Consider the following 72,089-nt stretch of genomic DNA (forward strand, 5'->3'; position numbering starts at 1 on the left):
GAACAGATACTGCATTCCTGATGTTGAAAGAAAGAGAGAGCTCATCATTAAAAGTCAATTGATCAATCAATGGCATTTATTGAGGACTTACTAGATCTGGACTACTGTACTAAGTGCTTGAGAGAGTAGCTGGTAGACAGAACTCCTCCTTTCAAGGAGCTTGTAAGTTAGCCATTGTAATTAAGATATCTGTAAATGCAGAATGAGTAAATGTGAACTTCATCAAGGAGATGTGATGGAAGGTTTTTACATTTCAGAATACGAAGTTAACTCTTTTTAAACTACAACAATGGGTAATACACGATTTTATTTATGGGGGGTATTTTAACTGCCCAAATGCTTATTTTATTTGTGAACTCTCATTTCATCCTCAAACAATATTTATAACGTAAAATAAAGCCAGAGTTGGGATCTTAAGGTTGCCTCACTTTATACCTCAAAAAGTTGTTTTGCTTTTTTTCCCCACCCAAAGCAACTGCATCATACAAATCCTTTCAGGAGTTTTCCAATAGTCAAGGAACGTCCAAGGGACCACAGTTTTACTTTACTTTGGCTAAGTACGAAGAAAGGCCTTTTCCAGCAAATACCACCCAGAAACCGGGATTGTAATGGCCCTGAAAGATCCTCCAATCAGGCCAGAGAGCTTCCTGCCTGAAATCCAAGAAGGCCTGCTTCAAACCTGACCATCCATGGGGCAGTCTCTGTTGGATTTGGATGTGAGTGGTTCCCCTTCCAGGGTGACAGACATTACTGCTGCCCCCAGAAGACCTACTTTAGTAGTTGGCAAGCTTCCAAGTATCTGCCAGAGGAAACTCAAGTGTGGCTATTTCAGTTGGGGAAATTGCATAACAGTTTAGTCAGAGTTCCCCAAATGTGACTTGGGAAAAAATAAAGTCAAAAGATCTGGAGTATTAGGTCAAGGAAAAGTAAAAGAGAAAAATCCACCAGTGCATGAAGTAGGATGCCTAGTCCCTGTAATATTAAAAGCAGAGAAGCCCAACCTTTACTGGCTTTCCCAAACCTGTACCCGAACCACTGAAAAGAGCTGGTTCTCTTTCAGGGACACTGCTATCGAGAGGCTCTTATCTGAGTCGAAAATGGCTAATTAGCTTGAGGCTGCTAAACAGGTCTGCTTTGTTTTTATTTGTGGTATCAGAGTGCCATCTTAAGGTACATTGGAGACCCGACTAGGCCATCTTCGAGACAAAAGTTCTCCGAGTTCATTCATTCATTCCTGCAATGGTATTTACCGAGTAATTACTGTGTGCAAAGCACTCAGGATAAAAGTTCTCAGAGTTCTTTCGTTCATTCAGGCAATTGTGTATTTACTGAGCAATTACCGTGTGCAAAAGACTGTATTAAGCACCTGGGAGAGTTCAATACAACAACAAACACGTTCTCTGCCCACAAGCTCACAGTCTACAGGGTGAGACGGCAATCTCCAAGACCTGTTGTTTCTCAGATAAGAAATTTTTCTAACTACTTCCCTGAAGGATGACCTTACTGGGCTAGACAGTGAGTTGAATATTTACCTTTCCTCAGTATGCATGTCTGAAGCATATTTTATACCTACCCCTTAGAACAATGCTCGACAAATTAGCAATAACATTACTATGATTATCATTAACAGTGACTGTAACTTCCACAGCTGGTCAGCAGGAGAGTAAGGGCTCTAGAATCATCTACCCTTTTGAATCGCCTCCAAATTTCTAGAAGTTATTCCACCCGGGTGATACTCTCCCCCTCCTTGAAAGCCTTATTGAAGGCACATCTCCTCCAAGAGGCGTTCCCTGACTAAGCCCTCGTTTCCTCTTCTCCTACTCCCTTCTGATTTGCTCCTTTTATTCACCCTTCCCTCAGCCCCACAGCACTTGTGTACGTATCTGACATTTTTTCAATGTATTTAAATGTCTGTCTCTCCCTCTAGACTGTGAACTCGCTGTGGACCAGGAATGTGTCAACCAACTCTGTCTTACATTGTTCTCAAGCAGTTAGTACAATGCTCTGCACACAGTAAGCCCTCAAGAAATATGATTGATTACTTAGGATGTCTATGGGTTGAAGTGAATATTTCAGTCCTGTCATTTTCCGTATCCAGGTCCTTGGGACAGAGCATACTGGTCTCCCAAATGCTCTAGCTTTCCAATGCTTGGCTCAGTGGAAAGAGCACAGGCTTTGGAGTCAGGGGTCATGAGTTTGAATCCCAGCTCCGCCACTTGTCAGCTGTGTGACTGTGGGCAAGTCACTTCACTTCACTGTGCCTCAGTTACCTCATTTGTAAAATGGAGATTAAGACTGTGAGCCCCACGTGAACATGATTCCCCTGTGTCTACCCCAGCACTTAGAACATTGCTCTGCACATAGTAAGCGCTTAACAACTACCAACATTATTATGCTTTTCTCATCCCTTGTGGATTGTTTCTTGGGGTAATTTGAATCCCCTGAACTGAAAAGAGTTCATAGTAGATTTCTTCTGATCTATTCCAGTAAGATTGCTATCATTCTTCTGTTATGACAATTATGGCATGGGCCAGGCCATTAATCCTTTCACTACTACTACTGCAACATCTAGAGCAATCAAGGCACAATATCCTGAGCTTAATAAGCAATTGTTGATGCTGACGAACTGAGGGTTAATGCTAAAATAGGAAGTATTCAGTGAAATCAGGGATATATAATTCAAAGAAATGCAGCCTTGGGCTTCATCAACCCTATGAAAATAATGTTATATTTCAAAGGATAAATGAAGTTCAAATAAAGAGTGATAAAGGAATCCTTTATTTTACTTTATTTTTTAATCTCAGTTTTTCAGTAGATTCTTTAGGCATAATAATTTGTTGACACTTTTCCATGCTGTGGCATCAGGAAAGGATCTTGAAATGGCTGGATTACTGCTAATATTAAGCACAGTAATGACATATGTGATTGAATACAGCCTCACTGCTTGAAATAGAGCTAACTGCATTAACTGAAATGAAGACTTGAACTATTAGGGGGAATATTTAGGATTAGTACATCCTTAACCATGGAACAACATGGCCTAGTGGATAAAGCTCAGGTCTGGGAACCAGAGGATCTGACTTCTAAAGTAGCCTGGTTTGGCAACTTGCTGGCTTTGAGACCTTGAACAAGTGACTTAACTTGTTTGTGCCTTGAATTCCTCAACTGCAAAATGGGGATTCAATACCTGTTCTCCCTCCTACTTGACTGTGATCCTTATGGGGGACAGGGACTGTATCTGGCCTGATTAACTTGTATTTATCACAATGCTTAGAACAGTGCTTGACACATAATATCTAACAAGTACCCTAAAAAATTTTTAAAACCCTAAGATGATAAATGTCAAGGAATGCTATTGCTGCCATTATTAGAAACAGAATATTGGATTAGAAACATCCTTGGCCTGCCTCATAAATTTGTTTCTTCTCTTCACTCTTGTTTCCTGGAACTTCCTCCCTCTTCACATTCAGCACGCCATAATTCTTCCAATCTTCAAAGCTCTTCTGAAATCATTCTTCTCCAGGATGCTTTCCCTAATTAATTTCCCAAAATTACTTCTTTTCTTTTCTGTCTTTTAATGGTATTGTTAAGCAGTTACTATGTGCCAGGTGAAGTACTAAGTTTTGGGGTAGATACAAATTAATCAGGTTGGAAACAGTCCCTGTCCCACGTCTTAATCCCAGTTTTACAGATGAGGTAACTAAGGCTCAGAGAAGTTAAGTGAACTTGCCTCCTAGGCATTTACATTCTCCCAAACTCTCATAGCCTTTTTATATAAGATATCTATTCCTCTATCTGTAATTTATTTTGTGTCTGCCTCTCCTAGACGTAAACTCCTTGAGTAAAAGGATAATTTCTACAGTATTCTACCTATAGTAGCCATTCAGAAAATACTATTGATTGAGTGACTGCTGTCCAGTAGCACCAGAACTTACCAAACTCAATAAAGCCCAGAACATAGCAAACCTCCTTTTAACTGAATCTATTCTATTGCAATATAAACAGATTATATTTATATAAATATAAACTGTTTATTGGTAGACAGTACAGAAAAGCAATGAGAAGCAGTGAGAAACAGCATGGTTTAGTGAGTTGAGCACAGGCGTGGGAGTCAGAAGGACCCAGGGCTCTAATCCTGGCTCTGCCTCTTGTCTGCTGTGTGACCTTGGGCAAGTCACTTTGCTTCTCCGTGCCTCATTACCTCATCTGCAAAATTGAGGATTAAGACTGTGATCCCCATGTGCGTCATGGACTCTATCTACTCCAGCGCTTAGTATAATGCCTGGCCCACAGTAAGTGCTAAAAAAAGAAAAAAGAAAAAACAACAAAAAAAATAGCAATTAAAAAAAAGGACTAAAATATATAAAATGTATTTACTCGATAAGCAATTCTCCATTTTCCCAGTAGATGGCAGAAAAGTATTGAATTAAATTGTTTCTTGCAAAGAGCAAAGTCTATTGCCCCTTTCCAAAGTGTATTATGCACAAAATAGAGATCAGGAAAAAAATAATGGAAAGGAAAATAATAATCCTAGATTTGACAAAAATAGAATTCAGTTAAATGATCTCGGGAAGGACTGTGAGCCCGTTGTTGGGCACGGATTGTCTCTATCTGTTTGCCGAATTGTACTTTCCAAGCGCTTAGTGCACATAGTAAGCGCTCAATAAATGCGATATGAAGGAAGGAAAGTCAAGAAAATGGTTTCTATTAGTGGGTGAAAAACATAAGCATAATAATGACAACAACAATAATAATGGTATTTCATACATTCAATTGTATTTATTGAGCACTTGCTGTCTGCAGAACACTGTACTAAGTGCTTGGAATGTACAATTCGGCAACAGATAAAGTCCCTGTCCGACAACGGGCTCACAGTCTAAATGATGGTATATGCTAAGCGCTTACTATGTGCCAAGCACTGTTTTAAACATTAGGGTAGATACAAGGTAATCAGGTTGGTCCACGTGGGGTTCACAATCCCCTTTTAAGTACTAAGTTACTTAAATCCTTTAAGTACTAAGGATTAATCCCCTTTTTACAGATGAGGTAAATGAGGCCCAGAGAAGTGAAGTGTCTTGCCCACACTCACACAGCTGCCAAGTGGCAGAGCTGGGATTAGAACCTACAACCTCTGACTCCCAAGGCCATGCTCTTTCCACTAAGCCTTGCTATGTACCAAACACTGTTCTAAGCGTTGAGGTAGTTACAAGGTAATTAGGCTGGACACAGTCCCTGACCCACTTGAGGATCACAGTCTTAATTCCCACTTTACAGATGAGATAACTGAGGCACAGAGAAATGAAGTGACTTGCCCAAGGTCCCAAAGCAGACAAGTGGTGGAGCCAGGACTAGAACCCACGTCCTCTGACTCCCTAGTCCGTGCTCTTGCCACTGCTCCATGCTGCTTTCTCATCTAATATTCTTTAGAGAAAGGTCACAGGGAAAACTTGTTCTAAGATTTGCCTGACTTACCACCCTAGGTCATTCACACATTGTTAGAATTGGCCCATATCTGGCAAAGGAAGATCAAGAGGAGACAATGTGTCCTGGAAAGTCAGCACATGCAAGCTGTATACAATAACATTCATAGGATTTCATAAATTAATCAATCAATGATGTTTATTGAGCTCTTACTGCATCCAATACACTAAACTCTTGGGAGAGTACAATCCTCATAAAGCTTACCATCTGGAGGGGGAGACAGACATTAAAATAAATTTTAGCTAAGTACACAAATGCTGTGGGAACAATGGTGGGGTGAATATCAAGTGCTTAAAGAGACTAGATCCAAGTTTCATTGTAAATCCACAGTGCTAACTAGACCTAACTGGAGATTAATAACTCAGTGGAAGATGGTTGCTGGAATAAGATCCAGATCCCTTCCTACATCACTAAGAAACACAAGCACATAGGCATGATACTACTGACCTGTGGGATGCGCCACAGCTTCTGCTCACCAACCTGAAGTTCAGATGTACGATTTTCAGAGATAATGCTCATCCTCCACCTTGTCCTTAATTCTCAAAACTGAAGCAAGTCATTGCCAACCTGTTCTCACATAGTAAGATCCGGGTACAGCCTTGGAAATGAGTAAAAATTGATTCAGTCACTGGGATAGGGGAAGATTAGAATATCTGTCCAGAAAAATTATTTTTGATGTTGCACTGTTAACGTGTTTGTCCAATTCTGTATTTGGAAATGTTGGTAATCTTTGATTTAGACTATAAATTTTTAGAGGCCATAAATACTGATTCATTTCCCAGAGACCTAACCAACTAGGTCTCTATTTATCTGTCTATTGCTCATGATCACACAATGAAATACTTCTTAATGGCAATGGTGATACAGCAATGTATTTTCAGAGAGGGAAACCGAGGAAAAGGCCAGTTAACTGCCAAGCACATGTTTATAACAAGATCCAGGGGTGAAAATTCTGTAATCTCGATTCATAACCCAAAATTCTCTTCCCACAAGTCACTGCTGCCTTCCCACTTTATCCCCCAATCATTTAATTACCTAGCAGGGGGCCCCAGGAACCAAAATTGATCATTTCCCAATAAAAGATGGTGCAGAAACTGCTGGTGCAGAAACTGAGGAGCAGCTTCTAACTCTTCTTTGGAATCCTGAGAGGCAGACTGGCCTAGTGGCCTGGGAGTCAGAAGGATATGGATTCTAATCCTGACTCTGCCACATATCTGCTGTGTGACCTTGAGTAAGTCACTTAACTTTTCTGTGCCTCAGTTACCTCATCTGTCAAATGAGGATAAAGACTATGAGCCCCATATGGGACAGGGGTTACATCCAACCCGGTTTGCTGTATCCACCCCACTGCTTAGTACAGTGCCTGTCACATAGTAAGAGCTTAGCAAATGCCACAATTATTAATTAGTATTACTATTGTTATTATTATCATTGCTTCAAAGGATTGACAGAACAATCTTGAATGTCTCTTTGGTGTAGAATACTAAATTAATATTCAAGTCATCCACTTATGCTTCTTGAAGGTCTAATGAATGGTCTAATATGTATTGATTATTTTTTGACAGACGGCTAAACTCCTAAGGCATAACAACCGTGATTGTGTGATTTTATTAGTTGATGGTTTTTATTGAGTGCTTTTAGTGTGCAGAGCACAGTAATAAACCCCTGGGAGAGAAGGATAGAGTAGAGTTGGTATTAATCATTCAATAAATCAATCAATCATATTTTCTGAGCACTTACTGTGTGCCCAGCACCATAATAAACGTTTGGGAATGGGCAGGCTTAGTGGTGTGGGTGCTGGGTTGTAATAGGGAGTAATAAGGTGAGGTAGGAGGGTGTAAGGTGACTGAGTGCTTTAAAGCCAATGGTAAGAAGTTTCTGTTGGTTGCAGAGGTGGATGAGCAACCACTGAGGTTCATGAGGAGTAGGGAAATGTGGAGTGGATATTTTTATGGAAAAATGATCTGGACAGGAAAGTGAAATATGGACTGGAGTGGGGAGGGACAGGAGTTGGTAGACATGACCCCTGCCCTCAAGGAGCTTACAACCTAGAGAAGAGCCTAATGAGTATAATTTAATTTTTCATTAATGGTGTTTGTTAAGTGCTTACTATGTGCCATATACTGTCATGGCTCAGTGGAAAGAGCACAGGCTTGGGAGTCAGAGCTCATGGGTTCTATTCTGGCTCTGCTGTTTGTCAGCTGTGTGACCTTGGGCAAGTCACTTAACTTCTTTGTGGCTCAGTTACCTCATCTGTAAAATGGGGATTAAGACTGTGAGCCCTACATGGGACAACCTAATTACCTTGTAACTACCCCAGTGCTTAACACAGTGCTTGGCATATAGTAAGTGCTAATCAACATTATTGTTATTATTATTATTATTACTGTACTTAGTGCTGGGGTAAATACAAGAAAGTTTGGACATACTGTATGTTCCACGTGGGACTCACAGCTTTCATCCCCATTTTACATTCATTCATTCATTCATTCATTCAATAGTATTTATTGAGCGCTTACTATGTGCAGAGCACTGTACTAAGCGCTTGGGATGAACAAGTCGGCAACAGATAGAGACAGTCCCTGCCGTTTGACGGGCTTACAGTCTAATCGGGGGAGACGGACAGACAAAAACAATGGCACTAAACAGCGTCGAGGGGAAGAACATTTCGTAAAAACAATGGCAACTAAATAGAATCAAGGCGATGTACAATTCATTAACAAAATAAATAGGGTAACGAAAATATATACAGTTGAGCGGACGGGTACAGTGCTGTGGGGATGGGAAGGGAGAGGTGGAGGAGCAGAGGGAAAAGGGGAAAATGAGGCTTTAGCTGCGGAGAGGTAAAGGGGGGATGGCAGAGGGAGTAGAGGGGGAAGAGGAGCTCGGTCTGGGAAGGCCTCTTGGAGGAGGTGATTTTTAAGTAAGGTTTGAAGAGGGAAAGAGAATCAGTTTGGCGGAGGTGAGGAGGGAGGGCGTTCCAGGACCGCGGGAGGACGTGACCCAGGGGTCGACGGCGGGATAGGCGAGACCGAGGGACGGCGAGGAGGTGGGCGGCAGAGGAGCGGAGCGTGCGGGGTGGGCGGTAGAAAGAGAGAAGGGAGGAGAGGTAGGAAGGGGCAAGGTGATGGAGAGCCTTGAAGCCTAGAGTGAGGAGTTTTTGTTTGGAGCGGAGGTCGATAGGCAACCACTGGAGTTGTTTAAGAAGGGGAGTGACATGCCCAGATCGTTTCTGCAGGAAGATGAGCCGGGCAGCGGATGAGGTAACTGAGGCACAGAGAAGTGAAGTGACTGCCCAAGGTCACAGAGCAGACAAGTGACAGAGCTGGGTTTCTTATGTAAATCCTGATAAAAGTCCTTGTATCAATTTGTCCCATCTTCTGACTAGTAGATTGATAGTAGTTGTATGTTTTCCTAAAAATCAATTAACTTTAAAAACAGCTGCAAAGGACTGACAAAAATAAATGAGCAAATGTTCCTAATATGCACAATTCTTCATTCAAATCAACAGCATAATTTATTTTTCCTACCGTTTTCAGAAAACCTTAAGGAGAATGAGGAAACATGCTGTTTTTTGAACAATCCACTAGGTGCCTCTCTCCACTGTAAAATTAGAGAGAGCTGAACTAAATAGGCCAACCTGGAAGGAAATTGCATTAAGGAGATGTTTCAGGGCTCCATATGTCATCAAAGATTTATCAAAGCATTAGGAAATAACATAATGTAGGTTGTTTCCATCTGCTGTTTAGTTATGCACAGCTTCCAACAGCTGTATGTGTTTTATTTGGATTTTTGACTCATGACTTGAAATGCTTAACCTGTTACGTTGACAATACATGACTTCGGTAATACTTCGTCCCTATCTTTCATCAGTGGTTATGTGGGCCAGGCTAAATAAACAAGAATGACTGTGGGAGACCGAAGCAAGTTGAACAAATCAGAAAACATGCATTTAAAGGTCATATTGCTTCTCCAAAATAATTATTTTAATAATTTTCTTATAAGAAATTTACCTTTGATCTATCTAGCCAATGGATCAGAATAGTACCAATCTTTAAATATTCTAAGATGACTTTCAATAATAGAAGCCAAATAGACTATGGCAAAAAAATTTTGTAATTTAAGGAAAACTTTGGCTCTTGCTAGAGTTCGCACAAATTTCTGTAAACAGTTTTCTATCCTGTAATACACAGACAAATTGAAGCATTTTTTATGGACAACTCTTCAAACAGATATAAAATTTCAATTGAATGATTTTCAAAGAAATCCAGGATTTTTAGCCACCCATTATGCACAATTCTGGACAAGGGTGAAAGGGTTATTTTTTGTGGAGGCTATATGATTTGTTTGTCTATGGAGCCACTTTTAGAATAATTCTTGACATGAATATCTGGCCACATTTTGCAGAGTTGCTGAATTGAAGAAATAGTTTTGGTCTTACTGGAAAATTAGTACTGTGCTCTGCACATGGTAAGCACTGGGTAAAAAATTAAAAATGATAGATTGAAAATAGAGCATTTTGTGAATTGATCATAAAATGGTATGTATTGAGCATTTATGGTGTGCAGAACACTGTATCAAGCAACTGCAAGAGAATGATAGGATCCCTGTCCTCAAGTAGCTTAGAGACTAGCAAAATTTATATTATTCCTGATTTCCAGTACAAGAGTGGAATAGTGTGACCTAGGTTGTGAGAGTCATGAGATTATAAAAACAATTTTAAAAGCTAAGATTTCTAAAGAACCCAGGCCATAACTCTGAAAAAGTGTAAAGCTGCAGCAAGTGGAACAGAATTAGTAATCAATCATATTCACTGAGTGCTCACTGTGTGCAGATCACTGTACTAAGTGTTTGGGAGAGTAAAATGAAACAATATAACCACACATTCCCTGCCCACAATGATCTTATAATCTAGAGGGGGAGATAGACATTGATGTAAATCAATTACAGATATGTACATAAATGCTGTGGGGCTGACAAAGGGTGAAGTAAAGGAGAAAATCAGGGTGACCCAGAAAGTGGAGAAGAGAAAAGGAGAGCTTGGACATGCAAGACCCTATGCAGAAAATGTGTCCTCAAAAGTCTTTGAAGATGGAGAGAGTAATTGTTGGATATGAAGAGAGAGGGCATTCCGGGCCAAGGTAGGATGTGGGCGAGAAGTCGGCAGTGGTATAGATGAGGTGGAGGTACAGTGAATAGGTTGGCATTAGAGGAGTGGCGTGTGTGGGCTGGGTTGTAGCAGGAGACCAGTGATGTGAGGCAGGAGGGGGCGAGATGATTGAGTGTTTTAAAGTCAATGGTGCAGAGTTTCTGTTGGGTGCTGAGGTAGATGGGCAACCACTGGATGTTCTTGATGAGTGTGGGAACACGGACTGAACATTTTTGTAGAAAAATGATCTGGCATTAGAGCAAAGTATGGACTGGAGTGGAGAGGGACAGAAGGCAGAAAGGTCAGCAAGGAGGCTGATAGAGTAATCAAGAATTGGTTAGTGTTTGGCAATCAATCAGTCAGTGCTATTTATTGAGACACTGTATTAAGCACATGGGAGAATACAATAGAGTTGACCAGACATATCCTTGCTCTCAAGGAGCTTACAGTCTAGTGGGGGCAACACACATTAAAATAAATTATGAAGATGAGAAGCAGCAGAATATAAGGATATTTTCATAAGAGCTGTGGGGCTGAGGGAAGGGTGAGTAGCAAAGTGCTTACAGGGTACAGACCCAAGTTCATAGCTGATTCAAGATGGAAGATGAGTAGAATGGGAGAAGCAGCGTGGCTCAGTGGAAAGGGCACGGGCTTTGGAGTCAGGGCTCATGAGTTCGAATCCCAGCTCTGCCACTTGTCGGCTGTGTGACTGTGGGCAAGTCACTTAACTTCTCCGTGCCTCAGTTCCCTCATCTGTAAAATGGGGATTAAGACTGTGAGCCCCACGTGGGACAACCTGATTCCCCTATGTCTACCCCAGCGCTTAGAACAGTGCTCGGCACATAGTAAGCGCTTAACAAATACCAACATTATTATTATTATTAGAATGGGGATATGAAAGATTGGTCAAGGAAGAATTTTTGGAGGAGATATTTAAGTAAGGCTTTGAAGATGGAGAGAGTAATGGTCTGTTGTATATGAAGTGTGAAGCACCATGGCTTAGTGGAAAAAGTACGGGAGTGGGAGTCAGGAGGTGAGGGTTCTAATCCTGATTTGTTTGCTATGTGACCTTGAGCCAGCCACTTAACTTCTCTGTTCCTGTTACCTTTTCTGTAAAATGGGTATTAAGACTGTGAGCCACACGTGGGACAACCTGATTAACTTTTATCTACTCCAGCACTTAGAACAATTCTTGGCACATAGTAAGTGCTTAAAAAATACCATAATTATTATTATTATGAAGCGGGAGGCAGGAGGGAGAACATGGAAAATCAGTTGACATCGAGAGATATGAGTTCCAGGTACGGGGAGTGAATTGATCTTAGAGGAGCATAATATGCAGGCTTGGTAGTAGTGGAAGATCAGAAAGGTAAGGTAGGAGTGTGTAAGCTGATTGAATGCTTTAAAGCTGAAGGTAAGACATTTCTTCTAGATGCAGAAATGGATAAGCAACCATTGGAGGGTTTTGAGTAAATAAGTGGAATTTGGGGCAACAAGTGGGGCTTATTAAACATTTAATAAATAATATTGATTGATTAAAGGGGAAGTTTTAAGTAAGACTTGAGAAGCAGAGCTATTGGATGGACCTATAAAGATGTGATGGGAAGAAAGTCAGGGAATGGAATTGGCAAATTTAGAAAAAAGTTTCAACTCAGAGAATATGGGATAGCACTCTGTTCCTCAAAAACTCTCACCTCATGAAAATGGTAGACAAGAAGAGAATGACAGAGCTTCAGGGAAAGGAATAAAAGGATAAAGTGATCAACAATAAATGGAGAAAATAGTTCACAGTTCTGACCAGCATTCACTTAAAATGGGGCATTGAGATCAGGATGACTCTACCTGAAAAAAGCTTAGCATTAGAGTTCTGAAAACAGTATTATGAAGTTGACATGGAATTTTGATTCAATAATAATGATAATAATAATGATATTTTAAGCATTTACTATGTGCCAAGCACTGTGCTAATTGCTCACACATATAGGATTCAATCAGACAGCAAGAGATATGCTATCTCAGGGAGGAGAAATAGAGGGGCTAGAAAATGTGTGAAAATGTATTCCACTTTCAATCAAATCATCGTGCTATGGGCCCAGAACCAGAAAGTATTTTGAGGTTGGATTATTTTCAGCCAGCTGGAATTCTGTTTTAAAATACTATCCTATTCAACCTTTCAAAAGGAAGGATTTTTTTAAATGGGTAATCCATATTTCAACATAAGGTTGGAACATTTCACGCATGGTTTAGTAATTCTGTGAAGAGACAGACCTCTTTTTTGAACCAAATGTTTAGCACTTAGACAAGGCACAGATTCAATTTATGTTCATTCCAGGCATAAAAGATGAGCAGTCTACATACATAGGAGTGTGAAGAATGGCCTGTATAGCCTCCACCCTTTCTGCTTATGAGCATAAAGCCATTTGGTTTTCTACTTGAGAGCATAAACGTTGTGTTTTACTCTGCCTTAACTAAGATGAAATAATTGAAAGTATCCTAGCTAGAGACAAAACCTAGGGAGATTTTTTTTTTTTAACAATTCAGCATTTCCAATTAGTGTGTGAATTGGACTCACCTATCAAAGAACATATCACAGCTTGCTGAATTCAGCGGGGAGTCCAGACCAAAATGAGGCTGCATTAACTCTAAGCAGCATGATTCAAAATATATGTCAATTGACTGTGGTGAAAAAGGTGGAATTTCTGCCCTAACATAATCATAGTTTTCTAGTCCCAAAATGGGTTGGGAAGCAAGAAAGATCACAGTCACCCAGAGTGCTCTGTGGCATATTCCCCTCATTCGTGACTAGAGATTTCCATACATACTCAAAAGGTGTATGTAGTGTGGCTTACGGTTATGGCTGATTTGTTCTGGAAAGCAGCTGGAAAATTTGAGAAGAATGAAGAGATTTCTCCCCTGAACCCTGAAGAAAGTGTATTGCTAAAGCCCTTCCAAAAACCAAAGGGAGAATCCCACAAATGGTCTTGCATGAATATGAAGTTTGTCAAATTGCTTCCAAATTGAGTGATCCCCAGTAGAAATATTGAAAGAAAAAGAGAAGAAAATAGGGATCACTTCCATAGGACTAAAAACAGGCATCCCTATGGAAAAAACACTGTAATGTCGAACTAATAGTACCCTGAATAATTTAGTATTTTAGAATCTTTTTAAAAAAAGACAATTCTTTATTTGATTATATAGGAATAATGTGTATATTACCTAATTTGCAATTACCAAAGCAATTATCACGTACCTTTCAGACATGATCTATGATTGCTATAAGTTTTGCCAGGATGTTAATTTTATATAGATGCCAAAGTAAAGCCCTTTCTAAAGTTAATGAGAATATCGACAAGATCCTTTAATTTAATAAGAAAAGCCCCATCAGCAAATGGCATTACCATAGCCAGAAGTATTTGGGGCACTCAAATGAATCGATAAGGCAGATCTGTCACTTTGTGCAAATATGGCCTAGGCTAACGGTGTCAATGAGTTTGCCTTGCAACCACGGTGCATTATACCCACCTACAATAATAATTCATTATTCCTTAAAAAGATTAAAGCAATTGTCTTTATCTGGTTTCTTGGGCCAACAGTCCTGCTGCACTTCCCAAACACTTCATGTTTATGCAGTACATGGATTAATTCAGTTGATTTTATCCTTTTACTTTATCCCTAAGTACTTACTGATGTTGTCATTGTTTTTGTGGTTGTAGTTGACCGGGCGGTAGCCCAGGGAAACACATGAACTATTAGAGTTGTTGTGGTTGACAGCTGACTTGCTTTACTCCCACCTAATTCATCAGTGGCTTCAGTAAGGATCTGGAAAGTCGTAGGGTCCTGGATCCCTTAAAACACATCATACTGGAACTCCGAGGCTTTGCCAAAGAAGGAGGATCAACACCTGGTCTCTCCATCATGAACCGATTATCTGTGTATCTTAGGAATGATGAGGTAATAAAATCAGAAATGAAATGACTTCAATTCAGCTCTGGTTACCCTTAAACTATCTAGCTTGGAAGAGATTGTGCTTCCAAAATGGCACATTAAGATGGAGATTTACAGCATTCTGTAGAAAACTGTCCCCTGGTTGCCTTAGCGTTCCATTTAAGTACTGCCCCTCATTCCATCACCAGCATTAAATCTGGCTCTGAGCTCTCCAAATTTAGCTCTGGCACCTCCTGAATTGGCACTTTCTAGCCTCCACACATCTGGATGAGGCTGACCACAGTGTTGGCACCTCTGCTCTGCCATTCCGCTTATGGAAGTTAAATAAATTCCATATTGTAGATTTGTAAATATCTTAGATGATCTAGGCCTCAAATATATGTACTAAATTATAGTAGTACTAAACTGGTCTGATTTTATATTGTGGTGATTTTATCATTATTGGAAATAATTACGATAGTATTGCTGTCCTTTCAAGCTGATGACACATTTGAACTACAAAATGATATAATTATTTGAGCTGTCACCTCTTTATCCCTAATGAGCACTGCTTGTCACACACCATTCCCTCCCATAACCCTCTTTCACATTCATTCCCACTCACCAACTCCACACTTAATCCCCTCTGTAAATAATAATAATGATAATTGTGGTATTTATTAAGCACTTACTATGTACCAGGACTATACTAAGCACTGGGATGAATACAAGGTAATCAGGTTGGACACAGTCCCTGTTTCACATGGGGCTTACAGTCTTAATCCCCATTTTACAGATGAGTTAACTGAGGCCCAAAGAAGTTAAGTGACTTGCCCAGAATCACACAGCAGACAAGTGGCGGAGCTGGGATTAGAACCCATATCCTTCTGACTCCCAGGCCTAGGCCTATACTCTATTTACTAGGCCACAGTGCTTCTCAATGACATGAAAACTAAACTAAATGAAAACTCTCTCATACAAACATACACATATGAATATATATCTATATAGATATATACAAATACACATTCATCTCCACATATTGGCCCACAGAAATCATCCCCGGAGCTCAATGCACTGTGGGGACAAACAACAACAATACATGGTCGTGGGCTACTATGAGACAATTTCTTATCACTTATTCCTGATGCCAAGTTACGTTATTAATCCTCCTAATCTGACATAATGCCTAACCCTGCTATTACTTGGGAATCTTTCTAGGGGTTTTTGTGAGCCCTCAGTTAAAAGCCCCTGATTGAATAACACTTTAGTTTACTTTTCTTATAATTTATGGTAGCTGAGCACTAACTCATTTTGCAGTTATTGATCTTACCTCCCATGATTAAATACCTCATTTTGTCATGTAGAAGATCTCTATCTGAACAGTTCAATTGAGAAAAAGGGGTCTTAACAGTAGAATAAATAATGATTTCCAAACCATGTTAAGAAGGAAGTTCATTGTTTACTTTCTGAAACACAGGACATTACAATCTACTAACAGAATTATTTAGCAATTGCATTTAGAGATGAATTTAAATGAGTTTTGATACATTTAATTTTATGGGTAGGTATTTAATTTTAATTGTCCTGCCATTGCTTCAAGCTCAATATGTCTTAAACCAAAGATCTCATCTTTCCTTCTAAATTATCAAGTGCTAAATACCATGCTGAACATACAGAAGGTGCTCAATTAGTCCCAATAAATACTATTTATTTTGACTGAGTGAAGCGTGGCCTAGTGGATAGAGCATGGGCTTGGGAGTCAGAAGGCCATGAGTTCTAATCCCTCCTCTGCCATTTGTCTGCTGTGTGACCTTGGGCAAGTCACTTAACTTCTCTGTTTATCAGTTGTCTTATCTGCAAAATGGGGTTTAAGACTGTGAGCCCCATGTCGGACAGGGACTGAGTCCACCCTGATTAGCCTGTATTTACCCTAGTGCTTAGAACAGTGCCTTGCACATAGTAAATTCTTAACAAATACCATAAAAAAGATAAATTTAGTATTTGCACTGTACAAAATTTTTGTATTTGTGTAATTGAAGAAAACATCTTCCAGAAATGTTGGAATATTACTGAGCTTGATACTTCTCTGAAAGGTAGAAGGAATTCACACTACCAAGAAAAAGAGGAGAATAAATGTGTACTTCTCTTCCAAAGAGTCACTTATTGAACATGTCTACTAACAAATTAAGGGATGTAATAGGCCTAGTGGAACAGGCCTGGCAGTTAGAGGACCTGGATTCTCATGCCAGCTTTGCCAACTGCCTGTGTGACCTTGTTTGGACAAGTCTGTAAGCGTCTCTATGCCTCAGTTTACTCATCTAAAAATGAGGATTAAATGCCTCTCTCTTCCTGCTTAGATTATGAGCCCTGAGAGGGCCAGGGATAGTGTCTGACCTGATTCTCTTCTATCTACCTCATTGGATAGTCTGGCACTTGGCACATAGAGGTTAGAAAATACCACAGTCATTTTTGTCTCCTAATGAAATGGCAAAGAGTCTGTCATTGGGAATGAGTGAGATACAGCCAAGAGGTGAGGCTACCTAAAGATTTTTGACAGCTGATCACCCCCAGTGGGATGGGGTGGTTCAGCCTGAGAAATCTGGGGCACAGCCACTGCTTTCTCCATTATGAGTCAGGCCACTTACTAAGCAACTAAATAGGAGCTTCTCCAAACCTTCTACCCTTAATGAGAATTGCCATTATGACATTACCCCTTTCTCCTTGCCCCCTTCTGCTCCCCATCCGCAAGTATTACTTCCACTCTGGTCCCACTCTGGTGGGCTAAAATTTGCCCAAGTATTGGCAGGAGTTGGGGAGGATACACTGATGGGATTCTGAATACTAATAATTGTGATATTTGTTAGTGCTTACTATGTTTCAGGCTCTGTACTAAGTGTTGAGGTTGATACAAACAAATCAGGTTGGACACAATCCACGTCCCATATGGGGCTCATGTTCTTAATAGCCATTTTCCAGAAGGGGTAACTTAGGCCCAGAGAAGTGAAGTGACTTGCCCAAGGTTACACAGAAGACAGTGGCAGAGCCAGGACTAGAACACAGTACCTTCTGACTCCGAGGCCCGTACTCTATACACTAGTTTATGTTGGCGGGTTGTTCCCCAGAGCCGGTACCCAGATCAGTTCTTGTTTAGGAGTGTTGTAAGGAGAGAACTGGAGAAGGCTGTAACTTCTGCAGGTTCTGATAGAATGGCACCTCTGGGTAAAATCCCTACAAATTTTGGTGTTTCCAAAATGATGCTCTCCTGAGCTCACCACGGCCTAGGGACAACAGAGAGCAGGGAACTGCCTCTTGGGAGATGATCGTTTCCTGCAGAAACGATCTGGGCATGTCACTCCCCTTCTTAAACAACTCCAGTGGTTGCCTATCGACCTCCGCTCCAAACAAAAACTCCTCACTCTAGGCTTCAAGGCTCTCCATCACCTTGCCCCTTCCTACCTCTCCTCCCTTCTCTCTTTCTACCGCCCACCCCGCACACTCCGCTCCTCTGCCGCCCACCTCCTCACCGTCCCTCGGTCTCGCCTATCCCGCCGTCGACCCCTGGGTCACGTCGTCCCGCGGTCCTGGAACGCCCTCCCTCCTCACCTCCGCCAAACTGATTCTCTTCCCCTCTTCAAAACCCTACTTAAAAATCACCTCCTCCAAGAGGCGTTCCCAGACTGAGCTCCTCTTCCCCCTCTACTCCCTCTGCCATCCCCCCTTTACCTCTCCGCAGCTATAGCCTCATTTTCCCCTTTTCCCTCTGCTCCTCCACCTCTCCCTTCCCATCCCCACAGCACTGTACTCGTCCGCTCAACTGTATATATTTTCGTTACCCTATTTATTTTGTTAATGAATTGTACATCGCCTTGATTCTATTTAGTTGCCATCGGTTTTTACGAGATGTTCTTCCCCTTGACGCTGTTTATTGCCATTGTTCTTGTCTGTCCGTCTCCCCCGATTAGACTGTAAGCCCGTCAAACGGCAGGGACTGTCTCTATCTGTTGCCGACTTGTTCATCCCAAGCGCTTAGTACAGTGCTCTGCACATAGTAAGCGCTCAATAAATACTATTGAATGAATGAATGAATGAGCTGTTGTGGTTCCCCAGGCACAGGCAGTGAATTTTTTTTTCAGGAAGGGCAAAAGGGGTCACACTCTGCTCAGGTAAATCCACTGAAGTCACCAGAGCCCTAATCTCACCCTGATAAGGGGCCAAGCAGAGTTCCACACTTCTGAGTCCCTGGCAACAACACCCTCCGAGCTCAGGAAATTTGAAATAGTCCAGTTGTGTTTTGGTAAAAGTTTCTTTAAAAAAAAAAAGTCAGGTTATAAACTCCATTGTTAAGTAAACTGCCATTTCCAGGATGCTGATGACAGTTTTCTTGAGAAGTCATTATCATTTTTTCTAGGATCCCATTCACATCCCAATCTTCTTGTGCCTTCAAAGAGCTTGTGCTTTACCTTGCCTTTTAACATCTTCATTTGGTGACTGAGCCCTAAGCACATGTTTGACAGTGAAAGTCTCTCTCTCTCTCTCTCTCTCTCCCTCTCTCTCTCTCGCTCGCTCGCTCGCTCTCGCTCCCTCCATTCCCAGTGAATACCTCTTACTATTGTCACTATCACAGAGCACAAAGTGATCCTGCCAATCTTGAATAACTCAGTCTTTATTTCTATGGCGAGTGCTTGGGAGATTCTTTAAAAGTCCACTTCGGTATGCCAGGTACTTTGGGGGAAGAACCATCATTATCCTAGATCACACAATCTCCAATTACAGAATAACAAAGCACTTCAATGTCTCTAAATGTCTCCAGTAAATAACAATTAACTGCTAACAAGCATTAAGAAATCAAAGCTTCTTAGTCTTTTAGAGAGATTATTTAAGCTTAAATTGTGCACAGACATTCAGAACTAATATACCCATAATATTTAGTGTGCTCCTTAGCTGTTCTAAATGAGAAGGCACTATGGCACTGTTTATTAGGTTGCTGGATGTATGTTAACACTGCACCTTATCTTTCACAAGCAACCGGAGAATATAAAAGTGCCTAGTTACAGAATCCACATTAACAATGGCAGCACTGTAGTTCTTTGTAGGTGACATCTATTAGGTACAAAGACTGAAGAACAGAACATTAAGTCAATATTCATAGACTGTAGTCTTTTCTAATCTGTTTTCAATTAATGACACATGAAATCACAGAAAGACTATCTTTTTTCCACTGATGGTAGGAAATTAAGTTTGTTGTTCGTCTTCTGTAATGCTCAATTAAAAGCTTTAGCAAGGTAGCTGAAACAACCCTTGATTCCCTAATAATTCCCTTTGACTTAAGGAGAAAATGGGCCTGATAAATGTTTAGCTCATAGATTCATATTTAAAATAATGAAGAGGGACAAAAGAGATTGACCCACAGGACAGTTTATTAACCCTTAGTTGGGGAAGAATTTAATAGTGAACCCAGTGAAAAGAATTTGAAAATTCAGATAAGGCAAAAACCATTTCCTAGCAGTTACTAATGTAGTCTCTGTGATAGTAACGTCCGCTTTGCCAAAACCCAGAAAAAATGGATTGTCCATTACATAATAGCACTTACAGTTGCTCTGCATAAGAATTTAAATCCATGTATTCTAGAAGCTATTGGGTGTTTATTAGAAGTGTAATCTTTTCCAGTTTAACCGTTTTAAATACTGGCTTAAAATTGGTATTTTCTCACTGAAACTGAATTGAATGGTATTCATCAGTTTGTGCACACATATTTGACCAAGTAAAATGATCCACAATAAGACTTTTGAGCTGAGGATTCTGATTAGTGCCTATGAAGATTAATGGCGATACACAAGGGATTAGCTCCAATCTCACGTATAAACCAAGCTGATTTGTGAATCTTTACTGTTACACTTGTACAGGGTAAATTAATTTCAGATGTGATGATTTTCCAGGCAAAACCAGGAATCTTTAAATATAAGACCAAGACTAAAGCAAATGTGCCCTTCAGTGATTCTTTAGATTTAGAAATCCAAGGTTGAGACAAACATCTTGTGGAAATAAAAGTTAATGCACAACATAAAGGTAAGGCAGCATTCCAAATGTACCAGTCAATTGAGGGATCAGAGAACCCTAGAGGTCTATTCTGTGGGACCCTTAAGGTTTTCAGGTTGCTTTAGGAGCTCAGGGAGTTCAGAAAACTTACAGGATTTCCAAAAGGTAAATCCCAAAATATATCCTAGGCTCTGCCCTAAAGGAAAGTCAGGTGGTCCCTTGGAGGCCTGAAATAAGTCAACTCTACTCCTCAGAGGTACATATTTCTGGTCTCCAGACTTAGATTGTGAGGGCCAGGGACCGTGTCTAATATTCATCCTTATGCTTTTTCCAGGCCTTATTTCAGTGCTTTGTATGCAGCAGGCACTTAATAAATCCCACTGCCATAAAGATTATTATATACTACTATACTGATATATATATAGTATTCGAGGAAGAAACCCAAATAGTTACGCTCACCTGTGAATGAGTGTGTGACCTAAAAGGTCAACATGGGACGCACAACCCCAGCTACATTTTGCACATAAAAAGCCCCTCACTTATGTTGTTATTGTGTTGTATTGTTATGACCACATTCTCACCAATCCAAATCTATTTTCTGAGTATTTCTCTTATAACATTTAGTTGACAGTTTGTATTTCATCATGGGGCAAAGTCAGAATAAGGTTTTATAATAGTTTGGAAATGAAATCAATTTGAACTCAAGTGCCAGTGTTTTGGATCAGACAAGCTTTAGAAATTAGGATTGTTTTATTGTTATATTCTATTCTCCCAAGCACTTAGGACACAGTAAGCATTCAGTAAGTATGCTCGACAAAGCAGCATTAGCAGAGGTTTGAAATTATTAATGGATTTGTACCTATACAGTGTTTCATTCCTTTAAGTTTTGAATAATAGGCATTCTCTTAATGAGAAATAAATTGTATCCAAATTTCAAAGTTCAGAACTGTTGCTTTAAGCTATGTTAAGCTATTTGAACCCAGGTCAATCTGCTAGGTCTATATTCAGGTGTGAAAAATATACTAGAAATCTTAGAATGTCACACTCATTTGAGATTTGAGATTAACCTAACAAAACTACCCCTGAGTATCTTTCTCACACAGGACTCCACCCTGACCAAGAGGATTGAAGCAGCTTCTTGCCTACATTACATCGTTACAGCCACATGGAGCAAGTTTAATGGAATGTTTAAAAAAACCTCATAAATTACATCTGACCTAACAGCATTAATGACATTTTATTCATTTGAGAAGCAGCATGGCCTAATGAATAGAGCCCATATTTGGATGGTGTTGGGGAAATTTAGTGAAAATATGATGTAATATTTGCTCTATCCATTCACTTCAGGTTTTTGTAAAACTTGATCATGTTATTCTCAGCCTTCCATTTTTTAATCTGATTGGTTTTAGCATTTTCAATCTCTGCTCCATCTACCCAACTGGAGGTAATGGCTGACCTCCTGTTTCCATTCCTCTTCAGCCTCAAAAGTGATTTAGGAATCCTGTGGATTTGCACTGGAAATAGAGACAATGGCAGGGTGTCTGGGCTCTGAGGAATACTCCACCTTGGTCCTAGAATTCCATAATTAAAAATAGAAAATGAAAAGAAGTAGTGTGGCCTAATGGATAGAGCATGGTGCTGGGAGTAAAGGAGACCTGGGTTTGAAACTGGGCTCTGCCACTTGTCTGCTAGGTGACCTTGGTCAAGTCACTTCACGTCTTGGTAGCTCAGTTACCTCATCTGTAAAATGGGGATTAAGACTGTGAGCCCCATGGAGGACATGGACTGTGTCCAACCTGATTAGCTTATATCTATCCCAGCACTCTGTACAGTGCCTGGAACATGGTAAAGCACTTAATGACTACCACAAAAAAAAAATTAAGAAACCATTAGGTTTCCCCCCAATTCAAATACAAAACCTCGTATGGGTGTGTGAGTGTATGACTGAGTTTGTGTGCCTTTGTGAAATGGATTGAGCTCCCTCTCACTGTTTGTTTGCTAAACAAAAGTCAAACCATCTGTGAATATAAAACTTTTGGGTTTGGAATCATTTTCCCCATCTTGTTCAGCAGTAGTTCTCAAAATTAAAGTTAAATGGAGTTAGAGGAAAAATTCTATTTTTATCCATGTTTAAATATGTACAATTATTACTCAATTGCCATTCTTGTAAAAAATAAGTTAAACCTCACTTTGGATGCACAGTGTAATTCTCGTGAAAAGAAGGCATACTCATTAGCTTCTACACAAGGCCATCTCTGAATCATTGTCTGAAGCCCTCGAGTAATTTAATTCAATCTCTTTCCATAACTTTTTTGTTGGCCCATTTTCTTACGTTTTCCAGGCGTGCTTCCTCTCTGTTGGGGCCTTACCACGATGAGTCAACTTGTGGAGTTATGAGGGCCCCAGTTCACAAATGACAGTTAAGAACTAGTGTTCACAGGGGAGCATTTGCAGGCAATAATCAGCCTTTGTGGTTTCGTGTCTTGGTTACCAGAAGTCATGTCTGCCTTGTAATATTCATACGAGGGACTTAACTCCCTTAATATGGTAAGGAGAAGGATTGAAAAGCCACGAGACAAAGACATGGTAAAAGAGGATTTCTGTGGAGTTGATTTGGGAGACTTTTTATTGGTGAATGTGGAACTGTTGGTTTGGGAAAAGAAAAATGGGAAAGAATTCAAAATTGAGGGGTCGTCTTTAAAAGTGGAAAGATTGGAGTTCTCATTTGTTGTGGGGGAAGACCTAGTTGTAGAAAGAGGTGTAATTGTAGGAATTTACTGTCAATTTTGATTGTGAGATGAATAAGGTAAATTGAAATTCCATTTGGATTCAGTTATCTGTTTCAACCACTGTTCCATTATACAGTAGAAAGACAATTATCTCAATAGTCAGTATGCATTCCAACCACTTTTACAGATTGAGGTCATCTCAGTTAATGAATAAAATAAGAAGGCTTGGGTTGCCTAATAAAATGGGCTAAGTGCCTGTATTTGACAGCTTAATCCCATTTCTTTGTTTTCTGGCTTTATTTATGACATCTGAGCTAGATCCTTTCCTGGTTAATATGGACATTGTAACACTGCAAGATTGTATCAGCAATTCTGTAATGATTTCACATCCTCACAGATTGACTGCCTCCAAACTGGCGTCTATCGCCTTCAATCCACAGAAACCACCCTTTCAAAGGTCACCAATGATCTTCTTCTTGCCAAATCCAGTGGCCTCTAATCTTCCTCGATCCATCTCTCAGCTGCTTTCAACAGTGTGGACCACCCCCTTCTTCTGAAAACATTACCTAACCTTGGCTTCACTGATTCTGTTCTCTCCTGTTTCTCCTTTTATCTCTCTGCACATTCATTCTCAGTCTCCTTCGTGGGTTCCTTCTCTGCCTCCCTAACCCTGGGGGTCTCTCAAGGTTCAATTCTGGGTCCCCTTCTATTCTCCATCTACACCAACTCCCTTGGAGAGCTCATTGTCTCCCATGGTTTCAACTACCACCTCTGTTTGGATGACACCCAAATCTACATCTCCAGCCTTGATCTCTCTCTCTCTCTCTCTCTCTCTCTCTCTCTCCTTCTCTCCCTCTCTCTCTCTCTCTCTCTCTCTCCAGTCTTTCATCGCCTCAGATTCCAGACTCCTCTACTAGGATGTCCTCTTGTTTATTGTTGCATTGTATTTTCCCAAGCGCATAGTACAGTGCTCTACACACAATGAGTGCTCAGTAAATATGACTGAGTGAGAGAATCTTGAACTGTAGAAAAAAATTTATGAACCACTCTTTAGTTAACTCTCAACACAGTTCTGAGAGGTTTGTCAATTTTGGACTTCATCCATCCAACTCAAGATACTCAAATAATCTAGGTTATAGCAGTATGTCAGTTGATGTTTCTTGTTTGCCAACATAATGATTGTGATCAGAACAACACTACTTCTTGCTTGGAGTAGATCAGGGCAATAGTGCTCCGTTACCAAGACCTGCCAGTTTCACCTTTACAATATCGCCAAGATCCGTCCTTTCCTCTCCACCCAAACGACTACCTTACTGCTACGGGCTCTTGTTATATCCCGACTAGACTACTGTATCAGCCTTCTCTCTGATCTCCCTTCCTCCTCTCTCGCCCCACTCCAGTCTATTCTCCACTCTGCTGCCGGGCTCATCTTCCTGCAGAAATGCTCTGGGTATGTCACTCCCCTTCTTAAACACCTCCAGTGGGTGCCTATCAACCTCCGCTCCAAACAAAAACTTCTCACTCTAAGCTTCAAGGCTCTCCATTACCTTACCCCTTCCTACCTCTCCTCCCTCCTCTCTTTCTACTGCCCACCCCGCACGCTCCGCTCCTCTGCCGCCCACCTCCTCACCGTCCCTCGGTCTCGCCTACCCCGCCGTTGACCCCTGGGCCACGTCCTCCCGCAGTCCTGGAATGCCCTCCCTCCTCACCTCCACCAAACTAATTCTCTTCCCCTCTTCAAAACCGTACTTAAAACTCACCTCCTCCAAGATGCCGTCCCAGACTGAGCTCCCCTTCTCCCTCTACTCCCTCTACCGCCCCTCCTTCACCTCTCCGCAGCTTAATCCTCTTTTCCCCCCATTTCCCTCTGCTCCTCCCCCTCTCCCTTCCCATCCCCTCAACACTGTACTCGTCTGCTCAACTGTATATATTTTCATTGCCATATTTATTTTGTTAATGAAATGGACATCGCCTTGATTCTATTTAGTTGCCATTGTTTTTACGAGATGTTCTTCCCCTTGACTCTATTTATTGCCATTGTTCTTGTCTGTCTGTCTCCCCCGATTAGACTGTAAGCCTGTCAAAGGGCAGGGACTGTCTCTATCTGTTGCCGACTTGTTCATTCCAAGCGCTTAGTACAGTGCTCTGCACATAGTAAGCACTCAGTAAATACTATTGAATGAATAGTGCTGTCCAGAATGATAACTTCCACAGCTATCCCCCATAATGAGAGTAATGCTATTATTGGACAGTGGTGTCATTAGTATCTGGTTGTAGTGATAAATGTTGCATGGATTTTAATTCTTAAAAGACTGTCCCTCTCTAACCACTGCTGGTTTCAACCAAATGAAAACAATAAATAAATAAGTTGAGGCATTGAAGGCTCATAGGACCGGCCTTCAACTCTGAAGAGATTGTCTACCTCTGAACATTTCTTAAATTTTGCTTATTACTTGTGGGAAGATAAGGGAGGAGAACAGAAAATCCTGGCTTTTATTTTTTATTATAATAATAATGTTGGTATTTGTTAAGTGCTTACTATGTGTAGAGCACTGTTCTAAGTGCTGGGATAGATACAGGGTAATCAGGTTGTCCCAGATGAGGTTCACAATCTTAATCCCCATTTTACAGATAAGGTAACTGAGGCACAGAGAAGTTAAGTGACTTGCCCACAGTCACACAGCTGACAAGTGGCAGAGCTGGGATTTGAGCCCACGACCTCTGACACCCAAGCCCATGCTCTTTCCACTGAGCCACACTGCTTCTCTAATAATAAGGATAATAAGGGTAATAATAAGGATGATGGTATTTGTTAAGTGCTTATTAAGTACCAGGCACTGTTCTAAACACTGGGGCTGATACAATAGAGGTGGACATAGTGCCTGTCTCACATGGGCTCACAGTCTCAATCCCATTTTACAGATGAAGGCACTGAGGCACAGAGAAGTGAAGTGACTTACCCAAGGTCACACAGCAGACAAGTTCCAAAACAGGCATTGGAACCCATGACCTACAGACTCCTAAGATGGTGCTAAATTCTTAATTTGGTCATACATAAAAAATCAAACCTCTAAAATTCAGGTGAAAATTCAATATAACATTGATTTATAAAATTGTGGGAATTATTCATTATAACAAGTATTCCATCTATTCGAATGAGTAACGTCAAGTGATTTCAATGCACACTCATGCATTTCATTACCAATAACTGGGTTCCCTTTATGTAGACACAAATCCACATGCTCCCCTGTTCTTTTTTATTCTTTTGCCCATAAACATTTATGCACTCACAATCTGATGCATCTGCAACAAAAAGGAAAGTGATTAAAGGTTTACAGGAGAACTGGTGTGGCAGTGTATCTTAATGGAAAAGGCATGAGTAATGAGGCCCAAATTCTACTCCCAGTTCTGTTCCTTGCCTGCTGTGTGACCTTGAGCAAGTTACTTAGCTTCTCTGATCCTCATAAATGGGAATGAGAATAAAACCTCTACCCTCCCTATCCCTTAGATTGGAAATCCCACGTGGAACAGGGGATTCACGCCTCAGATTGTGAGCAAGTTATTTAGCTTCTCTGATCCTCATAAATGGGAATGAGAATAAAACATCTGCCCTCCCTATCCCTTAGATTGGGAATCCCACGTGGAACAGGGCATGTCATAACTGAGTATCTTGTATCTATCCTAGTGCTTAGCCCAGGGCAAAGCATATAGAAAGAGCTTAATAAAAATTTTAAGTAGCAGCCAGCGAGAATGACCCCTGAGATTGAAGGGTGGAGAGAAAATCCCTTAAAAGTGATTTAACGAGTAAAGTAGGAAACTGTCCTATTGTCCTACTGGCAACTGGATTAGGAATTCCAGAATAGACGGAAGCAAATCTTTGCCCACATAAGCTGCTTTCAGTAGATTCATTTTCTCTTGCTACTACTCTAATAGTAGATATAGAAAAGCAGAGAGACCTGGCAGAAAGAGGATGAGCCTGTGAGTAAGAGGATCTGAGTTCTAATTCCAGGTCTTCCACTTGTCTGCTGTGGGACCTTGGGCAAGTCACTTTATGTCTCTGTGCCTCAATTACCTCTTCTGTAAAATGGGGATTAAAAGCAGGAGTCCCATGTGGGACCAGGACCTTGTCCCATCTTTTTAGCTTGTCTGTACCCCAGTACTGATGCAGATCTTGGCACATAGAAAGTGCTTAACAAATATTAAAAAAAGAACTCTATGTATCTTCCATTAAGGTAAAATAATAATGGTATTTGTTAAGCACTTACTATGTGCCAAGAACTATACTAAGAGCTGGAATATCCATGTGAGCAGGGAACCGGCAATGTTTGGAATTTGTTTCCCTGGACAAATCCTTTCATGCTAGAGATTCAATCCAATCCTATCCCTTATCCCCTATCCCCTATCCCATCCTACCCTATCTTTCCCAAAGCCATCCTCTCTTCCAATGAAGCTGCTAGGGCTTCCGCCCGGGACACCTAATTTCTAAGCGAGCTGCTTCCAATCAAGTGGATTACTGACATTGGGCCCAGCCGCACCCCTCCCTGCCCTATATAAGCCTCCAGAGCTTGAGGCTATTTGGAGTTGAGTGTGTTGGCTTTAATGTGAGGGGTTGTGGAGTTTAGGAGGATAAGAGGATCGTTTTGGGGGGTGAAGGAGGTGTGGAGTTTGGGGTAACTTTGAATCTGCTTTCTGGCATGCTTACTAGGGGCTCTTCTGGGCTAGGTGATTTCCTTAAAGGTGTCTGTGGCAGGCTATGAGGACATATAATCTTTTCCCTTTCCCGACCTTATTCGTGCCCGTGAGGGAAGTGGGCAGCTGGGTGAAGGGCCTAACACTCCATTTCAGTAAGGCTTCTTGGCCACTCAAAATACCTCTTTGTTCTCCAGCCTTTCTCTGTGGCTGTGGAAATTCCAAGAGACACTTCCTTCCTGCAATTAATCAGTGGTGTTTACTATGCTTACTATGTGTAGAGCATTGTACTACATGTTTAGGAGAGTATAGTGCAACAGAATTAACAGACATGTTCACTGCAGCCCTGACTTGCCACCTTAACAGTCCTGTCCCCACTTTTCTGCTCTCCTTCCCTTCCACCTTCAAGATATGCTTGTCTCCCATATACTACCAGAGTACCCTTTCAATCTTATAAATCCAACATCAGCTTGGTGGGTGTACCTAAATGCATGGGTTAGTTGAAAGGGTAAATAAAGTGTGTGTGTGTGTGTGTGTGTCTGTGTGTGTGTGGTGGGGTTGGGTGGGATGTGAGTTTTAGTCAGGGAAGGCTTACTAAAGAAGAAAGAATTTCAGTAGGGCACTTAAAGTTTTGGGAGACCACTGGTATGTCCACTATGTAGGTGGGAGGCTGTGCGGGGATGAGTTGGGTTGGATGTGGTCCACATGACACACGATGAGCAGGCTGGATCTTGCAGGAGCTTCCTAAACTCAACTCAGAGCCATCTAGAGGTGGATGTCTAAGGGGTCCTGGTGATGGGAAGAGAGGGACCAGCCACTTTGCCTACCAGAAGCTTCTTATACTACTTGGCTGTGAATGCTGGTCTTCTTTTAGGGAGGGTGCAGAGGAGTTGAGTTTTAATCTCTGAGGGAAGGTGAAGGGAGTATATGTGGATGATTAAAGGTTACGGCAGGAGAGGAAGGAGGTGGTGCACAGGGGGGCCTATCACTCTCAGCACTGAGGCTGGTTCTGTAAACTGGGGCTAAGGCTCTGTGGAGGAAACTGGTTCTGTCGGGCTTGACTGAGGTGCTGAGAAGATCCAGGACCCCTAATTTTATAGATAGGTTATTCTCCCTGAACCCACAGCTTACAGAAATACTACTCTGGTGAGTCCTTGGGCGGCGACCCCCAGCTGACAGAAGCATTCCGCGACCTCCCCGGCCTCGACCTCAACCTGACCCTCCTGGTGAACTCATCAGTTGGTGGCTCACTGTGCCCTCAGAACCAGACCGGCGGGCACTAGCTCGCGCACTGCGGGCGGGAGGCAGCCGTGCTGAGCCTCATGCTTATGCTGGGCCACACCCTCTACCAGTTCCAGAAGAGGTGAGCAGGCTGAAGACCCCGGGCGGCTGACCCAGTCCCAGTCAGACAGTGCATGGGGCCCAGGAGCAAGGGAAGAGATGGGGGGCTAGAGGGCAGATGGTCTGCATGTGGAGAAGGCTCCTCCCCGCCCCCAGTCCCTCCCCCACACACTTGGATGTTGGGGGAGAGGCAGAGGGAGGAGATACAGTCCCTGCCTTCAAGGTCTGATGAGTAAGTAAGGACACACACTCATATGTGCACACACACACACACACAGAATCTGAGAGAGCTAGAGTGACTGGAGTTAGGCAGGGTTACACACACGCACGCACACACACACACACACACACGGAGCGACTGGAGTCAGGCCGAGGGTCAATCCAGAGGCTGGCTCTGTGGCAGAAGTAGTGCTCAGCTTCAGAAGGAAGAAGTTCCCCGTGTGCTTGCCCTTCGCAGCCGCTACCTGCACTCCCACATTCAGGAGATCCTGTCCAGCTGTGCACTGCCCATCTCGGTGCTCACCTTGTCCCTCGTGAGCTCCTACTGCTTCCAGGAGATAGAGAGTGAGTGTGCTCCGGGGGTCCCCTGTGGTATCGCCCACCCACCCCACCCTGGTCAAGGGCATCTCCGCAAAGCTGAGGCCTCTTCCCCGGCTGCCCGGGTTCAGGGCCCACCTTCTGGGCCCCAGCCTGACTCTGAGCTGGGCCAGATAGATCATCCCAGCCGTGCTGCAGATGTCTGGCAGATGGGGGGGGGCGGAAGGGCTTTGGGGAGAGAAGAGGAAGCGTCTGGACGGGGCCCGGCCATGCAGATCAGGATTTCCTTCGCTCTGATGATTGGGGCAGGAACCACATTGCCGGCTGACGTGAGCGGCCTCGGGAGTAAGTGTGGGGGCGGGAGCGGTTGGCGTGGGGACTTTCTGGCTCAGTCCAGGTGGGAAGAGGGGAAGGCGACACAGCGACCGGGGGTGAGGGTGTCATTCGTTCTGCTCAGTGCACCAACTTGGCTGTGACACTTGCCCCTTCCCCTGGCACTACAGCAAGAGAGCCCGGGGGCATGAGGGAGTGGAGAGCCAAGAGCCAGGATGGGGATGGGGAAAGAACCAGGATGGGAAGGGGGTGGGCTCCTCTCGGCCCCTCTCTGCCCCCTGGTAGTGTCCATGTTCAGCTACAACCCCAGCAAGAGCCTGAGCTGGCACCAAAGCACCTGCTGTCCACTGGTGCGGCCCTGAGCGCTACAGGCCTGGGCTTCTTGCTGTCCATGCTCTTCTTCATCGAGCAGAACATCGTGGCGTTGCTGGCCAACACCCCTGAGAACAGGGATGGCCTCCCCCTGCCCGCCGCCTCGACCAGGCTGGCCCTGACTTCCCTCCACCTCATCTTTTGGATTGATTCAAAGGTGGTTCCAGCGGGAGGAGGCGGTGCCAGGGACTGAGGTTCCCAGGCCTAGAGAAGCAGTACGGCCTAGGGGAGAGGGCCTGGGAGTCAAAAGGACCTGGGTTCTGATCCTGGCTCCCCCACTTGTCTGCTGTGTGACCTTGGGTGAGTCCCATCTCTTCTTTGTGCCTCAGTTACCTCATCTATAAAATGGGGATTAAGACTGTTGGCCCCATGCAGAATAAGGACTCTGTCCAACCTGACAGTGTTGTATGTACTCCACCACTTAGTACGGTGTCTGGCACATAGTAAGTGCTTAACAAATACCATTAAAAAAATAAAATGAGTTGGGAAGTGAGCCTGAGAGGCAGAGGTCGTGGGACCCTGGGGCAGCACTCTCCCTTTTCTATATGCTTCCTCACTTAGTAAGGAGAGAGGGGCTCAGCTCTGTCCCTCCTTGTATCATCATAATTATTGGTGATATTAGTATAAGTGCTAAGTTGTTAAGTATAGGTTTCTATCTGCCAAGCACTGTTCCAAACTCTGGGGGACTCAGAAGTTAATCAGGTTGGACAAAGCCCCCACCCCACAAGTGGCTCACGGTCTAAGTAGGGGGGAGTAGGATTTAATTCCCATTTTACAGATGAGGTAACTGAGGCCCAGAGAGGTGAAGGGACTTGCCCAAGACCACCCAGCAGACACAGGGAGGGAGAGGCGGCATTAGAACCCAGGTCCTCTGATTCCCAGGCCTGGGCTTTTGCCACTAGGCCCCACTGTTTCCTGCATGGTTTGTAGAGTGTGTGTGTGCGTGTGTATTTGTGTGTGTATGTTTGTGAGTGTGTTTTGGTTGTGCCAGACCCTGGATGTCTGTGGTCCATACCAAAGTTTGGTGAAGGGCACAGCCTACCACTGGGAGCTGCTGCTGGTGGCTCTGATCAACATGGGGTTGTCCCTGTTCTGTCTTCCCTGGATCCATGCCAGTGAGGATCCATACCCTCACTGCCCCATGCACGTCCGAGCCCTGGCCCTCATGGAGGAACATGTGGAGAATAGGCACATCTATGAGACGTAAGTGCCACCATCCCTTCCCCAACCCTTGTCCCCACCCCCAGCCCCTCTCTACCCCAGCACCAGCCTCCCCGACAAGGCCTGGGCAGGCGGATTGGCGGGGGGATAGTTACGGGGCAGCAGGCCCCTCATTCATTCATTCAATCATATTTATTGAGCGCTTACTGGATGTAGAGCACTGTACTAAGAGCTTGGGAGAATACAATAGAACAATATAGCAGGCACATTCCCTACCCACAAAGAACTTACAGTCTAGGGGGGAAACAGACATTAGCAGAAATCAATAAATGGCAGATCTGGACCTAAGTGCTGTGGGGCTGGGAGGGGGGATGAATCAAGGGAGCAGGGAGCAAGTCGGAGTGATGCAGAAGGGAGTGGGAGAACAGGAAAGGGGAGCTTAGTCCGGCAAAGCCTCTTGGAGGAGATGGGCCTTCAGTAAGGCTTTGAAGTAGGGCAAAGACATTGTCAGATTTGAGGATGGCTGTGAAGATGAAGATGGATTGGCCAGGCCGGACCTCCCTGCCCCTTTTCCCAGGATCGCGAGTGTGAAGGACACTCAACTGACCACCCTGGTGGCCAACGACACCTGGTGGAGTTGTCCCTCCTGCTGCTGCCCTTTCCGCTGCGGTGGATCCCAAAGCCTGTGCTCTACAGCCTATTCCTCTACATCTCCCTCACCTCCATCGACGGCAACCAGCTGTTCGAGCGGGTCACTCTCCTGTTTAAGGAACAGGTGCCTGGCCTCCTTCCACCCCCCATCTCCCAGTCCCCCCCTGCCCTGGCCTTGTCGGGGGTGGAGGAGGACGCCGACCTCAACTCCCCTGAGCCTCTGCCCCCAGGGCCAGGCTGAGGTCTGGTAAGCCTGACTTGCGCCCACCCTGTGATCCCCTGCTCTCTCTCTCTCCACAGACGGCCTATCCCCAACTCATTACATCTGGTGGGTGCCCCAGCGAACTATCTACTACTTCACCAGGCTGCAGGTGCTCCAGCTGCTGCTCCTCTGAGCGTTCGGCATGTCTCCGGTGCCCTACATTAAGATGATCTTATCCCGGCTGGATTATTGTCAGCCTTCTCTCTGATCTCCCTTCCTCCTGTCTCTCTCTGCTCCAGTCTATTCTTCATTCCGCTGCCCGGCTCATCTTCCTGCAGAAACACTCTGGGCATGTCACTCCCCTTCTTAGAAACCTCCAGTGGTTGCCTATCGACCTCCGCATGAAACAGATACTTCACACTCTAGGCTTCGAGGCTCTTCATCACCTTGCTCCTTCCTACCTCTACTCCCTTATCTCTTTCTACTGCCCACCCCACATGCTCCGCTCCTCTGCCGCCCACCTCCTCACTGTCCCGCGTTCTCACCTATACCGCCGTCGACCCCTGGGCCACGTCCTCCCGCGGTGCTGGAACGTCCTCCCTCCTCACCTCCACCAAACTAATTCTCTTCCCCTCTTCAAAGCCCTACTTACAGCTCACCTCCTCCAAGAGGCCTTCCCAGATTGAGCTCCTCTTTTCCCTCTGCTCCCCCTCTACCACCCCCTTCACCTCCCCTCAGCTGAGCCCTCTTTTCCCCTCTTTCCCTCTGCTCCTCCCCCACTCCCTTCCCCTCCCCTCAGCACTGTACTCGTCCGCTCAACTGTATATATTTTCATTACCCTATTTATTTTGTTAACATGTACATCACCTTGATTCTATTAATTTGCTATTGTTTTAATGAGATGTTCATCCCCTTGATTCTATTTATTTCTATTGTTTTTGTCTGTCTGTCTCCCCCAATTAGACTGTAAGCCCATGAAAGAGTAGGGACTGTCTTTGTTACGATTTGTACATTCCAAGCTCTTAGTACAGTGTTCTGCATATAGTAAGCGCTCAATAAATACTATTGAATGAATAAATGATCTTCCCCCTCATCATGATCTCCATGATCCCCATTAGATGCCCGCCCCTACCTCTTCTGCCTCCCAGGGGCACCCTCCGATCTCTCCCGAGGTGGGGGGGCCTTTGGGCCTATCTCTTTCAGTCAGCCATTTATTCAATCTTACTTATTGAACACTGTACAAAGCACTTGGGAAAGTACAATACAGCAATAAGCAGACACATTCCCAGCCCACAATGAGCTTACAGTCTAGAGACTGCATGGGAAATGTAGGCTGCTCTGCACACAGTAAGTGCCCAATAAATGTGAATGAATGAATGAGATCAGACTAGAATTGTGAACCTGGGCCCACAGTGAGTCACTCGTATTTATTGAGCACTTGCTGAGTGCAGAGCACTATTCTAAGTGCCTGGAAGAGTACAGTATTACAATATAGCGGATACATTCCCTGCCCACAGTAAGCCTACAGTCTAGAGGAAGATTGAGCCTTGCTGATGATGTTTGAAAACCTCCAGGGGCTCCCTCTATCCCCCAGCCTTATCGGAAGCAGCATGGCATAGTGGATAGAGCATGGGCCTCCGAGTCAGAAGGTCATGGGTTCTAATCCCAGCTCCATCACTTGTCTGCTATGTGAACCTGGGCAAGTGACTTCACTTCTCTGGGCCTCAGTTGCCTCATCCGTAAAGTGGGGATTGAGACTGTGAGCCCCAATATGGGACAGGGACTGTGTCCAACCCAATTTGCTTGTACCCACCCCAGCGCTTAGTACAGTGTCTGGCATAGAGTAAGTACTTAACAAATACCATTATTATCATTATCGGGGGGAACAGTGGGGTTCAGCAGGGTCTCCCCCACAAAATGGGTCTCCCTTAACTGTCAGTCTCCCCCTTCAACTCTGCCACCCCACCTGCGCTGCCCCCTCAACTATCTGTGTCTCCCACAAGTACAATCTGCCGCCCAGAATCATCGAAGCCAAGTACCCAGATTCCATGGATGCAGAGTACTAGTTGTGAACATGTGCCGGCCCAGTTTAGCAGTACCCTGACCTCTCTGGCCCCCAGGCTCTTCCTGCCTCCAGCCCAGGCATGGCACCTCTGATAGTTGTGGGCACTGCCATGAGGGGAAGCCCAGCCCTGGCAGGCCCCTGGGATCCACCGGACCCCCGGACCCTCAAAGGCCCAGGCTTCCAGACCCCCAGGGATCTGGCCATCAGGCCACCATGCCTCCTGCCATACCCGTTGTCAACCGGGAGTGGCTTGGGCTGCTTGGGAGCTGAACCCCATGATTCTTCCCTTCCCCTACCACCCTCTTCCCCAGTACCAAAGTCGGGGTCCCACTTCCCCTAGAGCAGGTGTGAGCTGAAGATCACCCCAAATTGTTAAAGTCCCACGGCCAGAAGTGTCCAGACCCAGCAGAACAACCACCGCCCCGACTCTGGCCAGGAGTTGGGCTACCCTAGTTCGGGCCGTCACGGCTGCACTGGTCAGGCTTCAACCACGCCAAGCCTGGCACATACCTGGTACCCAGGGCACAGATGAGCAGACAAATCTGGGTGTGTGCCAGTGTGGGCCAGCCTGTTGGAGCATGACCAGCCTGCGGGAGAGAGCCCCGGCCCTCTGCCCCCAAGAGACAGGACTTTTTGTCCCCAGAGATCTGCGCCCTGCTGAAGATCTGGGTTTCTCCTCTCACCTCTCTTTCGGCCTTCACTCTCCAGCTCCGGGCCCTCCTACCTGCCTGGCTGGTCCCCTCCTTGGGGTCCTCTCTGCCCGGTCACTAACCGTGGGGGTGGAATTTCCCATACCCTTAGACCAAGCACCCTCTGCCTTAGCCAGGAATGGGTTTGGGGTGGGAAGTGCCAGTGCCCACATCAGGGGGAGGGATTTCCTCTCCTCTGACAGGGTCAGATTCCACACTCCCTCAGCTTTGGGAAGATTTAGTCCGGGTACTGTCTGTCCCTTAGGGAGAGGGCAGACTGGGAGTTGCTGACTGTGCCCCCCACCCCCTCACCCAGGTATTTTGGAGAGTGGCGGGAGAAGCCTTATTGGTTGAGTTTGGCCTTGTCATGGACTTCTCTTGCGGGCTACAGTGGGGTGGGGGATTGAAGTCTGCAGGGGCTGCAGCCCCTTCCCAGCTGGTACTTTAAATTTTGGGGATCATCTCAGTGGGGAAGAGAAGACAGACAGGTGAGGGTCCAACAAAGCCCAGGATTGGCGTTAATGGGGATGGTGAAGAGGCTTGAGGGGAGGGAGAGTCACAGAAGCCAGGATTGGGTTCGGGGGGGAGGGGGGACAGAGAGGTTGTCTCCCAGTGGTCAGCCCAGGGAAGGCCAGGGGACTTGGGCTCAAATGCTTCCCCACTAGCCAGGTACTGTCCCAGGGCCTCCCAGTCAGGACCCTGAAGCTGGTTGCTTAGAGGGAAGGCCCAGTGGCATCTGGACCCCCTCCTCACAGGATGGTGGTAGCTGGGCATAACCTTTGTCTCTGGGGTTGGGAGTCATAAAGGGAGAGAGAGCAGGTCCTGAGGCTCTGGGGGACAGGGGCAGCTCCTGTCATTGCAGCAGGGGGGGAGGGGGTATCCCAGTATTCTCACCCGTTCTGGACCCACACCCCATCTGGACATCCCCCAGCCCTACTCCCAGACCCTTATGCCCTGTGGCCAGGCTCCATGCACAGAGGCCCTGCCCACCTCTTGCTCCCAAGCAGGCCTGGGGAGGGGACCTGAGTGGTCTCCATTCTCCTCCACCCTCCTTCCCCCCCACATGGCCTCCCAACCCCCACCCTTCACTAAGGCCTTGGGGCCAGAGATGTTTCAGTGAGATGGTTGATGCGTATTTTCTTTAGATAAGAGTTGCTGCTGAGAAACCCCAAATTCCTTGATTGTCTAAGGAAAGAATAGAGCCTGCAAAAACCAACAATAAACCATTTCTACAGCTGTCCTGCATTCAGAGCTCCCTTCCTGAGTCCTGCCTGGTGTTAGGGGGTGGCAGTGAGCAGCCCCTTCCTTCATCCCAACTCACAGATACCTTACCAGGGTCCCAGAGACCCCAACCCCCCCTACTGCCAATCCATCATATGTATTCAGCATTTACCATGTACAGAGCACTGTCTTACGCACTTGGGAGAGTACAGTAGAACAGACACAATCCCTGCCCACAGTGAGCTTTCAGTCTACTAGCCCTACCTGACCAGGCCTCGGCCCAACCGGAGGGGCTTCTGACCCTGAGAAGGCAGGGAAGACCCTGCGCTTCAGGGTCTCCTATCGGACTACAATGCTGGGGTTGGGAATTCCAGGTAATAAGAAGGGTGGTATTTACTAAGAGCTTACTGTGTGCCAAGCACTGTAATAAGCACTGAGGTAGATACAGGATAATCAGGTCACACATAGTCCCTGTCCTGCGTGGGGCTCACAGTCTGGGAGGAAAAGCGGCCTGGCCTAGCAGATAGATCACGGGCCTTGAAGTCAGAAGGACCTGGGTTCTAGTTCCAGCTGTGCCACGTGTCTGCTGTGTGACTGTGGGTAAGTTACTCTACTTCTCTGTGCCTCGGTTGCCCCATCTGTAAAATGGAGATTGACTGTTAGTCCTGTGGGGGGGACATGGATTGTGTGAATCTGATTAGCTTGAATCTATCCCAGGTACAGTTCCTGGCACATAATGCTTCACAAATACCATAATAAAAGAAGAGGGATTGAATTCCCATTTAACACATGAGGACACCAAGGCCCAGAGAAATGAAGTGTCTTACGTAAAGTCACATAGCAAGCAAGTGGCAGAGGTGGGATTAGAATCCAGGTCCTCTGACGCCCAGGCTCTTTCCATTAGGCCATGCTGCTTCCCTAATCAATGACTTCTGATCCCTGGAGTTCTCCTGCCAACCTTCAGTTGGTTCTATCTCCCTCTCATTCCCTGAGATCCACTGGGCTACCCAAAAATGCGGAGGCAGGCCATTTAAAAAGCCTTCTGGGCCTGACTTGGCAGCAGTCATTGCCCTCCCCGACAGGCCCTGTGGATTTCTACAGTTGGTTTCACTTGGGGTCTTCCCCTGGCAGAGATTCCAGCCCTTACTGATCTCAGGCCTCTAGACTCTTGCTTGTTATGGGTAGGGAACATGTCTACCAATTCTCCCTGGGGTTGCCAATGCCACCAGCTCACCAGGTTTGTGCTTCTTTTGTCTCAGCAGAGACATGAGGGCTGTTGATGGGGGGTAATGAGGAGGAGGAGCCATTGTCTGGAGGTTCACATGGTGCCACGCTTCATTCAATTCAATCATATTTATTGAGTGCTCACTGTGTGCAGAGTACTGCACTAATGCCATTAGGCTTTGAAGAGTACAGTATAACTAAACACATTCCCTGCCCACAGCAGGCTTACAGCCTAGAAAGGCAGACATTAATATAAATAAAATTACAGATATATGTGCTTTGGGGCTGGGGGATGGGATGAATAAAGGAAGCAAATCTGGGTGAGGCAGAAGGGAGTGGGAGAAGAGGAAAGGGGGGCTTAATCAGGTGAGGCTTCTTGGAGGAGATGTGCCTTTAATAAGCCATATGGTGGTGCCCTGCCTCTGCCTCCCCCCTCATCCTGGCGGTGTGTCCCACAGTCAATCGATCCCCTGCTCCACAAACTGAGGTTCTCAACTCTCGGCCACAGTTGGAAACCTGGTCTTTGCTAACCATCCATTCCGCTGCCTGAAGCTTTTTGTCTTAAATTGTTGGTTTCTTGAATGGCTGGAAATATTGATTGTCAGCCCTAATCAACGCTATTTGTATCTATCCCAGTGCTTAGTACAGTGCCTGGCACATATGAAGTGCTTAACAAGTACCACAATAATTATTATTATCTTTATTGTGATTATTATTAACTACCACATCTGTGCTCACACCCACCCACCACATTTCTGTACACATAGTACCAGTTTACAGATAGGCATATAAATACTGTAGGGAAAATAGCAAATACCCATAAGGTGTAGGCGATGCAGAAGGTGGCTCAGTGGAAAGAACCCGGGCTTGGGAGTCAGAGATCATGAGTTCTAATCCCAGCTCTGACAATTGTCAGCTGTGTGACCTTGGGCAAGTCACTTAACTTCTCTGTGCCTCAGTGACCTCATCTGTAAAATGGGGGGAAGACTGTGAGCCCTACGTGGGACAACCTGATTACCTTGTATCTACCCCAGGGCTTAGAACAGTGCTTGGCACATAGTAAGCGCTTAATAATACCAACATTATTAGTAGTGGTAGCATTAATAATAATAATAATGTTGGTATTTGTTCAGCACTTACTATGTGCAGGGCACTGTTCTAAGTGCTGGGGTAGATATAGGGTAATCAGGATGTCCCACGTGGGGCTCACAGATTAGACTGTAAGCCCGTCAAAGGGCAGGGAATGTCTCTGTTACCGATTTGTACATTCCAAGCGCTTACAGTGCTCTGCACATAGTAATTGTTCAATAAATACTATTGAAATACTATTGACTGAATCCCCATTTTACAGATGAGGTAACTGAAGCTGTGTGTCAGTTCCCTCATCTGTAAAATGGGGATTAAGACTGTGAGCCCCACGTGGGACAACCTGATTCCCCTATGTCTACCCCAGCGCTTAGAACAGTGCTCGGCACATAGTAAGCACTTAACAAATACCAACATTATTATTATTATTATTATTAAGCACAGAGAAGTGAAATGGCTTGCCCACAGTCACACAGCTGACAAGTGGCGGGATCGGGATTCGTACCCATGTCCTCTGACTCCTAAATGCAGGAGTGGGGGGAAAGAGGGTTTGATGGGAGAAGGCCTCCTGGTGGAGTTGCAACCTTAATAATGCTTTGAAGAGGGGGCAGTGGTGGTCTGGCCCAGGTGGAGAGGGAGGGAGATCCAGGCCCGGGGGAGGCCGGGCGAAAGGAGGAGGAGGCCACCTAGACGAACTGAATTCTTTAATGAGATGTACATCACCCTGATTCTATTTGCCATTGTTTTTATTAGCTGTTCTTCCCCTTGACTCTATTTATTGCCATGGTTCTTGTCTGCCTGTTTCCCCCGATTAGACTGTAAGCGCGTCAAAGGGCAGGGACTGTCTCTATCTGTTGCCGATTTGTCCATTCCAAGCGCTTAGTACAGTGCTCTGCACATAGTAAGCGCTCAATAAATACTATTGAACGAATGAATGAATGGAGGCCCAGGGAGGAAGCCGGCGCAGTAAGCGCACAGTGCCACCAGGTGGCGATAGAAAGGCGCGGCCTCCCAGAATCAGCATGTGGGGAGGAGCAGCGCCGCCTGGTGGCCACAGGCCGACCCTACGGCTCCTACTCCCGACCCCTCCGCTTCTCCGTTGGGTGACTTTGGATAAGTCACTTCACTTCTCTGAGCCTCAGTTACCTCATCTCTAAAATGGGCGCTAAGATTTGTGACGCCCAGCTGGAACGTAGACTGAGTCCGACCCGATGAACGTCTCTCTTAACCCAGCGCTTAGTTCAGTACCTAACACACACTACATGCGGGAAGCAGCGTGGCTCAGCGGAAAAAACGGGGGCGTGGGAGGTGGAGGTCACGAGTTCGAATTCTGACTCTGCCACGTGTCAGCTGTGTGACTGTGGGCAAGTCACTTCACTTTTCTGGGCCTCAGTTACCTCATCCGTAAAATGGGGATGAAGACTGTGAGCCACACGTGGGACAACCTGCTTACCCTCTATCTACCCCAGCGCTCAGAACAGTGCTCGGCACATAGTAAGCGCTGAACAAAAATTTCAACATTATTACTACTAATAATGATGGCATTTAAACGCTTACTATGTGCCAAGCACTGTTCTAAGCTCTGGGGGAGATATAATAATAATGTTGGTTTTTGTTAAGTGCTTACTATGTGCCAAGCACTGTTCTAAACTCTCAGGGAGATATAAGGTAATCAGGATGTCCCACCTGGGGCTGACCGTCTTAATCCTCATTTTACAGATGAGGTAACTGAGGCACAGAGAAGTTAAATGGCTTGCCCAAGGTCACACAGCAGACAGGTGGAGGAGGTGAGATTAGAAACCATGTCCTCTGACTCCCGTGCCTGGGCTCATTCCACTAAGCCACGCTGCTTTTCTACTATTATATTATACTAAATTAAACTATACTATACTACACTCTAGTAGAGAAGCAGGGTGGTTCAGTGGAAAGAGCCCGGGCTTGGGAGTCCGAGGTCATGAGTTCGAATTCCATCTCAGTCACTTGTCAGCTGTGTGACTGTGGGCAAGTCACTTAACCTCTCTGTGCCTCAGTTTCCTCATCTGTAAAATGGGGATTAAAACTGTGAGCCCCACGTGGGACAACCTGATGACCCTGTACCTACCCCAGTGCTTAGAACAGTGCTCTGCACATAGCGCTTATCAAATACCAATATTATTATTATTATTATATTACACTATACTATATTATACTATAATAATAATGTCGGTATTTGTTAAGCGCTTATTATGTGCAGAGCACTGTTGTAAGCGCTGGGATAAATACAGGGTCATCAGGTTGTCCCATGGGAGGCTCACAGTTAATCCCCATTTTACAGATGAGGGAACTGAGGAACAGATAAGTGAAGTGACTTGCCCACAGTCACACAGCTGACAAGTGGCAGAGCCGGGATTCGAACCCATGACCCCTGACTCCCAAGCCCGGGCGCAGGGTGGCTCAGTGGAAAAAACGTGGACTTGGGAGTCAGAGGTCGTGGGTTCTAATCCCGACTCCGCCTCTGGCCAGCTTTGTCACTCTGGGCAAGTCACTTAACTTTTATATGCCTCAGTTACCTCATCTGTAAAATGGGGATTAAAACTGTGAGCCCCACGTCGGACAACCTGATCACCTTGTATCCTCCAGCGCTTAGAACAGTGCTGTGCACATAGTAAGCGCTTAACAAATACCAACATTATTAAATACCACCATTTATTTTTCCACGGAGCCACGCTTACTATACTATGCTGCGCTATACTATAGTGACACCAGGCGGCGATAGAGAGGTGCGGTCTCCCGGTATAGCAATTGGTGCCACCAGGGGGGCGTCAGTGAGGTGCGGTCTCCCGGTATAACGATTGGTGCCACCAGGGGGCAATAGTGAGGTGCGGTCTCCCGGTATAACGATTGGTGCCACCAGGGGACGATAGCGAGGTGCAGTTCCACTAATAATTATCATTATTATTATTATTTTTATTATTATACTCTATATACTATTACTAGAGCGATGCCTTGTACCACCAGTGAGCGATAAAAGGTACAGGCTCCCTGAACAAGGCTGCTGTCACCAGGGGGGTAATAGAGAGGCACAGCCTCCCCAAATACCTATTAGAGCCCCAAAGGGGGCCTGGGGGCAAGGGGGAGGGGGACAAGTCTTAGTAGGACCTAGCAGCAGTCAGCTACATCTCTCCGTACACATCCTTTCTTAGAAATTCATTCATTCACTCAATAGTATTTATTGAGCGCTTACTATGTGCAGAGCACTGTACTAAGCGCTTGGGATGTACAAATCGGTAACAGATAGAGACAGTCCCTGCCCTTTGATGGGCTTACAGTCTAATCGGGGATAGGCTCAGTGTCTTAGGATATGGGGAGATTAGTGTCTACCCCAAACTAGGCTGCCTACAGTCTGCTACCCAGCTCTTTTCAGCTCTGATACAGCTGTTTTCTTCGCCCTCAGCCCCGAGACTGAAATGTCTGGTAACAAACACGGTTCTCAGCTTTTCCCAGAAGGTAGGATGAGCGACTCTGGACCCCGGTATCAGTAATCCAGTCATCTCTCAAGATGGGGTTCCAGAGCTCTAGGTGAGGATTACAGGCAGAATTTCGCCGGGGACACAGGTATCCATCCGGACAGGCCCAGGCTCGCAGGCCAGCGTCCATCTGGGTCTGAGAGAGGGACGAGGCCGAGGGTATCTCCTCAGGGCACGAGGGCTGGGGGCAGAACGGGCATCCCCGGTCACCCAGAGCCTCAGAACCAGAGCCACATGTGCAAGCCGGGGCATCACTCCCCTCAGGGCATCTGGACCACACACTCGTCCGTGGCCATGCACGGTCACCGGTGAACCGTGACTTCTGTCTCCTGGAATGGGACGCTCACGGCACGAGTCACACAGAGTATTGGGATGGCAGGAAAGCGGATGGAGTCAATCAGGGCTGGCTTCCTGGAGGAGATGAGCTTGGGGCTGTGCCATAGTAGCAATAACAGACATAGTAAAGGTATTACATTCTTACTGGGTGCAGAACACTGTATTAAGTGCGGGGAGAGAAGGCATAGGTGGGAATTAGACTTGGGGGCTCACAATCTAAAAGCACAATTGGGGAGCAAGGGATGCTGAAAGATGAAGACACAACATCTGAGCTTAAAATGTAGTTGGAGAGATGGACACTACAATACCTCATAATTAAAGGGAAGAAATGAAGTTTCACTATGAGATACAGAGAAAGGGGGGAGAAGCAGGGGAGGGAGGGTATGTATTTTGTGTGTGTGTGTGTGTGTGTATTCCCACTCCCCTCAACTGTCCCATGTGCCTGCAGCAGAAGCAAGGTGTGTATAATAATGATGGTATTTTTAAGCACTTTCTCTGCACATAAAAACTGCACCAAGACTGGACAAGATAGAAGATTTCCTTTTGCTTCGCACTTGCACTTTCATTCATTCATTCAATAGTATTTATTGAGCGCTTACTATGTGCAGAGCACCGTACTAAGCGCTTGGGATGAACAAGTCGGCAACAGATAGAGACAGTCCCTGCCGTTTGACGGGCTTAAAGTCTAATCGGGGGAGACGGAGAGACAAGAACAATTCACCCCTCTCTCTGTTCACAGCACTCATGCACGTATCCAGAATTTAATGATTTAGATTAATGTCTGTCTCCCCCTCTACACCAAAAACTCCTTAGTGTTGGTATTTGTTAAGTGCTTACTATGTGCAGAGCACTATCCTAAACTCTGGGGTAGATACAGGGTAATCAGGTTGTCCCATGTGAGGCTCACAGTTAATCCCCATTTTACAGATGAGGTAACTGAGCCACAGAGAAGTTAAGTGATTTGCCCACAGTTCCACAGCTGACAAATGGCAGATCCAGGATTCGAACCCATGACCTCTGACTCCCAAGCCTGGGCTCTTTCCACTGAGCCATGCCACTTCTTTGTGGCCAGGGAACGTGTCTAGCAACTCTATTCTATTGTCCTCTCCCAAGTGTTTAGGTCAGTTCTCTGCCCACAGTAAGCACTTATTAAATAACATTGATTGATTGATTTGAATGTATCTACCAATTCTGTCCTATAGTTCTCTCCCAAATGCTTAGTACAGTGCTCTGAATATAGTAAGGGCTCAGTAAATACCATTGACTGGAAGACTGATTAGTGACAAGCTAGGCATATACATGGACTTGAGCTGGTACTGACATTCCAGAGGTCAATTATCAGTTTTGCAATTCCTGGATTGGTTTCAGCTTAGTGCCAAGAGCCCTTAGCAATTTTTCAGTTTGGCTCATTGCCCAAATTCTCCCAGCTGAAAAAACCCTACTTTCTGTGGAATTAGTTAAGCCACTTCAAAGAGATAGCAATCTAACCACAGCTTGCAAACATTCTTGCACACGATGAGGGGCAAGATAAGTGGGGTGGCCTCTACTGTATGAAGTTTTTAAATTAGAAGACAATCATCTCAGACAAAGTTTCTGTCCCACTTGGGACTCAGAAACTGTTCCCCACCATTGATGTGTCTGTTGGCAGCATGAGAAAGCACCAAGGGACATTGTCCAGGCTCCAGGCTTTCAATCTAAGAACCAATCAATCCATCAATGGTATTTATTTAGTGCCTACTGTGTGCAGAGCGCTGTTCTAACTGCTTGGGAGAGTACAGTACAACAGAACTGGCTGACACATTTCCTTCCCAAACAGAGTTTTCAGTCTAGAGGGGGAGACCAACATTAATATAAATAAAGGAGTTATGGATATGGCCAAAAGTGTTGTGGGACTGAGGGAGGGGGTGAATAAAGGGAGCAAGTCAGGGCGACCCAGAAGGCAGTGGGAGAAAAGGGAATGAGGGCTCAGTCAGGGAAGGCCTCTTGGAGGAGATGTGCCTTAAATGAGCCTTAAAATTCCCCATTTCCCCAGGTTTGATGAGAGTTTAACCAGGGAAGGTCTCTTGGAGGAGGTGTGCCTTTAAAGGAATCATAAAATTCCCCTATTTTCCCTAAATTCCACCTCCCTAAAATGAGGAGCGCAGATGAAGAGTGAATTTGAGTAAAATAGTGGCACGCTGAAGAATGAGTGGAAAGGAAAGGATCAACATTGTGAGGTTCAAAAAGGTCTATCATGCACGGGCCTGGGAGTCACAAGGTCAAGCGTTCTAATGTTGGCTCTGCTGCTTGTCTGCTGTGTGACCATGGCCAAGTCACTCCCCTTCTCTAGGCCTCAGTTCTCCTGTTCTCCCTGCTACTTAAACTGTGAGCCCCATAAGGGACAGGGACTGTTTTCTAACTAATTCACTTGTTTCTACCCCAGGCCTTAGGACAGTGTTGAACACATAGTAAGCACTTTACAAAAAGCATTAAAAAAGTGTTCTGTGAGACACATGACACCCTGGGCAACAGGGCTTAATGCAGTGCTTGCTACAAAGTAAGCTATTAACAGATACCATTATTATTATCTGTCGGTCCTAGATCAGCAAGGGCTGTCCTTCTTTCCTTTCATCTTCACCTTCCCTGCCTTTTCCCTCTACTTTCTCCATGTTCTTGGATGAAGAGGCCCCCAAACTCGGCCTCCTCTATTTACTTCTTTTACCAACAGTCTTTCCCCTGAAGCTAAAAGGAACAGAAGCAGGGAGGAGAGAAGCAGCATAGCCTAGCAGAAATGGCTCTGGCCTGGGAGTCAGAGGACCTCGGTTCCAACCTCTGCTCCACAATCCATCTGCTGTGTGACCCTGGGCAAGTAGCTTCACTTCTCTGGGCCTCGGTCACCTCATCTGTAAAATGGGGGCTCAAGAGGGCAAGGCCCACGTGGGACAATGATCATGTCCAACCTATCCTGTATCCACCATGGTGCCCAGCACAGTGCCTGGCACACAGAAAGTGCTGAACAAATACCATTAAAAAGAAAACAAAAAGGAGAGCAAGAGTGGAGGGGACAGTGGGGCCTGGGGATTGTGGAGACCTCAGGGAAGAGCTTGAGTTTATTGACTGATTGGTTCATTAATGCATTTGCTAATTCATTCCTATTTATTGGATATACTTCTGGGTGCAAAGCACTGTACTAAGTTCTGGGATAGCCCTGGATTAGAATTAAACCCCATCCTCGAGGAGGAATGAGTTGCAGATGTCTATAATTAAGGATGTTTTTCCAAATCCTTTTAACAGTGAGCAGCTGTAAATCCCCTACTCTTTAATAGCCTTCTACCTCTTTTTTTTTTCCCTGCTCCTATAGCCCCACCCCTCGGACAACCCAATCTCTCTATTAGGTGCTCTAAAATAGGGCAGGGCACTGCCTCTTTAAAGCCCCAGAGCCAGGTGGGTCTTTTTCTGCCTTAGATAAGGACCGGAGGCTTTACTTGCTGTAGGCTGTGGAGAGGAGATTGAGTGTGTTCTTCTTGGGTTTTGCTGAGCAGGGCTTGTGATGTCTCCTTGGTTGGCATATCTTTTGTTTAGCTGTGATAGTTGTTGGCTTGGTAGTTCAGCTGTGGTAGTTGATTTATTGAATTAAAAGCTCTCTAAAGTTGGCTTTTAAAAATCTATTTCTTATGCCAGTGGTGCTGATGTGGGTAGGGCAGATGGTTTGGTTTTGAGGGTTCAGCAGTGAATTGAGTTAATGCTTTTGGGGCACAACTTAAGGCTGAACTAATTGATGTTGACTCTAATGGTGATGGAGTGGCTTATGAGGGGAGTTGGTTTAGTATGGGTGACTCAGCAATGACTTGACTGTTTAGGCTTGAGATATTAGTGACTTTATTGATTATGGTGATTGAGGAGACTGAAGATTGGACTAGGCTCAGGGTATGAATTAAAGAGGTAGGGTAGGGAGACCCAAGTCTGGGATAATTGACATAATGGTGGTGGCCCTTTTGGTGAAAGGGCTGCAGTTAGGAGTTACCTTGTACTCACCCAAGTGCTTAAGACAGTATTCTTCCCTCAATAAGTATTCCATAAGTATGATTGAGTTTGTAATTATTGATAAAAAATAATGGTATTTGTTAAATGCTTACTTAGAGAAGCAGCGTGGCTCAGTGGAAAGAGCACGGGCTTGGGAGTCAGATAATGGGTTCGAATCCCGGCTCTGCCACTTGTCAGCTGTGTGACCGTGGGCAAGTCACTTCACTTCTCTGTGCCTGTTACCTCATCTGTAAAATGGGGATTAAGACTGTGAGCCTCATGTGGGACAACCTGATTACCCTGTATACCCCAGTGCTTAGAACAGTGCTCTGCACATAGTAAGTGCTTAACAAATACCATTATTATTATTATTATTATTATATGCTAAGCACTGTACTGAGTGCTGGACTGGATACAAGGTAAGTAGTTACAGTAATGACTGGAGTTGATAATCTAGGCTTGGGATAAATATCTCCTATACTGAATTATCCTAGAGGGGATGAAGAAAACTGGAGTTGTGTGTATGTGTGCGTTGTGGGGCAGGCAGGAGCCTAGGGCTGGAGAGTCAGTGTCAGTGGGATTAATGATGTGTATACAATGGAGAGGGCTGAAAGTGGTAGGAGAAGTTTTGATATCATTTACTTGTTGATCATGTCAATGAGATGATGATATTTGGTAGGCATTTGATATGTACTGTAAGTAGAAGATAATCAGTTTGGACACGTGTGTGGTTAGCAGTGTTTGTAGCTGAACTCTGCCTCACTTCTCAGAAGTGGAGGAATATGAGGGATTGTGATGAAGTCTTGTTTTGGGGGGATAGGATTGCTGCTCTGGGTCTAGAGATGAGGGTTTTGTTGGGGCTGAAACTATGGGGTGCATGGTGGTGCATGCTCACTCTCTCTGTGTGTCTCTGTGTGTCGTGTGTGTGTGTGTGTGTGTCTCATTGAGCTCTCTGCCAATGCTTGGGCCAAGCCCCACTTAACTATTATTGCCTACTCAACCATAAAATTATCCAAGCCAATAACCTTCTTCAACCCAGGACTTTGTGCCTAGAATGTGCTAGAAGGTGAGGAGCTGTTTCTGCAAGGCTTGTACACCTTCCCTCCCCCCAACCCCATTATCTAAAAGGGGGTGCACCTCTAGCCCCGATCCATTGTAAGCCTTCCCCATACCCGACTCTCTGCCCTCCTCAGTGAATTCAGCGCCATGGGTCGGTCCTGGAAGCAACAGTATCGGAGTATCAGACTGTGAGCCTCCCGGGGCAGGAAGTGAGACCCGCCGATGGGGAAGGGGTGGTGGTACCGTCATGCGCTCCTCGAGTACAGGATTGCGTCGACCTCAGCTGGCTGTCTGGGGACTCCTTTTGGGCTTCCTAATTCCTGTACCCTGAGATACAATTTCCCGTTCCGCCGCCGTGGGACTCCATAACAGCCACAAAAGCCCAGCAGTGAGTTGGGGTTCAGTAGCTTTACCTGTGTGGAATAGACTGTAAACTCGTTGTGGGCGGGGAATGTCTGTTACATTGTGCTCTCCAAAGTGTTTAATGTAGTACTTTGCGCTCGATAAATACGCCGGCCTTACCCAGATCACCACCAACACAAATATGCTTGTAATAGCAGAAGCTGAGTCTCCAGTATTTGTTGAATACTTAATACATGCATGCCTGGGAGACTGAGTTACTAAGTGCAAATGTCTCGTTGAGTCGGAATCTAGTCTACAGAATATTTCCAGATGATTCTTCCACCCACTTGTTATGGCTCTTACTCAAATGGATGTAATTTATTCATACTAATGTCTGTTTCCCCCTCTAGATGGCAAGCTCATAGTGGGCAGAGAATCGGTTGATGGTTATATTATAATCTGCAATAAGTGCTGGATAAATACTACTGAATGACTGAGGCCTCTCACCCCCGTCGTGCTCTTAATAGGGTGCTCTGTCTAATGGCGTTCGATAAACACCATTTGCAACACTGCCACCCTCCACTCTATGTATTGATTTACTTTGTTTTTTATGCCGATTCAAGCTTATCGTGGGTTCAGGGTGCATAAATTCATCTACTGAACTTGTATGTGCCATTCCACCTGTGTGTAAGTTAATTTTAATGTCTGTCATGTAGATAGGAGGCTTCTTGAGAACAGGGGCCGTGTGTATTATGTAACGCTAAACTCCTTGAAGCATTCTCACCATGTTGTTCCGAAGTCAATGCTCCCCTTTCTAGGATGTGAGCTTCTTGGGTCATGGTAGTTGCATGGTTCTACAGTACTGTGCTAAAGGGGTGAGGACTGTGTTCTGCACATGGAAAGAGCTTCAGTGCAATGTACTGGCAGACTGACTTAGACTGTAAGCTCCCAGTGGGCAGGGCCTGTCTCACCTACATGGAGTTTGCCAAAGAGGGTGCTTAAAGGGGTGTGGTCTCGCTCCAGACCAAACTTGGGGTCAGCTGCCCCATCCGAGTCTACTGTTGGTAGACAAGAAGAGGAGCAGGAGTGAAGGACCAGATTGGCACCGGGTAAGTGTCCAAGGCCTTGGCTGCACGAGAGAAAGGGCAGCAGCCCAGCTCCTTTTTGTGCCCTGGAGAAGTGTCCCAGGCAATCCTGCTCACAGGTGAGATGCTGGGGAATTGGGGGGTGGGTGGGGTGGGGAGAGGGTCTACAGTAGCTGAGGCTGTTGGGGAATCCCAGAGTCCTGGGGTGTCTGGCCTTGTGGTGACAAAGCCAGTCAGGGCCTCCCTTGCAGCGTGTGCGAAGGGCAGCTGCTCTCATGCCTAAGAGGGGTCGCCCCTCATCTCTGTTTCTCTCACTTTTTTCTTGCTCTCGCTCTCATTATTTCACTCTCTCGCTCTTGCTCTCTTTTGCTCTCTCTCACGTGCTCTTTTTCTCTTGTGCTCATTCTCAATTCTGGTGTGAGTGAGCCTGCAGGGGACAGTCCAGCTGCAGCATGGGGCACTGGTGGGGCTAGGCCCTGGCTGTGGCTCCCCCCGACCAGAGCAGGGGCACCGAGCAAGATTACCCTGAGACCTGACCAGGTTTATCCTTAGGGCCAAGGAAGGAGCCTGAGCTCCAGCTGCATCATGGGAGACCTGGCCCCCCCACCTTCCAACCCTGCTTCCTCTAGGACATGTTGGTGCCCACAGGACTGGACAGAATGGTGAGTTCTTTATGCTTTAAGCTTGGGGCTGTTTGGGTTCTGTTTTAGGCAAGTGGAAGGAATCGATGGTCTTTATTGAGCACTAGGTGAAGCGCGTGAGAGAGTTTGGTGTAGGGAACCTTATCGCTACACCTATGCACACAATCCACTGCATCCTTATAGTCCACAAATCAGAGTGGTGACTGAATCCCCCCATGTTCACTAGTGACCCCTGACCAGGCTCCTACCCAACATCCAACTTCCTGCTCCCTGGCTGGAGGAATTGGCTCCCCACTGGAGACCCATCCAAGTCTTCATGCCCCCCCCCAACTCTGATAGGCTGGCACTCTCCCCATGGGCGGCCTGGGGCTCCCCTCATGAGTCAAGCAACGGTTACCTCTATCCCCAGGAAGCCATAGTGCAGCCCTGAACCAGACCACCGACCCCCATGGACAGCGGAGGACTGACCAGCTACCCAGCGGATGCTATGGACACTGATAAATTAATTGCGCCGGCCCCCTGTCGGGCAGTTGGTTGGCACTGGGCAGTTGCTCCCTGGCCACCACTGCTGCCTCCCCGCACGTCCCCTCCCTCCCGCCCCCAAGCCCACAATTGTATCCCCTCCTTCCAGACCATGCCATTTCTTTTGGGGGTCAAGGGTCAAACACTGCATCATGGGTGCCAAACCAGTCACTTGCAACTCCAGGAGGGGATAGAGGTGTGTGTGTGTGCCGCATGCATGAGAGCGAGGGCCGGGACCAGAGCAGGGTCAGAGGGGCTGCCCTTCTTTGGTTGGGTAGAGGGTTATGGAAACAGGGGTCTAGAGCTTTGGGCAGGTGCTCCGTGGAAGGACCTGAGAGTGGGTGTGAAGTCGCCCCGGGGCCCTTAATTCTATAGTCAGTGCGACTTCCTCCTGCCCAGGCCCTCCCATTAGGAGCTATCTCCCTTCCTCTGGCTTCAAGAGTACAGACTCCCTCTACCGCCTGAGGAGGGTGCCCCTGGGGGAGGGGGTTACAGGGACAGGAGTAATCAGGGATTTGCCTGTGTATGTGTGTGTGATTACCCTATATCCTCCATCTCTCCTGGATGAGCAGAATGAGGAGGGGGGAGGACTAGCACCACATGCTAGAGTGGGAAGATGTAAAGTGGTTTCCCCCCATCCTACCAACAGAAATGGCACGGTCTAGCCCCTTCCTCTCCTCCTCCGCTCTCTGTCCCCTTGGTGGCCTGGGCTCTGTAAGCCCAAATGCATCTGTATGAAATTAAAATGGATACTTTTTCCTCTTTCCCGAGTCCCTTGATCCAGTGGCAGCTGCCCCTATTCCCCTAAAGGGTTATAATTTGGGGGTATCCGCTGTTACTCAAAGCAGGAGGATGTCACCAGCTTCTTATTTGTAGACTGACAACCTAGCACCCTCCTTCCCTCCACATTTCATTCTTTCAGCCTCACCCAGTCAGGGTAAGGGGTCTGGAGACTTGGGAGTGCAAAAATAGGGGGTGATGTCACCCTCTTTTTCTCCTTTTCTCTTCCCCGGACCCAGCCTGAGAGTCTTCAGAAGAATGGGGGTCCCAGGGGTAGAGGAATCTTAGATTATTTCTCCTAGCTCCTATCAGCTTTACCAGGCTGGTCTAGGTCCAAGGGCATGACTCTCTTAGACCCAAGAGACAGTGGGCACCAGGGGTTGGAGGTTGGCAGTGGTGCAGCCTGGAGGTTGTCCTAGGTTCCACTATGCGGTCAATCAGTGAATCAATCAGTCATATTGAAGTGACTTGCAATGTGATTCTAGTGGTGTCCCTCGATCTCTCTGGGTCCCTGCTTTCCCCTCCCCCTTTTCTAATAATAAACACAATACTTGTGGTATTAAGTGCTTAAATGTTAGAATATATGTTATATGCATGTATGTCTCCCCATCTAGTCTGTGAAATCCTTGTGGGCAGGGAATGTGTCTACTAACTTTGCTGTAATAGTAGTAATAATAATGATAACTGTGGTATTTAAGTACTTAGCATGTTAGGCACCACAGCAAGAAGGCGGGTAGACACAGGGCACTTAGATTGGACACAGTCCCTGTCCCAGACAGGGACACAGTCTCCATCCCCATTTTACACGTGAGGCAAGTGAGGCCCGAGGAAGTCAAGTGACCTGCCCAAGGTCACACAGACAAGGGGCAGAGCTGGAAGATATCAACTATGGTATTTAAGCAACCAAAAGGTGCTAGGTACGGTACCAAGAGCTGGGGTGGAACACAAGCAAATCAGGTTTGTCACTCTCCCTCTCCCACATTGGGATGCCTGGTCTTAACCTTCAAGGTAAGTAAAGCACAGAGAAGGGAAGTGATTTGACCAAGGTCCCACAGCATCCAAAGGTGGAGCTGGAATTAGAACCCATGACTGATTCTGAAGCCCATGACAAGATTGTAAATAAACACACACAGAATGAAGACATCTTAGGTGGGCAAATGCAAGAACCCCTAAGCAGACAACTCCAATACATTCACACCCATGCATAGTTAAGCCCAACTGTGTGGTGCAGACATGTGCATGCCCCCCCTCACACAAATACATTTGTGCCCCAGATATCCCACCTACCTGTACTTTATTTTACTGTCTGCCTCCCCAGGTAGAATGTAAGATGCTTGAAGGCAGGGAGTATGTCTACCAGCTGTGTTGAAGACTCACAAGCACTTAGTAAAGTGGTCTGCATAAAATAAACCCTAAGGATAATCTCTCTTGTGCCCTCCTCAACACTGTCCAGGCTGCCGAGCCAAACCACAATCCTCTAGTTAAGATGGGGAAGGAGAGAGAGAGAGAGGACAGAAATCTGATAAGAAGCCAGCTGGCCCCCACCTCTTGCTGCAAAAGTATGGTGGCATTTAAGTGCTCACTATGTGCCAAACTATGTTCCAAGCACTGGGTAGATTCAAGATAATCAGGTCAGATACTGTCCCCATCCCTCAGGGAACTCACAGTATAAGGGGAAGGGGGAAGAGGTATTGAATCCCCATTTTATTATTATTGTCATTACCAATAATGGTATTTGTTAAGCATTTACTATGTGCCAGACCCTGTACCAGGAGCTGAAGAGGACACAAGCAAATCAAGTTGGACACATTCCCTGGCCCTCCCGGAGCTAATACCGTGATTTCTGATTACTTCTGTTTTTCCAATTCCGAAGGGCAACATCTCTCTCTTAAAATCACTTTTTTGGTTGCTGGTATTTCTGGATACTGCTGTGAGTCTAAATATTTGTGGAAGTGGTATAATTGTTATGTAATCATGATGAGCTCATTAATGGCATCAAGCGCTTACTGTGTGCAGAGCATTGTACAGAGTGCTTGGAGGAGTCCAGTACATCTTAGTTAAAAGACACGTTCCCTGCCCGCAATGAGGTTATGGTCTAGAAGGGGAGACAGGCATTAATATAAATTGCAGAGAGAGGAAATAGTTGAGTGGAAGCATAACTGATGACTTGATGACACTGTCCTGAAAGAAAATGTTTTTCCCACTCTCACATGGCAGATAGTTGGAGAGATGGATTTGGGAGTCATTCATACCGATGTGATAGCTGAAGCCACGTCATCATTATTATTATGGCATTTAAGCTCTAAGCAGTGTATCCTAGTGGAGAGAGCCTGGGCCTGGAAGTCAAAAAGACCTGAGTTCTAATCCCTGCTCTGTCGCTTGTCTGATATGTGACCTGGATAAGTCACTTCAATTCCCTCTATCTCAGTTACCTCATCTTTAAATGGGGATGAAGACTGTGACATGGGACATGAACTGTATCCAGGCTGAACAGCTCGTATCTGCCCCAGTGCTTAGAACAGTGCCTGGCACATAGTAAAGGGTTTAACTTTTGTACCATTGAAAAACAGGAGCATCCAGAAAGGTGGAATGAGCATCTTACTCCTCACTGAAGAGAACTTCCAAGTAATGTCTCATCCTTTTCTCTGCTACAAATGTCTGGGTAAGCTAGTTGTGGACGGGGAACACTGAGTGCAGGGGGAAATTAAGTGTCATAACACTTGAGCTGGGAGGATGGCTCCAGTGTTGCCTCTCTCCCACTAGACCAAAGATCCTCTTCCCCATCTCCAGAGGAGGCATTTATGGTGCATTCCAAGACCCCTAATTCTGGGTCCATTGGCTCTAAGCTGTGGGAGGAGGAAAACCCCACAGGTCTCCTCCAGAACTCTGCAGATGGGGGCTGGATGACCAAGGGGAAACTCCTGCTGGCTACTGCTCTCTCTACAGTTGTGGCTCATCACAACTCCCCACCCTTGAAGTTTATCTCCCTGCACTTGGGCAGTCAGGTCAATTCCCAAATGCATCCCACCACTGAAAGATGGAGCTCTGTAATGCAATCCCACTCAAAGGGAAGATGGGATGTGTGTGCTTCTGTGCGTGAAAGAGGGGGTTACCTTTGGGGAGAGTAATGAGGAGGGAGCTGCCACTGTTCGCCCAAAGGCTGGTTCCGGACTCAGGAACTGGGGCTTGGGGCAGGAAGCCGACTTTGGCTTGACCAAATGAGCAGACCTGGAGCCCCACACACCCCTGTCCACAAGTAGGGATGCTCTCCATGTCTGCTAGTGGTAGCTCCTATTCAAGTGGGGACCCCCTCCATGTCCACAGCAATGCATTTCCCTAGAGAAGCGGCATGGGGAAGTGGACAGACCACAGGCCTAGGAGTCAGAAGGTCATGGGTTCTAATCCCGGCTCCACCACTTGTCTGCTGAGTGAATTTGGGCAAATCGCTTTACTTCTCTGGGCCTTAGTTCCCTCATCTGTAAAATGGGGATTTAGACTGTGAGGCCCAAGAGTCAGGGACTATGTCAGAAGCAATGTGGCTTAGTGGAAAGAACACGGGTTTGGGAGTCAGAGGACGTGAGTTTTAATCCCAGCTCCTCCACTTGTCTGCTGTGTGATCTTGGGCAAGCCGCTTAACTTCTCTGTGCCTCGGTTACCTCATCTGTAAAATGGGGATTAAAACTGTGAGCCCCACGTGGGACATTCTGATTGGCTTGTATTTACCCGGACAGTTAGGACAGTGCTTGGCACACAGTAAGTGCTTAACCAGTATCATCATAATAATCCTTGGGGAGTGATGGAGTCAAGAGCTTTGCCGCCATCTCTGATGGAAGGTGTTGTTTGTGGTTGGTGAATATGTTTGTGTTTGAATTTCCATGCTTCAAAGTTCATCTCTGAAAGAGGAGAAAAGAGAGGAGGGGGCTGCCACCCCCAGCACAGAGGCTGGTACTAGAAACGGGGACTGGGGCTCTGTGCAGGGAACTGGTTCTGTCTGACCCGGCTGTGAAACGGACAAGACCAGAGGCCCTTAGTTCTCCAGTTGGATCGAACCTCCCTTTGCCCCCAGTCCTGTCTGCAGGCTCGTCTTGCCCTGCTTCAGTTTTACAGAGAAGGGAAGCTTGTGGCTTTGACAGTGGTGGCTTCTGGGGGGTAGGGAGAGAGTCTAGTGTCAGGAGTAGGACAGGGTAGCCTTAGCACATCTAGCCTGTTCCTCTTTGAGGAGCAGAGCTGTGTGGACTTCAGTTCTAGCATAATTCAGCAGGAATGCAGGGCCTGAATTCTGCCCAGTCTGTAGTTGTTCTGGGCATCCAGTCCCTGGAGAATAACTAATGGACTTGGGAATGTGAAGATGGGGTTAGTTAAGGGTTTAGAGCTGCAAGAAGTAGCAGTCTACTTAGCTGCAACTGCCAAATGTCATTTCTGCTGGCCAATCCATGTTTTGGGGGAAGGTTCACGTTTGCAAAACTGGATTGTTTTCACCGCCCCCCCCCCCATTTCTCCCTTTCTATCAAATGGTTCCCCTGGAACCCGAGGGGTCCAGCACATGTCTTTTTTAACTGGTGATGGAGGGTAGGGTGGCGAAACTTGTGCTGCCACAATCGCTCATTCAGTCGTGTCTTCCGGGGCCAGATCTCCCAACGCCAGATCTCCCAACGCAAGACATGATGGAGCGCTTACTGCGTGCAGAGCACTTTATGAAGCGCTTGGGAGAATACAATAGGACACACGCATTACCTACCCACAGCAACATGACCTAATGACAAGAGCATGGGCTGGAGAGTCAGAAGATGTGGGTTCTAATCCCATCTCTGCCACTTGCCTACTGTGTGACAAGTCACTTAACTTCTTTATGTCTCAGTTACCTCATCGGTAAAATTGGGATTAAGACTGCTCCATGTGGGATAACCTGATTACCTCGTATCTACCCTAGCACTTAGGAACAGTGTTTGGCACATAGTAAGTACTTAGCAAATACCATAATAATTACTCATTATCCTACTCCCCCAGGACATCCTACAGACTTTGCGCAAAGTAAATGCTAAATAATCACCAGTGTGTTTTCACTTCATTCTCTCCTTAGTGGCTAAAGAATGGGCCTGGGTGTCAAGAGGTAATGGACTCTAATCCTGGTTCTGCCACTTGTCTGCTGTGTGGCCTTGGGTAAGTCGCTTCACTCCTCTGGGCCTCAGTTACCTAATCTGTATAATGGGGATTGTGACTGTGAGCTCCACATGGGACAATGACTGTGTCCAAACCAATTTTCTTGTATCTACCCCAATGCTTAGTACATTGCCTGACATATTTTAAGAGCTAAAGAAATGGCACATTACTAGTAATTATTATTACAAATAATATTATTATTATTAGCTACCCCCTCTGTGCTCACAACCACTGCATTTCTGTACACAAATGCATAGTTTAGATAAGCACAGAAGTGCTGCAGGGAAAATAGGGAATGTCCACAGTTCACAGATCCAAGGCTACATAGGATGCAGAAGGACGAAGAAGTCAGGGGGTGGTAAAAGAGGGCTTAATCAGAAAAGGCGTCTTGGTGGAGTTATGTGCAGAGCACTGTTCTAAGCGCTGGGGTATACAGGGTAATCAGGTTGTCCCACATGAGGCTCACAGTCTTCATCCCCATTTTACAGGTAAGGTCACTGAGGCACAGAGAGGCGAAGTGACTTGCCCACAGTCACACAGCTGACAAGTAGCAGAGCTGGGTTTCGAACCCATGACCTCTGACTCCCAAGCCCGTGCTCTTTCCAGTGAGCCACGCTGCTTCTCTAAGCACTTGTGACCTTAATAATGTTCTGAGGAGGTGGAGACTGGTGGTCTGGCCTATGTGGAGAGGGAGGGAGTTCCAGGCCAGGGGGAGGTCGGGGAAAGGAGTCAGGCGACCTAGAGGAGATGGAGGCCTAGGGAAGAAGCCGGAGCGGTAGGAGCAAAGTGCCACCAGGTGGCGATAGAGAAGCGCGGCCGCCCAGAATCACCAGCTGGGAGAGGAGCAGCGCCGCCTGGTGGCTACAGCCCGGAAGGACCTGGCTCCGAATCCAGCCTCGGCCACTTGGTCATTCAATAGTATTTATTGAGCGCTTACTATGTGCAGAGCACCATACTAAGCGCTTGGAATGTACAAATCGGTAACAGATAGAGACAGTCCCTGTCCTTTGACGCGCTTACAGTCTAATCGGGGGAGACAGACAAGAACAATGGCAATAAATAGAATCAAGGGGAAGAACATCTCATTAAAACAATAGCAAATAAATAGAATCAAGGTGATATACGTCTCATTAACAAAATAAATAGGGTAATGAAGATATATACAGTTGAGCGGACGAATACAGTGCTGAGGGGATGGAAGGGGAGAGGGGGAGGAGCAGAGGGAAATTGGGGGGGGAGGGTTTAGCTGCGGAGAGGTGAAGGGAGACGGTAGAGGGAGAAGGGGAGCTCAGTCTGGGAAGGCCTCTTGGAGGAGGTGAGCTGTAAGTAGGGTTTTGAAGAGGGGAAGAGAATTAGTTTGGCGGAGGTGAGGAGGGAGGGCATTCCAGGACCGCGGGAGGACGTGGCCCAGGGGTCGACAGTGGGATAGGCGAGAATGGGGGACGGTGAGGAGGTGGGCGGCAGAGGAGCGGAGCATGCGGGGTGGGCAGTGGAAAGAGAGAAGGGAGGAGAGGTAGGAGGGGGCAAGGTGATGGAGAGCCTTGAAGCCTAGAGTGAGAAGTTTTTGTTTAGTGCGGAGGTTGATAGGCAACCATAGGAGGTTTTTAAGAAGGGGAGTGACATGCCCAGAGCGTTTCTGCAGGAAGATGAGCTGGGCAGCGGAGTGAAGAATAGACTGGAGCAGGGCGGGATGACCTTGAGCAAGTCACTTCCCTTCTCCGAGCCTCAGTTATATCATCTCTCAAATGGGGATTAAGACTGGTGAGTCCCATTAGGGACGTGGACTGTGTCCAAACTGATGAGCTTCTTTCTATCCCAGTGCTTAGTACAGTGCCTGGCACACAGTGAGCGCTTCACAAACACCATAAAAAATGGTCGGTGTCACCCGGGGGATGATAGAGAGGCGAAACCTCACAGAACAATAGGTAGTACCACCTCGGGGCTATGGAAAAGGGCAGCCTCCCAGGCCAATGCCTGTTGCCACCAGGCTGCGATACAGAGGCGCAGCCGCCCCAAATCCCGATTAGTGAATGAAGTTGGTATTTGTTAAGCACTTACTATGTGCAGAGCACTGTTCTAAGCGCTGGGGTAGATACAGGGTCATCAGGTTGTCCCACGGGGGGCTCACAGTCTTCATCCCCATTTTACAGATGAGGTAACTGAGGCACAGAGAAGTTAAATGACTTGCCCACAGTCACACAGCTGACAAGTGGCAGAGCAAGGATTCGAACCCATGACCTCTGATTCCCATGCCCGTTCTCTTCTCACTAAACCACTCTGCTTCTCTAGTGCTGCCAGGGGGCAGGCTGCTGCACTCAGACCCGAGGGTGGCTCTGCTTCAAGGCCCCAGGGGCATCTCTCAAGACCAGCTGCAGCTCAGTGCTTCTCCTCGGTCTCCAGGAGCATCTCTCTTACACTGTAGGTAGAGTCAACTCCCAGATTTTCCCCCTTAATGAGTGGGCTGCATTGCTACCCCGAAGGAGGGTGTGTGTGGGTGGGTGGGTGGGTGTGTGTGAGAATAATAGGGAGGAAGAAGAGTGATGAGGCAACTGCCGCTCATGGGAAGACAAGGACCTAGGCTCTGTGCAGGAAGCCAGTTCTATCTGACTTGCCTGGGACTGAGAAGACCCAGGGCCTTTAATTCTACAGATGAGTCAAGTCCTTCAATTGTATTTATTGAGCGCTTACTTTGTGCAGAGCACTGTATTAAGCGCTTGGAAAGTGTAATGAAGTCCTTTATGCAGGGTCACTTTCCTGCCTCGGTCCCCAGAGAAGGGAACCTTTTGGGCTTGATGTGGAAACTTGTGGGTTCTAATGTCAGGAGGAGGACAGGGTGTTTATCAGTGTCCCTTCCTTATTTCACTCTGAGAAGCAGAGTTGTGTAGACTCCTGCCTGAGACCAAGTCAACAGTGGTGTGGGCCGGGAGGGCAGAAGGCAGGTATTGTACCAGAAACTGAATTCTATCCAGAGTGTATGCAGTTCTGCCCCTTCAATCAATCAATCTGTTGGATGGCGTGCCTTCCGAGAGCCGAGCACTCTACTAAGCCCTTGGGAGAGTGCCCATAGGACAGAGGTGTCCTGCCCACAACAAGCTTTCAGTCTAGAGGGGACTGGAGTTTGTGGAGTAATACAATTGGGGATCTGGAGTTGAGGGGGATCTTGGGCAAGTCTTAATAGGACACTGCAGCAGTCAGCTGCTTCTCTCTGTATACATCCTCTCTTGGCATTAGGGTCAGGGTTTTTAGGGGATGGGGAGACCATTCATTCAATAGTATTTATTGAGCACTTACTATGTGCAGAGCACTGTACTAAGCGCTTGGAATGAACAAGTCAGCAACAGATAGAGACAGTCCCTGCCGTTTGACGGGCTTACAGGAGACTAGTGTTTGCTTCATACCAGGCTTCCTAAAACCCCCTACCCATCTCTTTCCTGCTCCGATACTGCTGGTTTCTTCCTCCCAGCCGCAAAACCTATGTGTCTGGTAACAAACACGGTTCTCAGCTTTTTCCAGAGGGCAGGAAGGGAGACCCAGGATCTCAGGATCGGTAATCCTGTCATCTCTGCAGATCAGTTCCACAGCTCTAGATGAGAATTCCTGCAGAAGCTGGTGGTGAGACTTGAGTCCTTCTCTTTCTCCCCGCTCATCCCCCAGCAGTGCCCAGGATGACCAAGCTTAGACCGTCCATGGTTCAGTGGAAAGAGCCCGGGCTTGGGAGTCAGAGGGCAAGTGTTCGAATCCTGGCTCTGTCACTTGTCAGCTGTGTGACTGTGGGCAAGTCACTTTAATGTTGGTATTTGTATTTGGTATTTGTTAAGCGCTTACTATGTGCAGAGCACTGTTCTAAGCGCTGGGGGAGATACAGGGTGATCAGATTGTCCCACACGAGGCTCACAGTCTTCATCCCCCTTTTACAGATGAGGGAACTGAGGCACAGAGAAGTTAAGTGACTTGCCCACAGTCACACAGCCGACAAGTGGCAGAGCCGGGATTCGAACTCTTGACCTCTGACTCCCAAGCCCGGGCTCTTGCCACTGAGCCACGCTGCTTCTGTTTAGTATGTTTAGCCACATATGACAAATACACACCTTTCCTTAAGAGTGATAATCTCCTTAATGATTACAAACATTATTCTTCACTTCTCTGTGCCTCAGTTGCCTCATCTGTAAAATAGGGATTAAGACTGTGAGCCTCACGAAGGGCAACCTGATTACGTTGTATCTACCCCAGCACTTAGAACAGTGCTCTGCACATAGTAAGTGCTTAACAAATACCAACATTATTATTATTATTACTCTCTCTACAGACCCTGGTCAGTGTTTCTCCTCAGCCTGGAGGACTGCCCCAGTCCAGTGTGGGTTCATGGAGGTCAATTCACACAATGTACAACCAGTTTTCTAGGCCTAATGGACAATTTGGGTAAGTCTAAGAAAATCGTGCCAAATTCCCCATCAGGATAGAAAACTGCCAACTCGATAGTCTGACTGGTAAAACCTTCACTTGTATAGAGGAAATGTTTGCACCTCTGCTCTTTTCTTTCTGCTCTGTATTTCTTCAAAATATGTGTTTCTGTGAGATCAGTGGCTTCCCCTTGGGGAGAGAAGGGGGAAGGGGAGAGGAGCAGTTCAGCAGTAAGGTAGGGAGTGTGACTGTGTCCACTCCATCCCCTTTTCTGGGAGGCAGTCAGCAAGGGGGATGGTTGGGGATTCCAGGGAGCAGAGAAGGCAGGCATTGTACGGGGAACAGATTTCTGCCCGGTCTGCAGTCTTACTGGGTATCTCAGGCCCCAGGAGTACTGATGGTTAGGAGGCTCTCTGGGGGTCTGGTGATTAGTGTGGGGCAGAGCATAGCAATCAACCTGTCAGTTTTGCCTGTACACGATCCTTCCTGGGGAAGCCAGTGGTGGAGAGTTTGGGGGAGGAAAGTGTGAGAAAGGAGAAACTGCACTGTCTGCATAACGCTTCTTCTCCTTCTTCCTTCTTTCTTTTTTCTTCTTCTTTCTTTCTCTTTGGCTTGAAACAGGATGAAGGAGGCCTTCCCTTATGAGGGCTGCTGTAGCCTAGAGGAAAAGTAACAGCCCCTTGAGACTGGAGGCCTGGGTTCTACTCCTGGTTCTGGTTTTTGGATCTTAAAAAGATTCTACTTCCACAAGTGTGATTAGAGCTCACAACTTTGTTTTGCTGAGGCAAAACCCTTAGCCCTAGTCCACTGAGGACCCCTACAATTTTGTCAACTTTTACTTTAATGTTTCTAAGGTAATGAGGCTAATTAAGTACAGCTAAAATCAATTTACACGAAGGTTATGATAGGAAAGTTCTTTCTTTTTTTTTCTTGCTTTCCTTCTTTCCTGCTTCTCAGCTCTAAGATCACTGGGGTGCCATGGATAACTAAAGGGAGAGGCTCACTGGCTGCTCAAGGCAGCTCCATGATCTCAAGTCCTGCTGTCACGCAGAGAGGGCACATGTCACATTTTCAGTCAGCAGGGGGGTGGTTTGGGAGGAGCAGAGTAGTCAGGCTTGGCCCTAGAAGTTGACTTGTGCTGGACCTTCAGTCTCTGGAGAATGAGGCCCTCCTGGAGTAACAGAGCTGGGGTTTTGAGGAACGAGCCTCTCAGCATCAATAGGACATTCATTCATTTATTCAATTGTACTTATTGAGCACTTACTGTTTACAAAGCACTGTACTAAGCGCTTGGGAGAGTACATTCTAACAACAAACAGACACGTTGTCTCCCCAAAATGAGCTCACAGTCTAGAGGGGGAGTCAGACATGAATGTAAATAAACAAATAATAAATAAATAAATAAATAAGGGCAGAGTGTTGCCATCAGCTTAGCTGAAGTGGTCTGTCTATACATGTCACCTCTCCTGATGATAGCTTCAGTGTTTGATGGGGGAGAGGGAAAATGGTGTCTGCAAAAGAAACATATGTTGTCTGCAGTCTCCTACCCCTCCTTCTCCAGCTATGAGACAACAGAGTCTGCTGGAGACTGAAGAGTTTGACCACAGAGGCAGGTCTCAAAGGGCAGGATGAGGGAACCTGGCCCCTCCGTCTCACTGACCACGTGTGTCTCTTAAGGTCAGGTTCCACTACTCCAGATGGGTTTCTGTCAGGAGCGGCGGAGAAGGTCCAGTGACACCTTGCTTCCATTAGACCCAGATGCTACGGCCTCCTACCCAGAGGAGGGCTCTGCAGTGAGGCCTGTGTCTTGGAGAGGGCAGGCAGTGGGTGTGGGGGAGAAGGGGAGAATGAGTCTGTCCTGTTGGCTCAGAAACAGAAACAGTATTTGTCGCCCAACCCTCCTTCAAAAAAACTAGGTTGTCTGCAATCTTCTATGCCTCCTTCTCCAACTCTGAGAAGGACTAGAGACAGATGCATCAGGAGTGATGAAACAGTAAAACACAGCACGCATGCACCAAATGAAAACAAACTCAGTTATTTTCCTCTTCTCTCCCTCCTTTCTGTGCTTAGTACGGTGTCTGGTACATAGAGAAGCAGCATGGCTTAGTGGAAAGAGCATGGGCTTGGGGGTCAGAGGATGTGGGTTCTAATCCCTGCTCTGCCACTTGTCTGCTGTGTGACCTTGGGCAAGCCACTTCACTTCTCTGTGCCTGAGTCACCTCTTCTGTAAAATGGGGATAAAAACTGTGAGCCCCATGTGGGACAGCCTGATTATCTTGTATCTACCCCAGCACTTAGAACAGTGCTTGGCAGATAGTAGGTACTTAATAAATACCATAATTATTAGTTATTATAGTAAATACTTAAACACCATAATTATTATTATTAATATTAAATAGGGGAAATGAGGGCTTAATGGGGGATGACCTCTTGGGGGAGATGTGATTTTAGGAAGGCTCTGAAGGTGGGGAGAGTGATAGTCTGCTTTTAAGGTCCAGGCTGCCTTGACTGTTCCTTGGGTCCAGTGTCAGCAGCCTGGACGTGGGGGCTGTGAGGAGGGAACTCAGGACAGGAAAGTGGGGTGGGGGTCAGGCCAAAGATGAGACCCCCTAGGCAGCTGTTTGTAATTTGTGTTTCCCTGGGCAAACCCTTTCATGCCTCAGATCCAATCTTAACCTATCCCTTACCCCCTTTCCTATCCTACCCTATCTTTTCCACCACTACCCCCTCCTCCAATGAAGTGGTTGGGGCTTTCTCCCGGGACACCTGATCTCTAACCCAGCTGCTTCCAATCAGGTGAATTACTGACTTCAGGTTGGGCCCCGCCCTGACCTATATAAGCCTCCAGAGCCGGAGACCATTCAGAGCCAAATGAATTTGTTTTAGTGTCTGTGCCTGTTGAGTTTAGGGGGAGAGAGCTGTTTGGGGGGAGGCAATGAGGTGTTGAGTTTGGGGTAACTTTGAATCTGCTTTTTGGCTTGGTATTGTGGGGGGCTCTTCTGGGCCTGGTAATTTCCTTAAAAGCTTCCCTGCCACGCTGTTGTGTGGAGGTATCATCCTGACACTTTTCCTGCTCTCCTTCATACCTGTGAGGGGGATGGGTAGTGGGGTGAAGGGCCTAACACTCAATCAAAGAAGGCTTCCTGGCTCCTTAAACTGCTTTGTTCTCTAGCTCTCTGTGGCTATGGAAATTCAAAGAGACATTTCCTTCTTACACGCAATCAGTGGTATTTATTGAGTGCTTACTATGTGTAGAGCACTGTACTATAAGGTTGGGAGAATACAGTACAACAATATTAAGACATGTTTCCTGCAGCCCTGACTCATCACCTTACTGTACCTGCCCCCACTTTTCTGTTCTCAATATGGTATCTTCTTCCCCTCCACCTTCAGATATGCTTGTTCTTCACATACTAACGTAGTTCCCTTTCAATCTTATAGGTCCAGCGTCAGCTAAATGAGGAGGACCCAATAATGCAGTATGGGTAAGGGAAGGGTCTGAGTAGAAGAAGAATAATGATAATGATGGCATTTATTATGTGCTTACTATGTGCCAAGCACTGTTCTAAGTACTGGGGTAGATACAAGGTATTCAGGTTGTCCCATTGGGGCTCACAGTTTTAATGCCCATTTTGCAGATCAGGTAACTGAGGCCCAGTGAAGTGACTTGCCCAAAGTCACGTAACTGACAAGTAGTGAGTTGTGGGGTGAATACTTTAGTGCTTGGTGGGTGTGCCAAAACGCTTGAGTGAGCTGAAAGGGAAAATAAAATGTGTGTGGGAATGTGTATTTAGTTGGGTTGGGCATGGGGAACATGTGAGCCTTAGGAACAGCTTATTGTAGAAGAAATTATTTTGGTAGTGGTCTTATAGTTTTGGGAGACCACTAGCATGTCCACTATGTAGGTGGGAGGCTGTGGTCCACGTGAGACACAACAATGGGCCAGCTGAACAGCTGTGGAGGTGAGGAGGGTCCGGATCCAGGGAGTGGAGTCGGTCGTCGGGGGAGAGAGGCAAGCAGACCTCCTGCCCAGATCTAATGTGAAAGGCTCCAGGGGAGGGTGGATTCGTTGTGCAGCATGATAGAGTGAAAAGAGCACAGACTTGGGAGTTAGAAGGTCATGGGTTCTAATCCCCTCCCTGCCACTCATCTGCTCCGTGACCTAGGGCAAGTCACTTCACTGGGCCTCAGTTACCTCATTTGGAAAATGGGGATTGAGACTGTGAGCCTAATGTGAGACAGGGACTTTGTCCAACCTCATTTAACAATAGTAATAATAATAATGTTGGTATTTATTTGGTATTTGCCGAGCACTGTTCTAAGCGCTGGGGTAGACACAGGGTAATCAGGTTGTCCCACGTGAGGCTCACAGTCTTAATCCTCATTTTACAGATGTGGTAACTGAGGCACCGTGAAATTAAGTGACTTGCCCAAAGTCACACAGCTGACAGGTGGTGGAGCTGGGATTAGAACCCATGACCTCTGACTCCTAAGACCATACTCTTTCCACTGAGCCATGCTGATTCTCTGCATTTGCTTGTACCCACCACAGCGCTTAGTACAGTGCCTAGCTTAAATACCAAATGCCTGCCCCCTCCGCTTTCATTCATCCCACTAGCTGCACAAGGACAGCTTCAGGGGAAAGTGGCCCAGTTGGTGAACAAGGCAGGGGCCAGTTGTACTGCCTGGCGGGTCACAGGGATGTAAGGAAGCAGCCAGAGAGGGCCCTGCGTCGCAGATGCAGGTCCTGCCCTGAGGTGGGTAGAAGAAGGCCCTGCCCCACATGGACTAGGGCAGATGCAGGCCCCAGACTGAGGTGGGTGGACTCTGGCCCTGCCCCTCACAGAAGTGGGCAGTTGCAGACCTAGCTTGAAGTGCGTGGACACAGGCCCCACCCCAGGTGAAGGCCGGTGGACACAGGTCCAGCCTGCAGGAGTTCCCCATCTGGTTGGAACAGGCCAGCCGTGTCCCACAGAGATCATTATGGACCCTCCGCCTCCAGCCACCGCCAGCTTAGTGCTCCGTCCCATTGCCCCAGACTGGAGCTTGGTCATAAGCCCTGGGTGACGGTCCTCTGTGCAGGTATGTTCTTGTGCTCTCTTATCAAAGCAATCAATCACTGGTAATTGAGCACTCACTGTTTGCAGAGCACTGAACTAAGCACATTTTTATGGTATTCTTAAGCACTTACTACGTCCCAGGCACAGTACTAAGCACTGGAGTAGATACAAGCTATTCAGAATGGGCCTAGTCCATGTTCCACATGGGCCTTATGGTCTTAATCCCCATTTACAGTTGAGGTAACTGAGGCACAGGGAAGTGAAGTGAATTGCCCAAAGTCACCAGCAGACAAGTAGCAGAGGTGGGATTAGAAACCAGGTCCTTCTGGCACCCAGTCCTGTGCTTGATTCACTAGGTCATGCTGCTTATTGAGCACTTATTCTGTGCAGAGCACTGTACTAAATCCTTGGGACAATATAATATGACAGAGTTGGTAGTCACGATTCCTGCCCTCATTTCCTGCTTTCTAGATGAGAAGACAAGCAAAATAGATGAATAAATCATTAATGGATATGTGCATAGTGGATAGAGCACGGGCCTGGGAGTCAGGTCATGGATTCTAATCCTGGCTACTCCAACTTGTCTACTCTGTGACCTCAGGCAAGTCACTTCACTTCTTGGGGCCTCAGTTTCTGCATCTGTAAAATGGGGATAGAGATTGTGAGCCCCACATGGGACGGGGACTCTATCCAACCTGATTTGCTTATATCCGCCCCAGCACTTAGTAAAGTGCTTGAAATTATAGTGAGTGCTTAACAAATACTGTATTATTGTTATTATAAAGTGTGGTAAGGCTGAGGGTGAATAATATTAATAGTAATAGAAATAATTTTAATTTGTTCAGCGCTTACTCTGTACCATGAACTGTACTAAGCACTGGGGTAGATACAAGATAATCAGGTCCCACAGAGGGCTCACATTTTAAGTAGCAAGTCTAAGTAGCCTAAGCTGAGGGTGGGTGCCCAAAGGGTACAGATCCAACAAAGCAGGGAGCACGTGGCCACCTAAAACCCCTGGCTTAGTGGCACTGGGACCAGCCCACTGGCCTCTCTCTTCGTGCCAGCCTCTGGCTCACCTGGGGGCATCTGAGTGCCGGACACACGGACTCTTTCTGAGACTGGAGAAGTCAGGAGTGCCCAGTCCCCACTGCGCTCCTTGCAGTCTCCTGCCCCATCCTGGCCACTGTGGGCCTCCATTCCAGCCAGCCCCATCCCTGGAGGGCGGACTGGAGACATCCTCCCTTCCTCACCTCAGTGGCACTGGCAGCCTGCTCCCTCACCTCCCATCCCCTAACAGTGAGCAAGGTCGGATCTTGGTTCAGGGGTAAATGGGAGCAGCAGGGGTCCAGAGGGAGGACATGGGGCTTCTCCCGGCTCCCCTCCCAACCTCCTGTCTCTCTCCACTCCAGTCCACACTTCACTCTGCTCTCTCAATCATTTTCCTACAAAAACGTTCAGACCATGTTTCCCCTCTCCTCAAAAACTACAGTGCTTGCCCATCCATCTCCAAATCAAACAAATTCTCCTCACCATTAGTTTTATAATAATAAGTTGGTATTTGTTAAGTGCTTACTATGTGCCGAGCACTGTTCTAAGCGCTGGGGTAGATACAGGGGAATCAGGTTGTTCAATGTGGGGCTCACAGTCTTAATCCCCATTTTACAGATGAAGTAACTGAAGCACAGAGAAGTTAAGTGACTTGCCCACAGTCACACAGTTGACAAGTGGCAGAGCTGGGATTCAAACTCATGACCTCTGACTCCAAAGCCTGTGCTCTTTCCACTGAGCCACGCTGCCTCTCTAAAAACACTTTTAAAGCACTCAGTCTCCTCGCCCCCTCTACGTCACCTCGCTACTCTCCTACTACAACCCAGCACACACACTTCGCTCCTCTAATGCTAACCTCACTGGGCCTCCATCTCATTTATCTCGCTGCCGACCCCTCCCCCACATCCTATCTCTGGCCTGGAATGCCCTGCTTTCTCAAATCTTACAGACAATGACTCTCCCCACTTTTGAAGTCTTATTGAAAGCACATCTCTTCTAAGACGCCTTTCCTGATTAAGCCCCCTTTCCTCTTTTCCCACTGCCTTCTATGTTGTCCTGACTTGTTCCCTTTATTCATCCACCCTCCCCATCCCACAGCACTTATGTACTTATCTGTCATTTATTTATTTTATGTTAATATCAGCCTTCCCCTCTAAATTGTAAGCTCTTTGTGGACAGGGAATGTACCTGTTTATTGTTATAGGGTACTCTCCCAAGGACTTGGTACAGTGCTCTGTGCACAGCAAGTGCTCAATAAATACAATTGAATGAGTGAATGAATTACCAATGGCCAAAAGGCTACCCGGCCTCCCCGTCCCCCTCTCCCCACTGCATTCTGACCTCCACACTATGTGGGGAGGGAGGGAAAGGGACTCTGTAGGGCCGAAGCGTGGATGGAGCAGGTGCCTGATCCTGGGGCGGGAGGATGGAGGGACAGTGCCCGCACAAGTGCCCAGGTCGGTGCCCAGGTTAGCCCAATCTTGAAACTGGTATTCCCATTTTCTAACCCCATCTCCCTGCAGATTCACTGCATGATGCCTTCGCTGTGGTTCAGATTACACTGCTGAAAACCAGGGGACAGAGTGCAGATGCTCTCCATCAGGTAGGAGGCCCGCCCGGGCAGGTGGGCTTCAGAGCGGCCCTGACAGGGACCGGGCAGATACAGTTGACATCACGCCTAGCATAGCGTAGTGGTAACCTACCCATCACTAGGAGAAGCAGTGTGCCCTAGTGGATAGAGCACAGGCCTGGGAGTTAGAGGGACCTGGGATCTAATCCCGGCTCTGCCACTTGTCTGCTGGGTGACCTTGGAAATCATTTCACTTCTCTGGGCCTCAGTTCCCTCATCTGTAAAATGGGGATTAAGACCGTGAGCCCCATGTGCAACGGGGACTGTGTCCAACCCCATTTGCTTGTCTCCACCCCAGTGCTTAGTACAGTGCCTGGCACATAATAAGTGCTTAAAGTGTGACTGTGGGCAAGTCACGTCACTTCTCTGTGCCTCAGTTTCCTCATCTGTAAAATGGGGATTTACTGTGAGCTTCACGTGGGACAACCTGATGACCCTGTATCTACCCCAGTGCTTAGAACAGTGTTCTGCACATAGTAAGCACTTAACAAATACCAACATTATTAAAGTGGAAAGAGCACGGGCTTGGGAGTCAGAGGTCATGGGTTCTCATCCAGGCTCTACCACTTGCCAGCTATGTGACTTTGGACAAGTCACTTAACTTCTCTGTGCCTCAGTTCCCTCATCTGTAAAATGGGGATTAAGACTGTGAGGCCCACATGGGACAACTTGATTACCTTATATCTACCCCAGTGCTTAGAACAGTGCTTGGCAAATAGTGCTTAACAAATACCATTATTTTTATTATCATAGTTATGATTATCATTATTACTTTCATTATTATAACCACTACCTAGCTGAGGTCTGCCCAGGACCAGAACTCAGAGCCTTTCTCTGAGAGGGTGACTCTAGGCCCTCTTCTCACTCCAGACATCTTGGATTCCACTCCCAGCCCCCTCTAAACAGAGTTGGCACTCCTGAGCTGGCCCAGAGGACGGTTTGGTGCCAGAGCCGGAGGCATCCTGGGTGTCTGTGAAGTGGGCAGGGGGTGGATTAGTTTGCTGGAAACCAGGCTGTTCCAGCCCAGATGTTTGGTCACCCAAGCCAGCCATCCTGCCTAGATGCAGATGGCAGAGCAGTCTGCAGGGCAGGGGCTGGGAATGGGATGGGACAGAGCGGAAAGGCATCTGACCGGAGGCTGAGGTGGTGAGCTGGTCAATCCTACTGGGAACCTGTCCTCAGAGGGCCCCAGAGCTGATGGATGGGCTGGGCTGGGGGAAGCCGTAGTGCAGAGGGCCGGCCTTACTCAATTTCTGCCCCATCCTGCCCCCCTGCAGATCAGCGCAGGAGGAAGCCGGACCTGCCGGGACTCCCACAGCCGCAGTTTGGATGACATCCGTCTTGGCTGGTGCCAGGGCCAACTCTAGCCCCCAAGCCCCACCCTGGCCTCCCCCGCCTCCCACAGCTACACCTTCGGCTGTGTTCCAGAGGGCAAAGCGCTCACCTCCAGCCCTGCCCACCAGCTGGCAGGGGGTGAGACCCAAGGGGACCTGTACAGGAGGAGGTCTGGCCACTGCATGTCCCTGAGCCTCCTGGGGGATGACCAGCTCCTGGAGGAATTTGCCGTGTAGGTAGAGAGGTGCTGGGGCTACCTCCTACTCTGTGCTGGCGTCCCTCTTCCTTCCGCCTCCCTGCCCCATGGGGATCCCACCAGGGCCCAGACAGACCCTACCCCATCTCTGGCCCGGTTACCTGCCTCCAGTCACTTTGGTGTGTGACACAGCCAGTGGGCCATTCCAGGGAGTTTGGTGGCTGGGAGGTTCATGTTCGGGTGTGGCCTGTCACACCTGAGTGGGATGGAAGAACCCCATTATCCCAGACATGCTTGACCACTGTCTGAGTTTCTGCATCTTCTGTTGGGATAACCAGCCAGTTTCCAGATGCTAAACTGGATATGGGGAAGAATCCCAGGAATCCCTTCCAGCTGCACCTTTCAGGAAGGTGGTGCCGTGTGTTGGGGTGATGATGTGGGGGGGGGCAGATTGGTGCTCGATATTGACCTCTCCCTCGCCCCCCCACCAAGAACTCTAGGTCTCATCCTGCCTTTTTTGGAAGGGGGTGGAGTTGCCCAGTTACCCTTTTTATGTGATATGCCCAGTTCTGCCATTCTGGAACAGGGGGTCATAGGGTCCCTTCCTAGCAGTATATCTTCAGAATCTGGGGCTTGGGGGACCAGCTGAGATGGCCCCTCGGTCCTGAGAGCAGAGGGGTCTCCGGGGAGGCACCAGAGTCCCTTCTGGGCAGAGGAGTTGGCTCTACTACCCTCCTTCCTCCAGCCTATTGACTTCTCCTCCCTTTCAGGACCCAGTATTCCCTTTCCCAGTTGTTCCTAGGGCTGCCCAGTTATGGGGTTCCTTGTCTCGAACATTGCTGGTGGGCCAGTGGGGGGGTACCCCCTCGCTTTTCCCCCCACCCCAGGATGACCATCCCTCTCCTCCACGCCCCAGCCCACTAGGGCTGCCGAGAAAGCCAGCGTAGTACGGATGGGGCTGTGCTCTAGGACTCTCTGGTGTTGCAGAGAAGGATGAGGAGGAAGGCTTCAGTCACTATCCCCATGGGATTCCCAGGACACCTTGGATGCAGAGGGGGAAGGGATGGACTCCGTCCTTGTGGACATCTGCCACTCCCTGCCCCAAGCAGCCAACTTTCTGCTCGCGAGGATGTCCCAGTCCCACTGCAGAAAGTCTTGGCTCCTGCCCACGGTTACAAGCCCACACCTCATCCTCAATGACCAGCAGCGGGCAGGGGCAACGCTGCCCAGACCTTTCCCCCTTCTCCCACTCCCCTGGCCATTCTATAGGGAATTATTTGAGCACCTCCTCCTCCCCTGAGAAGAGCCCACGGACCCCAAGCAGACCACCTTGCTTGCCAAAATGGCCCCCAGCCCCCAGACCACCCTCACAATCTTCCTAGATCAGGCCAGAAGGGTGGACAAGGCCAGCTACCACCCTGATATTCGATCTCCATCCCCTTGGGAAACAGTGGTCCAGGCTGGGGCTCCAGTGGTCCACGGCCTCTCCCTCAACCGCCAGTCGAAATGTCACGTGCCCCCAGAGCCTGAAGCTACTGGTAACAGCTTCGGTCAAACCTTGGCTTCGGTCAAAGGCTAGTGAAAGCCATCCCTCCCCCTAGGCCAGCCGGCTCTCCTAATGGAGTGGTCTCGGGTGCTTACTTGTGGAAAGGGGGAGAAGGGCTCTGGCCAGGTAAGGCCATGACACCTGGGACGTTTTAGTTCTGACAGGTGCCTCGGCCCACGGGGTCGGTGCCACCGCAGGTTGTAAGTGCCGTCCGGTTTCCCCAGGCTCCCTCCCCCGACCACAGACTGAGGAGGAACTGGGCTCTGGCACTGGCAGGCCTAGATGGGCCCAGAATGACTGTCTCCTTCCCACCCCGCCCCAGAAGGCCAATGAGCTGCTCTGGGGCTAAGGTGGGCCCTGGGATGGCTTGGTGGGGATTTCGTTCCTGAAAGGGCAGTTGGGGGCAGGAAAAAATCTTCGCTGCTACCTTTCTTTTGAAACTTCCCACTTTCAGTGTTGGGGTGATCCCAGGTGTCTGGTGAAATGGTCTCTGTGCTGGACACAAAGACTCCATCTCATGCGCTGTGGGGGTTTGGTTGAGGGCAGGA

At 46.9% G+C, this 72,089-nt stretch overlaps 1 long non-coding RNA gene and 1 pseudogene across 1 annotated transcript; both read left to right on the forward strand.

Annotated features, from left to right (window-relative positions):
- The first annotated feature begins 19,520 nt into the window (after positions 1-19,520).
- LOC114815942 lies at positions 19,521-34,674 on the forward strand (annotated as a pseudogene).
- A 33,685-nt stretch (positions 34,675-68,359) lies between these two features.
- LOC120638782 lies at positions 68,360-71,570 on the forward strand. The gene is made up of 2 exons (XR_005660724.1): positions 68,360-68,437; positions 69,742-71,570. It is a non-coding gene; the product is annotated as an uncharacterized LOC120638782 (long non-coding RNA).
- The last annotated feature ends 519 nt before the right edge of the window (positions 71,571-72,089 follow it).

This window comes from Ornithorhynchus anatinus, chromosome 13 (assembly GCF_004115215.2).
Source record: "Ornithorhynchus anatinus isolate Pmale09 chromosome 13, mOrnAna1.pri.v4, whole genome shotgun sequence".
Classification (NCBI taxonomy): Eukaryota; Metazoa; Chordata; class Mammalia; order Monotremata; family Ornithorhynchidae; genus Ornithorhynchus; species Ornithorhynchus anatinus.